The sequence below is a fragment of the Monodelphis domestica genome, chromosome 5, assembly GCF_027887165.1.
Source record: "Monodelphis domestica isolate mMonDom1 chromosome 5, mMonDom1.pri, whole genome shotgun sequence".
In the NCBI taxonomy this organism is placed as follows: domain Eukaryota; kingdom Metazoa; phylum Chordata; class Mammalia; order Didelphimorphia; family Didelphidae; genus Monodelphis; species Monodelphis domestica.
The window spans coordinates 239597956-239670044 of record NC_077231.1 but is presented as its reverse complement, the minus strand read 5'-3'; the positions used below and the strand labels follow the sequence as shown (position 1 = coordinate 239670044).

Sequence of the window (72089 nt, the reverse complement as noted above, 5' to 3'; positions counted from 1 at the left end):
CAAATGAAAATAGACCAGAGGTAATTTTATTGGGGTGATGGGGTGGGTAGACTTCTTTTTATTGGTGGTAGGTACTCTTGGCATGGAAACTTCATCCTTTGGTGCAGAACAGCAATTCCTCTATATAACTCTTATATTCTATATAACTCTATATATTCTTAAACAGTTGCCGGGTCCACTAAAAGGTTAAATCACTTGTTCATGTTCACACAATTAATATTTATCAATCAGGATTAGAATCACCCCAAGGCTAGCCTTCTATCTAGTGAGCCATGCTGCATATTTGCTCATTTAAAGGTTTTTTTATTTAGGATTTAAGCCTGCATCATACATTGCTCTGATTTGAAATTGTCAATTGCCACTTCCTACAGTGTATATGGGGGGAAATGAATGTTTTGAAGAATTGAAATCCTTTTTGTTGAAAGCAATGAACACTGTCCTTGTCTAATCCAGCACTACTCACAAGCTGCAAAATTCAGTTCATATTGCTTCAGGTTCATGGTCATTCTCAGTCTGGCTCTCTCTCTAGCATAAAGCTCAAAAGTATGTATGGAGAACTGAATGTACCCTTACAGAAAGATAGCACACTCTCAAAACCAGAGTCCTCAAGTCTGGTACTTTGTATTCTACTATACTTGACAAAAGGCCATGTATGACATTGATTAAAAGTTTAGAGTTCATAATGCAATTGGAATGTAGAAAGATTTCTCCATAGTTTTGCTGTAATGGGAATTAGTTGTTAGTATATACTATTTTGCAGAGAAATACCTGAGATGATGACTTTTCTGCAACATGAATCAAAAGAAAAAATGATATGGTGTAATAAAGGGGGGGAAAGGGGAGATTTTATAATAAAGGAAGAAAGGGTGAAAAGGCAATGGAGTCTTCTTTCTTCTAAGCAAGGACAGAGTTAGAGGAAGCATTTTTGTTTAGCCAGAGGAGAGGAGGATGGATTTTGTCTTTTCCCTTTTCAGCCCTCTCTGATTAGATCCCCTCACTATGGCTGCCTTCAACTCCTACTGCCAGGCTCTTTGGGATCTTTGTTGAAAGAGGTTTCAGGTGTTAAGCCTCTTTCTTCTGGAGAGAGAGAGACCACTTCTCTCCCCCCTCAATTCAGGTTGTCTTCTAATAAAGCTGGAGTCAGTTCTGGGTCCTAATAACTGAGTTTATTCAAGGGAAGCAGGAAAGGGACAGGGCTGATGAAGGGTAAGGTCTAAGATTCAGGAGGGAAAGAGGGAGAGGGAGTCCCTATCTAATTAACACTCTTCCCCTCAGAGTTAGACAGCTCAGGTCTGATAACCTGAACCCCTTAGGAGTTCAGAGTAGAGACCCTGGTTTCTTGGCTGGCACTGCAAGTGTCCCCAAGTTCAAGTTTCAAAGGGAGTTGTAGAGATCTTCTTTGTGGACTGCTTGTCTTTCAAAGTCCTTGTCCACTGGCTCGGGTTTGGGAGGATCTGAGATCAGGAATTCAGGGAGAGATCACTTACTTAGAGATTCAGTCAGAGTCAAACTCCTCTGGGAAGACTTCTATGAACTGATGCAGACTGAAGTAAGTAGAATTGGGAGAACAATTTCTAGAGTGACAAGAAATTTTTAAATAAAAGCCACTTTGAAGGAATTCAGAACTTTGACCAATGTAATGACAAACCACAATTCTGGATGATAAAAGATAAAACAACCACTTGATCCAAACAGGTAATAAACTCAACATTCATGAGGAAATCTACATTTTGATTTTTTAAATTACATGTAGAAACAATTTTTACAATTTTTATCTGACATTTGGCAATTCAGTTTCTCTCCCTCCCTCCACACCCCCTCCCTGAGGTGGTATATAGTCTGCTATGAGTGATATAGGCTATATTAGTGCTGCCATGCAATACATATTTCCATATTCCTCATGCCATAAATCTACATTTTTAGACCCAGCAAGTAGGAGCTTTCTTTGCTGGAATTGCACCTTTTTTTATGACAGCTTTATTTCCTTTTCTTTTTTGTTTATTTGGAATTAAAAGGGGAAGTGGGAGGGAGATAATAAATGTTTGTTAAGTATATAATGTTTATATGTTAATGTTATATATATGTAATATATATAACATAAATAATACACACAATTTTTTTAGAGAATGTAAGCTACTATAAGTGTTTTGATTTTATTTTTTTCTTGAATTTCCAGTATCTTGCACAGTACCTGGCACACAATATTTGCCTAATATACTCTTGACTTATTGATCTTAGATAAATGTGTAGAATTAAAAGGGAAATGGGGTATGGGCAGGGCAGCATGGTTCAATGAGTGCTGAATTTGGAGTTGGAAGGGTTGTTTTTGAATCTTGGCATTTCTGATTAATACCTATAAGTCACCTTAGAGTTTCTGGACCTTTATTTTCTCGTTTGTAAAATAAAAATGGACTAGACATCTGATAAGGTTTCTTTCAACTATAGCCTTATAATCTTTTAGAGATTTTCTGCTCCAACCTACTGATTATATAGCTAAAGCATCTAGGATCTAGAGAAGTTAAGTGAATTTTTCAATGACACATAATACATAGTTGAATTGATTATGTAACCAGTCTGGATGATGACTCTGGCCAAAATGTGCCTTCTTTCTCTCTCTCTCTCTGTCTCTGTCTCTGTCTCTGTCTCTCTCTCTGTCTCTGTCTCTGTCTCTCTCTCTGTCTCTCTCTCTGTCTCTCTCTCTCTCTCTCTCTCTCTCTCTCTCTCTCTCTCTCTCTCTCTGTCTGTCTCTGTCTCTGTCTCTTTCTCTGTCTCTCTCTCTCTCTCTCTCTCTCTCTCTCTCTCTCTCTCTCTTTCTCTCTCTCTCTCCTTTTTTCTTTTCCTTCCCTCCTTTCTCTTAAATAATCATCTTAAACCTACTATCTCAGAATATTGGCTCCAAATCAGAAAAGAGCTAAGGGCTAGGCAATGGTGGGGTTAAGTGACTTGCCCAGGGTTCCACAGCCAGGAATTGTCTGAGGCCAGATCTTCCCTCTCTCTCTTCTTCCCTCTTTCCTTATCTTTTTCTTCCTGTTCTCTTTCTTTCCCTTTTTCTGTTTCTTTTCCCCACTTCTCTTTCTTGCTTTTATTTTTTTTTATCTCTCCTCCATTCTTTATATTATTTGGGCAAAAAAGTAATTCTATAGAAACTTAAAATGTCAATGTAGACCATACCTAGGTCATGAAGACCATACCTAGGATAATTCCAGGTTCTCATTTATGAAATCTTTTTCACTTTACAAAAGGCAAACTGGTTTAGGGGATATTGCATTGCCTTTGGGTTTGGAAGATAGATCTAGGTTCTCATCCTGACTCTGCTTCTTATGAGCTTTGTGAACTTAGGTCAGAATCTCTTTAGGCCTAAAATTCCTCAATTACAAAAGTATAATAGTCTATCTTTTTGGTAGTTCTGAGGCTTCAGTGACACCATGAAAACTCTTTGTGAATAGTAGAGATACACAAAACTAAAAGATTTCTTTTTCAGGTAACCAAGTGTTCCAAAAAGTGAACCAAAAGTTCAGGGCTATTGATTATAACATTTTGGGGGGATAGGGTAGGCCTTGAGAGCTAGAACAAAAAACACCTTAGATAGAGAATAAAATAGTGTCAGACAAAATCGGAAAGACCTTAGTTTGTTATGAACTGATGGAAAGTAAAGTGAGTAAAACCAGGAGAACATTGTGTATGGTACATAGTAAGAGCAATATTGTTTTTTAAAAATTTATTTAAATTGTTTTATATGTTGATAAAATTTTAAATAATTTTTTGACATTTTGTGATCCATGTTCTCTCCCTCCCACTAGATAATATTCTATATATTGTACACATTATCATACAATACATATTTCCATGTTCATCAATTTGGTAACAGCAAATTTGTAATGATGATCTACTGTGAAAGATTTAGCCATTCTAATCAATACAGTTATCCAAGATAATTCCAAGAATTCACAATAAAAAATGTTCTCCACATCTAGGGAGAAAACCAATGATCTCTGAATGCACATTGGAACATACTTTCTTCACTTTATTTTTCTTGCCTTTTGGGGGCTAGTATGGCTAATATGGAAATACTTTTCCATGACTTCACTAGTTGATATTGCTTACATTCTCAGGGGGTTAGGGGAAGATCTGCAAAGAGAAAACAAATCTGGAAATAAAAAAACTTTAAAAAAATGAATGTTAAAAAATAAATATATTTGAAAAAAGAAAGACGTGATATTTATAAGTTGTGAGAATATTGGCAAGCCAGAACTTTACCTCATTGTGTCATCTATAAAATGAGCTTTATAAACCTTAAAGTACCATATAAATGCCAATTATTATTGGTATTTGGGTGAGTTCTCCAAATTAAGGTTTACTCAGGCTTAAAAAAACATTTGGGGAAGGCAGAGAACATTTTTGTGAGACAAATGGAGATGTGCCCTTATGTTCATAATACATGTCTTTAAAAACAGCAACAAAAATAAGAACAATGTGAAAAGCTCAGAAACAGCACAGAGAGTTTTTGGAAATGACTTGGGGAAGCACAAAGTGAATACCTCTTCCTGGTTGCCATCCCCAATTCAATTCTCAGAGGCACAAATGAGAGCAGTAGGGAATCATCTGATCTTGGCAAGTGAGCGGAAAAGAGGGGCAGGCTCCCATAACCTGCCTAACTTGATCATTAGTCTATGTGCTGTGATCTTTTCTAACTTGTAACTAACATTAGCTCTTACTTCAAATTCCAGTTGTACTTGATCTGTTTTGACATAATGAGGAAGGATGTTCTAAAAGGCAAAAAATTATTTCCATTTCAAAGCAGCTTGATCATTGGCCTGAACAGTGATATTCCACAGCTGAGGATGCTCTTCCTCCAGCTTCTCATTGGACAATGGGTCACTTTTCAGGCTACTCAGGCTTCCAGCAGTATGACTTTTTTTTTTTTTTTAGGGATGTCCAAAGCTATGCAGTAGATATTTCTTAGGAGACTAATACTCTACTGGTATTTTATTTACCAGGAAGGTATGCATGAAAGAATGGTAAGTTGAATGCACTTTTTGCATTCAAAGACAGCTTGGTAGAGAATAGAGGAGCACCCTGGGGTATGGATTATTTCATTTTTTAATTTTTAATTTTTTAATTTTATAATATTTTATTTGATCATTTCCAAGCATTATTCATTAAAGACAAAGATCATTTTCTTTTCCTGTCCCCCACCCCCCTAGCCGATGCGTGATTCCACTGGGTATCACATGTGTTCTTGATTCTAACCCATTGCCATGTTGTTAGTATTTGCATTAGAGTGTTTGTTTAGAGTCTCTCCTCTGTCATGTCCCCTCAACCGCTGTAGTCAGGCAGTTGCTTTTCCTCGGTGTTTCTATTCCCACAGTTTGTCCTATGCTTATGAATAGTGTTTTTTCTCCTGGATCCCTGCAGATTGTTCAGGGACATTACACCACCACTAATGGAGAAGTCCATTACGTTTGATGGTACCAGAGTGTATCAGTCTCTTTGTACAGTGTTCTCCTGGTTTTGCTCCTCTCGCTCTGCATCACTTCCTGGCAATAGTATTCTATCACCAACATATACCACAATTTGTTCAGCCATTCCCCAATTGATGGGCATCCCCTTGTTTTCCAATTTTTGGCCACCACAAAGAGCGCGCCTATGAATATTCTTGTTCATGTCTTTTTCTCCATTATCTCTTTGGGGTACAGACCCAGCAGTGCTATGGCTGGATCAAAGGGTAGACATTCTTTTATCGCCCTTTGGGCATAGTTCCAAATTGCCCTCCAGAATGGTTGGATCAGTTCACAACTCCACCAGCAATGAATTAATGTCCCTACTTTGCCACATCCCCTCCAGCATTCATTACTTTCCTTTGCTATCATGTTAGCCAATCTGCTAGGTGTCAGGTGATACCTCAGAATTGTTTTGATTTGCATCTCTCTGATTATAAGAGATTTAGAACACTTCTTCATGTGCTTATTAATAGTTTTGATTTCTTTATCTGAAAACTGCCTATCCATGTTCCTTGCCCATTTATCAATTGGAGAATGGCTTAATTTTTTGTACAATTGATTTAGCTCTTTATAAATTTGAGTATTAAACCTTTGTCAGAGATTTCTGTGAAGATTTTTTTCCCAATTTGTTGTTTTCCTTCTGATTTTAGTTACATTGGTTTTGTTTGTACAAAAGCATTTTAATTTGATGTAGTCAAAATTATTTATTTTACATTTTGTGACTCTTTCTATGTCTTGCTTGGTTTTAAAGTCTTTCCCATCCCAAAGGTCTGACATGTATACTATTCTGTGTTTACCCAATTTACTTATGGTTTCCTTCTTTATGTTTAAGTCATTCACCCATTTTGAATTTATCTTGATGTAGGGTGTGAGGTGTTGATCAATTCCTAATCTCTCCCAAACTGTCTTCCAATTTTCCAAGCAGTTTTTATCGAATAGTGGATTTTTGTCCCAAAAGCTGGGATCTTTGGGTTTATCGTATACTGTCTTGCTGAGGTCTCTTGCCCCCAGTCTATTCCACTGATCCTTCTATATGTCTTTTACACAGTACCAAATTGTTTTGATGACTTCTGCTTTGTAATATAGTTTAAGGTCTGGGACTGCAAGGCCTCCAACATTTGTGTTTTTTTTTTCATTATTTCCCTGGATATCCTTGATCTTTTGTTATTCCAAATGAACTTTGTTATGGTTTTTTCTAAATCAGTAAAGAAATATTTTGGGAGTTCAATGGGTATGGCACTAAATAGATAAATAAATTTGGGTAGGATGGTCATTTTTATTATATTTGCTCATCCTATCCATGAGCAGTTAATGTTTTTCCAATTGCTCAAGTCTAGTTTTAGTTGTGTGGAGAGTGTTTTGTAGTTGTGTTCATATAGTTCCTGTGTTTGTCTCGGGAGATAGATTCCTAGGTATTTTATTTTGTCTAAGGTGATTTTGAATGGGATTTCTCTTTCTAGTTTTTGCTGCTGAGCTGTGTTGGAGATATATAGAAAAGCTGATGATTTATGTGGGTTTATTTTGTATCCTGCAACTTTGCTAAAGTTGTTGATTATTTCAATTAGCTTTTTGGTTGAGTCTCTAGGATTCTTTAAGTAGACCATCATGTCATCTGTAAAGAGTGATAACTTGGTCTCCTCCTTGCCTATTTTGATGCCTTAAATTTTTTTTTCTTCTCTAATTGATACTGCTAGTGTTTCTAGTACAATGTCAAATAGTAGAGGTGATAATGGGCATCCATGTTTCACTCCTGATCTTATTGGGAATGCATCTAGTTTATCCCCATTGCAGATGATATTAGCTGATGGTTTTAGATATATACTGTTTATTATTTTTAGGAACGACCCTCCTATTCCTATGCTTTCTAGTGTTTTAATAGGAATGGGTGTTGTATTTTATCAAAGACTTTTTCTGCATCTATTGAGATAATCATGTGGTTCTTGTTGGTTTGCTTGTTGATGTGGTCAATTATGTGGATGGTTTTCCTAATATTGAACCAGCCCTACATCCCTGGTATAAATCCTACTTGATCATGGTGGATGACCCTTCTGATCACTTGCTGGAGTCTTTTTGCTAGTATCCTATTTAAGATTTTTGCATCTGTATTCATTAGGGAGATTGGTCTATAGTTTTCTTTCTCTGTTTTTGACCTGCCTGGTTTTGGAATCAGTACCATGTTTGTGTCATAAAAGGAGTTTGGTAGAACTCCCTCTTTGCTTATTATGTCAAATAGTTTGTATAGTATTGGGGTTAACTGTTCTCTGAATGTTTGATAGAATTCATTGGTGAATCCATCAGGCCCTGGGGATTTTTTCTTAGGGAGTTCCTTGATGGCCTACAGGATTTTATTTTCTGATATGGGATTATTTAAGAAATTTATTTCTTCTTCAGTTAGTCTAGGCAGTTTGTATTTTTGTAAATATTCATCCATATCACCTAAATTGGTGTATTTATTGCCATATAATTGGGCAAAGTAATTTTTAATGATTGCCTTAATTTCCTCTTCATCAGAGGTGATGTCCCCCTTTTCATCTTTGATGCTGTTAAATTGCCTTTCTTCTTTCCTATTTTGCTTTTTTTTCAAAGTACCAACTTCTTGTCTTATTTATTAAATCAATAATTCTATTATTTTCAATTTTATTAATTTCTCCCTTAATTTTTAGGATTTCTAGTTTGGTTTTCTGCTGGGGGGTTTTAATTTGATCTCTTTCGAGTTTTTTTATTTGCATTTCCAATTGATTGATCTCTGCTCTCCCTTATTTGTTAATATATACACTCAGGGATGTGAATTTACCTCTGATTACCACTTTGGCTGCATCCCAAAAGATTTGAAAGGATGTCTCGCCATTGTCATTTTCCTCAATGAAATTATTGTTTCTATGATTTCTTCTCTAACTAAACGATTTTGGAGTATCATATTGTTTAATTTCCAATTAGTTTTTGACTTGGTTTTCCATGTACCATTACTGACCATTATTTTTATTGCCTTGTGATCTGAAAAGGCTGCATTTTTTATTTCTGCTTTTCTGCATTTGTATGCCATGTTTCTGTGACCTAATGTATGGTCATTCTTTGTGAATGTGCCATGTGGTGCTGAGAAGATGGTGTATTCCTTTTTATCCCTATTTATTTTTCTCCATATGTCTATTAATTATAATTTTTCTAAGATTTCATTCACTTCTTTTACCTCTTTCTTATTTATTTTTTTATTTGATTTATCTAAATTTGATAATGGTTGGTTCAAGTCTCCCACTAATATGGTTTTACTGTCTATTTCTTCCTTCAATTCTCCTAGTTTCTCCATTAGAAATTTGGGTGCAATATTATTTGGTGCATACATGTTGATTAGTGATATTTCCTCATTATCTAAAGTCCCTTTTAACAAAATATAATTACCTTCCCTATCCCTTTTGATCAGGTTTATTTTTGCTTTGGCTTTATCAGATATCATGATTGCCACTCCTGCCTTCTTTCTGTCAGTTGAGGCCCAGAAGGTCTTACTCCATCCTTTAATTCTGACCTTGTTGGTGTCTACCCGCCTCATGTGTGTTTCTTGAAGACAACATTGGTAGGGTTTTGGATTCTAATCCATTCTGCTATTCGTCTACGTTTTATGGGTGAGTTCATCCCATTCACGTTCAAAGTTATGACTGTCACTTGTGGACTCCCTGGCATTTTGATATCCTTCCCTAATTCTAACCTTTCTTCTTCAGCTCTACCTTTTAGTCCAGTGATTTACTTTAAATCAGTCCCCCTTGTCCCCTCCCTTGATATGTTTCCCTTTCTAGTCCCTCCTTTTTTGTTCCCTCCCCTCCCCCCTCTTCTTCCCTCCCTTTTTTGTGTTCCCTCCCCACTACCCCCCTTGGTTTTCCCTTCTCCCTTCCCTTGTTGGGTAAGATAGAATTCAAGATCCCAATGGATCTGGATGTTCTTCCCTCTCAGAGTTGATTTCCCTGAGAGTAAGGTTTAAGTAAAAACTCTCTTCCTCTCCTTCTTATAGGAGTTTTCTTCCCCTCCCCTTCCTGTGTGAATCTTTGTGTGAGAAATATTTTTCTATTTGGTCTTTCTTTTCCCCCTATTTACACATTACATTTTCCCCACATGTTAATATACATAGATTGATATAAATGTAGTCCTTATAGAAGAGAGTTTGAGTAAAAGAAGAAGATAACATTTTTCTCCTTTTCCCTTTCCTTCATATTTACCTTTTCAGGTATTCCATGCTCTTTGTTTTTCGATATCGAATTTTCCACAGAGCTCTGGTCTTTTCTTTGCAAAAACTTGGAAATCTTCTATTTTGTTGAATGCCCATGCTTTCCCTTGGAAGTATATAGTCAGTTTTGATGGATAGCTGATTCTTGGTTGAAGGCCCAGCTCTCTTGCCTCTCTGAAAATCATGTTCCATGCCTTATGATCATTCAGAGTGGAACTTGCAAGGTCTTGTGTGACCCTGATTGGCATTCCTTTATATCTAAATTGTCTTTTTCTGGCTTCTTGTAGGATTTTTTCTTTTGTTTGAAAGCTTTGGAATTTGGCAATTACATTCCTGGGAGTTGTCTTTTGGGGATTTAGTGTGGAGGGTGTTCTATGAACTCTTTCAGTGCCTGTATTGCCCTCTTGTTCTAGGATCTCTGGGCAATTTTCTTTGATAATATCTTGTATTATTATGTCGAGTTTACTGTTTATTTCTGGATTTTCTGGTAGTCCAATTATTCTTAAATTTTCTCTTCTCCCTCTATTTTCCAAGTCTATGACCTTGTCAGTGAGATATTTTATGTTCTCTTCTAATTTCTTGATCTTTTGGCTTTGCTTTATTAATTCTTGCTCATTGTCTTCAAGTTGCCTAATTCTGACCTTTAAAGCTTGGTTTTCCTTTTCACTTTGGTCAAACTGGTTTTGTAGATGCATGAATTTCTTTTGCATTATTTCCCAGTTTTCCTCCCAGAAGGCTTCCATCTTTTTGATCCTTTCGATTCAGATTCTTCCTGGGTTTGTGAAGAGTTTCCATTTCCTTTGGAAGGTTTTGAAGTATTTGCTTGTGTGTCCTCTTCTATCTCCTCTGTATTTTGTATTTTTGCTCCTTAAAATGTGTCCAACGTCGCCCCCTTCTTCTTGTTTTTCTTGGAATTTTGTGGCTTTTGTGCTTCTGTGGAGTTTGCCATCTCTATCTGATTGGGGAGGACTAGCTTTTCTTATCTCTGTCTGGTGTTCAGAGGTTTTAGCCCTAGGCAGATTGTTCATTCTATGCAGTTGTTGTTCTGTCTTCCTGGGGAAGCCAGGAATTGCTGGTATTTCCCTGTTATTCCCCTCCTCAGTTCCCTCCCGATGCTTCTCCTTTGCCTTACTTCCACACTCTGAGCCTGGCTCAGCACTCTTGGCGAGGTGTTTTAATACCTTTGCCGGCCAGAAGACCCAGCACTCTGAGGGGGGAGGGGCCGGGCTTCCTGGAGCTCTGAGGGCTCCTGATAGGATTAGCTTTCCCTGGGTTGAACTGAGTATGCCCTGAGGCAGGGACCTTCTGTGAGACTTGGATGAAAGGATCCAGCCAGGGGGCTGCAGGCTCCCTGTGTCTCTCTCTGTTTCCCTGCTGTCTGTGTTGGGTGCCACCTCGTCTGAGTCAGGTTGTTTTCAGGAAGTGGTCTTCAGGATAGGTGGCCCTGATGCTCTGAGGTTCCCTCTGCTGCCTTGGACTCAGTGCTCTGGGTTGGGGGGTGATGGGTCCTGGGACCTTCCTTCTTCCTACCCCTTAGGTCCGAGTGATCTTGGGTTCTGGCTTTTGGGGTGGGCCATACCTTTTGATCCAGGTCCAGGAGGAGGATTCCCGGGGTCTAAGCTGTTGTTCTTTTTGAATTTCGGTGCCTTAGGAGCATATATCTTGAGATCAGTAAGGAAGTGTTTTCTGAGATCTGAACTTTAGCTTTCTCTAAGCCGCTATCTTGACTGGAAGTCTTGGATTGTTTCATTTTTAAGAAGCAAAAATGCTCTGAAATCATTCTTGCCTCTCTACACTCTAACACAAGCAGGGGGTAGGCTGGGTAGGAAGAAAACAAGCATTTATTATATGTCTACTATGTCCTAGACACCACCAAATGCTTTACAAATATTTCCCAAAAATCCTAGGAGTATGGTGCTTTATTATCCACATTTTAGGATTGAATGAACTGAGGGAAGTATCTTTCCCAGAGTCATGCAGCAAGTAAGAGTCCAAGCTGGATTTGAAATCAGATCTTCCTACCTCCAGGTCCAGTAGTCTATCCATTAATGGTTTGGCTTAAGATCATTAGAGTGATATGTAATCAATAAGAGGTAGCCCCCTCAACCCACATTTATTAGGAAATTATTCTATATCAGACTTTCTGCTAAATACTGATAATGCAAACCAATGCAATTTCAGTTCCTACCCTCAAGGAGTTTGAATTCTAATGAAGGAAATTGCATATAAATAAACAGTCTAGACAAGATACATACAAAGTAGATGGGAGATATTTTTAGTGGGGATATATTTTTAGTAGATAAGTTTTAGTGGAAAAGGAGACAGGGAAATTGCTTCTGAAGGTTTCACTTGAGCTAAGGGTTGAAGGAAGCCAAGGGTTCTAAGGGGTAGGGAGGGACAACATGGAAGGCATAGATGATAGACACTGTGAAGGCAAGAATATGGGGCATGAGACATACAAAACTTAGTATTGTATGAGGAACAGAAATGAAGTTAGAGTAAATCAAACAGAGAGTATAAGGAGGGGAGTAAAGAGAATAATATCAGAAAGATGGGAAGGGGCCAGGCTGTGAAGAACTTTAAATGTCAAACAAAAGTCTCATCCAAAAAGTACTTACATACCTAAAAAGAAACTAGAAATATTAGGGTGCATTATGAAATCTCTCAAATAATATTCAAAACCCAACTCATGACCAGCCCCCTCCATGAAGCTGTCTCTGATTGTTCTAGCCCACACTTATCTCTGTCTTTCAATGGGGGTACCCTGACTCTTGGCATACACAAACCATGCAGATTTTTCATAGTCTGTGCCATTCTTTTTTCTTTAAACCCTTATCTTCCATCTTGAAATCAGTACTGTGTTGATTCCAAGGCAGAAGAGTGGTAAGAGCTAGGCAATGGGGGCTAAGTGACTTGCCCAGGGTCACACAACTGGGAAGTGTCTGAGGTCAGATTTGAACCCAGGACCTCCCATCTCTAAAGCTGGCTCTCAATCCACTGATTGGCTGTCCCCAGCCTGTATCTTTCTTGCTCAAGTCTTCCTGTTGATCTTCCAGGCAGGATGAGGTCAATGTGCTTTCTAATCCTTTCAATATTTTGGAGACAATAGTGTAGCATTTGAACAGTTAATATGTCATCCCATGTTCTCAATTATTTATACTTCCTTTTCTGAACATACATTTATTTTAAAAATAACTTTGGTTGATTCCTTTTGTTTTTACATTGCAATTACTTCTATCTCTAAGATTTCCCCAACCCCTTGAGCTCTTTATTATTGTAACCAAACAAAATAAGCACTATCAACCAATATAACAATTGATTATTAATGCAACTTTCCATATCTATTATCTCCCACTTCTTTACGGAAAGAAGAGTGGAGATGATCTCTCCTGAGATAAAGATTGGTCATACTGATGACTCATAACTTGCTTTTCTTTTAGTATTCTCCTTTATATTGTTTTTATTATTTTGTATATTGGTTTACTAGATCTGTTCACATATTCAGAACTCTGCTTGGATTCATGCTAGTCTTCCCATATTTTTCAGAATTCCTCATATTCATTACTTTATACAGTATATCAATAGTCATGTAGTTTATTTAATCATCATCAAAATTTGGTTTCTAGAATGATGACTTCAATGAATACTTTGGTATAAGTTGAATTTATTGTCTTTGACTTCCTTGGAGTCAAAGCCCAATAATGAGTATACATTCATATATTTAATTAATAATTTTTTATGTCACTATACCATCACTAATGCAAATGATATAATGAGAGAACAAGATACAGTTATGCAATAATTTACAGAACAGTATGATTATGTAATTTATTTATGTAATTTTAAAATCAATTAAAGACTATGGCAAACCAATTTCAATAGCATATTTATTTTCATGATCGTATTGCTTAGCACATCATTATATATTATCCTATTCTTCAGTTTCATAGATTTTAGTTTTGAGTTCCCCTCTGAAACATAAAGTCTCTGAGGATTTTGAAGGTATTATGGTGTATACAATGTGGAGTTGAGCCAGGAATACTTGACCACTACTAATTCTATGGATAACTTGGGCAAATAAATTTATCCCTCTCCAATATGATTTCATCATCTAGAAAATGAAAGGGTTGGATTAGATGGTTTTTCATTTCTCTTTCAAGCTCTAAATTTATGATACCCTAACCACCTATGCTATTTCTCTTTTCTTCCCCAAACAAATCTTTCCATGCTGTCAGATGAATGCTATGGACTTAATTATAGTTGTTGTTATTGTTGTACATCTTTCACTTGGTGGCAGACTAACAACACAATGAAGGTTGTCTCTTGACTCTTGAATGAATTTGGTTTAAGGGAGGCAGAGTTGCACAGAGTTGTAAGTCTGACTGTCTTTTCTAGAGTCATTGAACTGCAGTAGTAAAACAAAAGTCAAGATGACTGGTGATGGCCCAGGATGCAGTGGATGATCTTGATGTCTTCCATATCTGACCAAATCCTAAGAATTCCATAGCTCCTGCTTCAGTCACCTTCCTGGCCATTGGAAGAAATTGTTCTCACCTGCCCATTCTGCCAGGGTAAGTCTTCACATGCTTGGGGTGAACATTTCCCTAACTCAATGACTGGGTTGAGACCTGTCAGTTACCCTCAATCTGGTTTAGTCCATCTGCATCTTGCAAGCCTTAAAATGTCCCAAAGTCTATCCTTTGCTTTCAGATGAAACCTGGTGGGCATTAGAAGGACTAATCAAAATCTCTGGTTAATTTTCTGGTTCAGGATCACTGAGGAACCTGGTTCTCTTACACACAAATCACAGACAATATCTGAAAAGGGTTCAAGAAAGAGCTATAATACTGAAAATCAAGGAGAAGAAAAAAAAACACCTTCATTTAGTATAGAAATGCACATAAAACGTGTCCAGAGCTAATAGAGTTTGGGTTAGGAGTCACAGCAGGGAAGCCAGGACAAACTCCATGAGGTAAATGGTTCTGAAGCCTCCAAGCTAGGGAAGAATGGGGTCATCCCAGGGTAATCAGTGAAAGCCATTATAAATGCCCAGGAAACCTTTAGCTTCACAGGAAGGGGACAAAGTGAGAGAGATTGTGCCAGGGAAGCCAGCAAGGTCTTTCTGTTAAGTGGACTCAAAGCCAGCAGTCACTTTTAAAGGAGTGTGCTTATTGGGAGGAGACTTTGAATGGAAAACTCTCTCTGTTTTGGAGGTCCCCAAGCCAGATCTTGGTACCAGTATGTTGGAAGAAGAGAAGGTAGGACCATTCTGAACAGATAACAGGATATAGAAAAAATTTAGCACCTCTATCCTCATTAGGGGGTTCTTAGAGTATCTCATTCTCATATGAATAGACACAAACCTAAGTTTTTATTATGGGAATATGTTGAATTCAACTAGGAAAAATGCAAAGAGTGGGTGAATCTAGAAAATCACATATTATGATGATTTGTTTTATTATATTGTTATTTACCGATTTATTTTGTAAAATCCTTTCCAATTATATTTTAATCTAGTTTGGTTTATACTTACAAGTGATGTGGACAGCATGCAGTCTAAAGGCTGCATGTTCAATACCTATTTTAGGGCAAAAAACTCTCAGAAAATTGCAGAAGATACAAAACATATCCTTGACTAAAACTACACTATAACTAAATTATAATAAATTAAAGAAGATGGGAAGAAAGGACTCAAATTTTTAGGTAGAGACTAAATAATTTCATTCTAAAGGATATATAGATCAAATAAATCTTAGAAATAATATTCCCTCTTATCAAAGAAAATGACAACATTAAGACAACAACAAAAACAAAAATAAGAAAAGAAGCCAAAACTTCTGAGATACAACCAAAGCAGTCGTTAGGGGGAAATTATCTCTAAAGATTTTTATCAACAAAAGAAAAGAACAAGACTAAGCATGCAGCTTTAAAAATTATTAGTAATGAAGAATATAGATACATTCTTTTTTCTTTTATAACTTGTAATTGAACACATTCAATGCCACATATAATGGAAGAAGAAACAGTAAAATCAAACCCTGTATATATATATATATTTTAAAGAGATTTCTCATGATCAGAGTGATTTTCTTCATTTTCCATACCACTGTTGTTTTTTCATCAATGACATAATAAGAATGACTTAGGTAACAGGTGAGGAAAGAAATCCCTCCCCATTAGCAGCAAAATGTAACAGGAAGCTAAAATCCAACTCATGAACAGCTGTGAAATGTTCTGCTTACATATAAACCAAAGTGCATGATGGGACTGTGGATAATTCATTAAAAATGACAGCCAAGACATTTCTATAGGCTAACAAAAAGCATTTAAAAATAACCTGTAGATTTCTCTTCATTTTTTTCCTCTTCTTGGCCTGTTAACATTTAAATGACTCCATCTAGGTCTTGCAGATCCTGCCTTAATGAAAGCAGCAAGGTGGTTTGGACTTTTACATTTGCTTGCATAAGTAAGTGAACCTTACTTACTTACCAGTCAGTATGTTAAACACCTCTGTTTATATATTTCCTTTTTCCTACTGACCATCACTTCTAGCAGGATTCAAGTAATACACAACCAATGAAATGACCCAGGAGAAACAGAATCCTCCATTTAGAGTGAGCAAGAAACCAACATATTTTTTTTTGCCTTTTATGCAAAAACTTTTTGAAACCTTTCATCAAAGTTGATCATATCAAGTGAGTTTTTTCTTCTTTTTTTTCTCTTCTGTAGTCCTAACGGGCAATTTAGCAGCAGGGCAAGTGGATATTAATTTATGATGAGCTACTTACTGACCACATTTTTCAAGGGCTAGATTCTGAAGAAACTAATTGGAAAGCAAAATGACTTTTGTTATTTAGATGGTAGCAATTTGGGATGGAGGAAGACAAAGGACATAGCAAGAGCACAATATCACCTAAGATGTCTCTCACCCTTACTTCCTTTTATAGAAATGGCGCACACAGATCTTCTTAAAAAACACAACACCTACTTTCCATCTTAGAATCAATATTAAGAATTGATTCTAAGATGGAAGAGGATTAAGAGGTAGACAATTGCCGTTAAGTGGCTTGCCCAGGGTCATACAGTTAGGACACATTTGAGGTCACATTTGAATTCGGGATTTCCTATTTCCAGGTCTGCTTTCTATCCATTGATCCATCAAGATTCTTCCCAGCTCTACCACAGTACAACTATAGATACTGAATCCTGGCCTGCCCCAAAGCTCCAAGAGACCAACAACATATTCTCTATTCAGCCCCCAGGAGTAATAAATGACACCTAGATTAAAAATAAAATGGCTCTTACCTTTCATCTTAGAATCAAAACTGTGTTTTGGTTCCAAGGCAGAAGAGCAGTAAGGCCAACTCTGCGCCCTACAGGTCTACTCCTCACTCTTGGTTTGTGCCCTGGGAATATATAATGATGCCTGAAAGAGGAGAGCATTTAGGATGAAAGTCAAAAGAAAGAGCACTTTTAAAAGCAGAAGGGAAGAAAAGAAATGGAGTTTGGGGTAGAGGTAGAATAAGGAAGTCCTATTTGGGGTGCCCAAATGTAGATCCTTGTGCAAAGGACAATATGAGGTGGCTTTGAGGAGGGAGAGAACAATAACAAGAGATAAAAGTCTCCAAATGGTAAGCAAAGTAGGTAGAGTAACAAAAACAAACTTAAACTAAGAGTGACCTTGATAATCGATGTTTGGAATGATAGTTTTTTTTATGCTGAAATGATGTGCTTTATTAATTACAATAGTTTTAATGCCATCCAGAGCCACTTCAACCTCTTTGTAGAGGCGTTTGCTCAAATTACCTAGCTGTGGATTCTGTAGATGCAAAATTTATTGGAAAAGATGACATCCCATTTTTGAAATCCATCTTCAGCAGGTTTATCCATTACAATTATGTTCCTTACTTTATAAGTTGTAACACTCCCGTTTATATAAGTTGGGTGCATATTACCTAAGCTGTCACGATCAATTCTGATTGCTCTCTTCTTTACAGGAAACTTATAGAAATTACATTTTGCAAACAGTTGATGTTTTTGACTACTTTTTAAAAACTCTTGCCAACACAGTGAAATAGGAAGGCTCTATAACCAGTGTGAAGGGTTCCACCATTGGGAGAGAAGTATACCTTCTTAATATTCTTTTCACATTCTGTATGATTTCTACATCTGGCTTCTTCATCATTTCCTATGCCTCAATAATTATATCTGTTAGTAATGCTCTATATTTGCACAGCATGTTCTTCCATTTCCACTTTTTCGGTATCATATAAGGTTCCAGGAGAGTTTCTATGTTCTTTAGTCTCTCATAGACTTCTTTGAACTTCTGGTTATTATTCTCCGATGTGAGTTTTTCCTTTTCTGCTTCCTTTCTTGGTTCTACCCATCTTGATAGAAAATTGTCCCCAAATGGACTTTCATAAATATGTACAGATTTATCCCATATCACAGACCATGACAGGGAAGACTCCTCTTCATGAAAAAATTCTTGAATTCTTCTAATCACTTCCTTCAGGTTCGCCTGAATCCTCTCAATAGTCCTCCTGTAGCAGAAAGCTGTCACTGCAATGAGCGAATGGATGTGGTAGTTATGATCCTCCGTTTTAGGGCAGGTCACACAGAGCAGGGTCTGGTTCCAATGACAGAACAGCTTCTGGTCTTCCCTGTGTATCACACATTTGCTTTCTCCTTCAGGGTATGTAGCTATGTTAGACTGAAGTCTTTTCAGTCAGGAGAATTCAAAGCAGTCTGAGCAGCATGAATATGATAGGTTTGTTTGCTGAGTCAAGAGAAGCAAAGAGGATGTCCACATTCCAAGATGATCGGTGGCACAAAGAGCAATTGAGAGCAGTCTGTACAAGAATATCTTGCCTGTGGAAGTGCTGTCATGATCCTTGTATAGCTTTCCTAGCCTGTGACCTTTGGCAGTCCAGCTTGTAGAAAAATCCATCCAGAAAAAGGGAATGACCAGAGATGATTCTCTTGGAATGACAGTCTTGAAGTACTGACATAACCTTTAAAGCCTTCTGGGACATCAAGGAAAGGTAGCTCACACTGTTGAGTACCTTACAAAACCTCTCCTCACAGGAGACACATATTCAAATTTTTCAAAAACTAGTGATCTCCAGATGTGGCTAAAAAAATACCTAGCCTGATTTCCATAAGCCTGATGTGAAACACTAACCATTAATATGTAATGTTTTATTGCAGATTTTTTTGACATTGTTATCTCATCTTAGTGATACTCCACAGCACCCCCAAACCAATCAAGCCCTCCTTTTTATAACAAAGGAGTACAATTAAGTAAAATAAATACATTCCTTAGCTAAGTATGACAATACATGCCTCATTCTCTACCTTTAGTTCTCCTCTCTGCCAAGAGACAGGAGGTATATGCTTCACTTCAGCCCCTTGAGTCATGAGAGGTAGCTATATTGAAAAAGATTTCTGAAGTACTTCCATTTGGATTTTCTGTATGTTATTGTGGCCATTGAACAATTGTTTTATTGGTTCTGCTTTATTTTTGCTCTGTATCAGTTAATTAAAGTCTGCTCAGTTTACTCTGAAGTCTTCATTGTTGTTTATGATACAAAAAATATTCAATTACTTTCATACACAAAATTTTTTCAACCATTTCCAAGTTGATGGACATTCACTTTTTTGCTATTATAAATATTTTTTTCCATTTATAGTAATGTTCCTAAGTCTTTGACTTTCTTGGGGTATATCAGGCTATTAATTTATAGCCATTCCCAGGGGCAGTAAGGTAGTTTGGTAGAGAACCAGGCATAGAGAGAGGAGGTCCCTGGGTTCAAATCTGACTTTAGACACTTTCTACCTATGTGACCTTGGACAAGTCACCTAAGCCCAATTACCTAGTTTTCACCTCTCTTCTGCTTTGGAACCCATACTTAATATCAATTGCAATACAGAAGGCAAGGGTTTAAAAAAAATTGTAGCCACTCCCATATAGTGATTTTTCTACACTCAACATTTGACCAATCAGAATATCCCTTTCTACAACCATGCTGGAAGATAAAACTATACATACGTACATATATATGTATATATATATATATGTATAAATATATATATCCAAAATAATAACACTAAACATATAGTGATTGATTCCATTAAAAAAACATTCATTACTTCTCTATGAAGATAAACATAGGAATGAAGTAGGGGATAGAGAATGGACCTTAAGCTCAGAATGTCTGATTTCAAGTTGGTTATCTTCCTATACTAATTATGTATGGACATGGGCAAGTTACTTACTCTTTCAGTGCCCCAAGCAAGAACTTAAGACCATAAGCTGCAGTCTTGTGGAAAGTTGGTACCCAGGAAGAGTATTTTCACATGATGTGTTCCTTGCCCTGATGAAAATTGTGGGTGAAAACTCCTCACCTACCCTGCCAATGTGCAAGTCACATGCTTTAGGGTCTCATTCTAAAAAATGGAAATGGAAATGGGATAGTTCTTTCCCTCCAGGAGCCTATATTGACTGAGGAGAGAGGGGATAGATGATGTACACAGATGAGCATACTACAGTCTAAATTCAGGAACAAAGCAGAGCAAACTAATAAGTTGGGGAATCAGGGAAGGTTTCATGGAAAAGGTGGCACTTGACTTGAGCCTTAAAATCAAAGTTGAAGTTTGGTAGTGCCATGGGACATTCAAGAGCTATTTACAATAGCTACTATAGTTACACTTTATTTGTACATATTCTATAATTACTCATTTTTATACCTTTTGTACTAATATGGTATTCCTAGTTTAAATTTTTTCAAAAGGAAACATAACAGTATAAAAAAGAGATCTCTCCCAGGACCTATAAAACTTTCCACTAATGGTAATTGGGGTAGTTGATTTTTTATCTTTATGTTTTTATAAAATCTACCCTACTATGGAAAGCCCCCAAATGAAAACCCCAGGAGAGTTAATTGGCACTGATCTCATCCATGATAGGTTTCTTTTTTTGTTGGACCATTATGTGTGCTTACCACTTTCTGCATTTTCCCTTTCCTCTCATATTTATTTATTTATTTTTAAGTTAAAAATGCTCTCATTGCCATAGGGCACATCATGCTAAATTAACAGAATGCACAGGACAGACTAAAAAAATACTGAGCAGTCAACCAATGCTAAGTGAACCAGAGAGAGAGAGCTCCTCCCCTCAGGGAGAGGCTGGCCTGAAAGATGTCTTCCACCCTGTCCTGACATACTAAAAAATATCTACATCACTGAAACTCATTGGTTTGTTTCTGAGGCTAAATAAAGTCACACTGATAAACTTGCCTTGATGCAAATGAGATAATATATTTATCACCTCTGCTTTCCACTAAGAGGACTTTGAAATCAACTCCTATTATCAAACTATAAAGAGCAATTCTAATTCTCTTAGAGGTCAGAAATTAATCCAATCTGTGGAAGAGAATAGGAAAAAGGAAGGAAGGAAGCAATTATTAATCACCAACTCTGTGCCAGGCAATATTCTAAGTGCTTTCCAATTATCCTTGCATTTGAATCTTTCAACAATCCTAGGAGGTAAGATTTTTTTAAGGAAACAAGATACATGTTATTATGGAAAATGCATGTATATATTTGCATAGCACTGTGCTATCTTTGATCATACAGAGACAGAAAATGATATAATCCCTCTTCTCATGGATCTGATATTCTGTAGGGAATTGGGAGGATGGAGAGTAAACTTATAGTCAGAAAAGAATCGTACAAGGTGGGGACTTGAATAAATTGGGATTCAAACATACTTTTATTTTAAATCCAGGACTTCACCCCACCACTCATGTAATCATGAAATACATTCTATGGGATTTCCACAAATACACAGAGACAGTAGTTGGAATTTTGTGCTCAGGGCACAGTGGATATGTTGAAGTTAGATTGTAGAAGATCTTAAAAACCAGACTGAGTTTGTAATTCATCCTAGAGGCAATAAAGGAGATGGTGAAAATTTTTGAGTGATGGTCAGCATATTATTTTTTTAGCTGTGTCAAAGACAGAATGAATAAGGAGATATTGGAAGCAGGAAGATCAGTTATGAGATTACCATCATAATCTAGGGGAGAGAAGATGAAGGCTGGGACCAGGCTGGTGATAGCAACAGTGTAGAGAAGGAGAAACATGTGAGAAATATTGTAGAGATGATCTCTAAAATCTCTTTCAACTGAATTCCATAATTCTATGGCTTGGCAACTGATTAAAAAGGGGAGGAGAGAAGGAAGAAGTCATTTGGGTTGGGGTATTAAATCACATGGCACCTACAGATTCTTGAGTACAGAAGATCTGACGTTCAGAGAAAAACATAGAGATGAATCCAGAAGCAGGAGTTCTTTCTTCATAGGCAGTCTACCTCTAGTTTCCTTATATTGGGCAGTCAGGTCAGCAGTAGGCCAAGCTTGATCTAGATTTTCTTTTGGGGTATGGCCAATATAATTTTAAATTATAGTGACATTAAACTGAATTGCTTAATTCTCATGGTCATTCCCCATTCTAAATATGGAATAGATCATCAAAGAAGTGGCAAATTTCTTCTCACCAGAGATTTCCTAAAATGCTAGAAAGATCTGGTATGCTATAAATAAGATTCTTGTTCAAATAGGGGTTGTATGTAATGACCTTTGATATCCCTTCTTGTGATTTCTTCTTTTGAAATCTTGGAGGAAAGGCAGGTCCTGTCAATAGGAGGTGTGATCTCTTCATTTTTACTTTTTTTCATAGTTATTATCTTTTGCCACATTTAAGTTGGTAGTAGTTGTTGGTTCTTTTCCCATCATGATGGATGAAAGGGATTTACTCAGTCATACTGTAGTCCATTGACTTCACATGTATTGACAAGACCATAGACATCCAGAATTTTTTTTGAAAATTTTATTTAATTAGTCAATTTAGAACATTTTCCTTGGTTACAAGAATCATATTCTTTCCCTCCACTCCCCCACTCCTTCCCTTAGCCGATGTGCAATTTCACTGGGTTTTACACGTGTGCTTGAACAAAAGCTATTTCCATGTTGTTAATGTTTACACTACGATGATCATTTGGAGTCTACATCCCCAATCTTATCCCCATTGACCCATGTAATCAAACAGTTGTTTTCTTCAGTGTTTCTGCTCCCACAGTTTTCTTCTGAATGTGGATAGTGTTCTTTCTCGTAAATCCCTCTGAGTTGTTCACGATCACTGCATTGCCACTAATGGAGAAGTCCATTACGTTCGATTATACCACAGTGTATCAGTCTCTGTGTACGATGTTCTCCTGGTTCTGCTTCTCTCACTCTGCATCAATTCCTAGAGGTCATTCCAGTTCTCATGGAATTCCTCCAGTTTATTATTTCTTTGAACATAATAGTATTCCGTCACCAACATATACCACAATTTGTTCATCCCTTCCTCAACTGGAAAGCATTCCCTCATTTTCCAATTTTTTTTTGCCACCACAAAGAGCTCAGCTATAAATATTTTTGTACAAGTCTTGTTTCCTTATTATTTCTTTGGGGTATAAACCCAGCAGTGCTATGGCTGGATCAAAGGGCAGACAGTCTTTTAGAGCCCTTTGGGCATAGTTCCCAATTTCCCTTGAGAATGGTTGGATCAATTTACAATTCCACCAGCAATGCATTAATGTCTCAACTTTGCCACACCCCCTCCAGCATTCATTACTTTCCTCTGCTGTCATGTTAGCCAATCTGCTAGGTGTGAGGTGACACCTTAGAGTTGTTTTGATTTTCATTTCTCTAATTATAAGATATTTAGAACACTTTTTCATGTGCTTATTAATTGTTTAGAATTCTTTATCTGAAAATTGCCTATTCATGTCCCTTGTCCATTTATCAATTCGGGAATGGCTTAATTTTTTGTACAATTGATTTAGTTCTTTATAAATTTGAGTAACTAGACCTTTGTCAGAGGTTTTTGTTAAGAAGATTTTTTCCCAGTTTGTTGCTTCCCTTCTAATTTTGGTTGCATTGGTTTTGTTTGTACAAAAACATTTTAATTTAATGTAATCAAAATTATTTATTTTACATTTTATAATTTTTTCTATCTCTTGCTTGGTCTTAAAATCATTCCTTTCCCAAATATCTGACATGTATACTATTCTGTGTTCACCTAATTTACTTATGGTTTCCTTCTTTATATTCAAGTCATTCACCCATTCTGAGTTAATCTTGGTGTAGGGTGAAAGATGTTGATCCAAACCCAATCTCTCCCATACTGTCTTCCAATTTTCACAACAGTTTTTATCAAATAGTGGATTTTTGTCAAAAACCTGGGTTCTTTGAGTTTATTATAGACTATCTTGCTGAGGTCACTTACCCCAAGTCTATTCCACTGATCCTTTGTTCTGTCTCTTAGCTATTATCATGTTGTTTTGAAGACCACTACTTTATAATATACTTTGAGATCTGATACTGGTAGACCACTTTCCTTCACATTTTAAAAAAAGTATTTCACTGGATATCCTTGATCTTTTGTTCTTCCAAATGAACTTTGTTATGATTTTTTTCTAATTCAGTGAAAACGTTTTTTTTTTGGTAATTAAAGGGGTATGGCACTAAATAAGTAAATTATTTTGGGTAGGATTGTCATTTTTATTACGTTAGTTCATCCTACGCATGAGTAATTAATGTTTTTCCAATTATTTAAATATAGTTTTAATTGTGTGGTTAGTGTTTTGTAGTTGTGTTAATATAGTTCCTGTGTTTGTCTCAGTATTTTATGAGTATGACTCTAAGTATTTTATATTGTCTAGGGTGATTTTAAATGGAATTTCTCTTTATAATTCTTGCTGCTGAGATGTGTTGGAAATATATAAAAGTTCTGATTTGTCTCCTGAAAATTTGCTTAAGTTCTTGATTATTTCCACTATTTTTTTAGTTGATTTTCTAGGATTCTTTAGTTAGACCATCATATCATCTGCAAATAATGATAGCTATGTTTCCTCATTGCCTATTTTAATACCTTCAATTTCTTTTTCTTTTCTAATTGCTACTGATAGTGTTTCTAGTACAATGTTAAATAACAGAGATAATAATGGCATCATGTTTTCACTCCTGATCTTATTGGGAAGGCTTCTAGTTATCCCCATTGCAGATGATGTTGGCTGATGGTTTTAGATATATATTTATTGTTTTTAGGAAAGACCCTTCTATTCCTATACTTTGTAGTGTTTTCAGTAGGAATGAGTGTTGTATTTTGTCAAAGGCTTTTTCTGCATCTATTGAGATAATCATGTGATTCTTGTTGGATTGTTTGTTGATGTGGTCAATTATGTGGATGGTTTTCCTAATATTGAACCAGCTCTGCATCCCTGGTATAAATCCTACTTGATCATGGTGGATGACCCTTCTGATCACTTGCTGGAGTCTTTTTGCTAGTATCCTATTTAAGATTTTTGCATCTATATTCATTAGGGAGATTGGTCTATAGTTTTCTTTCTCTGTTTTTGACCTGCCTGGCTTTGGAATCAGTACCATAATTATGTCATAAAAGGAATTTAGTAGAACTCCTTCTTTGCTTATTCTGTCAAATAGTTTGTATAATATTGGAATTAGTTGTTCTTTGAATGTTTGATAGAATTCATTTGTGAATCCATCTAGTCCTGGGAATTTTTTCTTAGGGATTTCTTTGATGACTTGTTCAATTTCTTTTTCTGATATGGGGTTATTTAGGCATTCTATTTCTTCTTCTGTTAATCTAGGCAATTTATATTTTTGTAAATATTCATCCATATCACCTAAATTGGTGTATTTATTGCCATATAATTGGGCAAAGTAATTTTTAATGATTGCCTTAATTTCCTCTTCATCAGAGGTGATGTCCCCCTTTTCATCTTTGATGCTGTTAATTTGTTTTTTCTTTTCTTATTTTAATCAGATTGACTAGTACTTTGTCTATTTAAGTTGTTTTTCAAAGTACCAGCTTCTAGTCTCATTTATTAAATCTATAGTTCTTTGTCTTTTGACTTTATTAATTTCTCCTTTAGTTTTTAGGATATCTAATTTAGTTTTCATTTAATGATTTTTAATTTGTTTACTTTCTAGTTTTTTAATTTGCATGCTCAATTCATTGACCTTTCCCCTCCCTAATTTGTTAATATATGAACTCAAGGATATAAATTTCCCCCAGCTACTGCTTTGGCTGCATCCCATATTTTGAAAGGATCTCTCATCATTGTAATTTTCTTCAATAAAATTATTAATTGTTTCTATGATTTGTTTTTTAACCAATTTTGGATGATCATGTTATTTAATATCCAGTTAATTTTTGATTTGCCTCTACATGTAACCTTACTAATTATTATTTTTATTACATTATCTTCTGAAAATGTTGCATTTATTACTTCTGCTCTTTTCCACTTGTTTACAATGTTTTTATGCCCTAGTACATGGTCAGTCTTTGTAAATGCACCACATGCTACTGAAAAGAAGGTATATTCCTTTTTCCCCCTATTTATTTTTCTCCAGATATCTACTAATTCTAAATTTCCAAGATTTTATTCATTTCTCTTACCTCTTTCTTATTTATTTTTTGGTTTGATTTATCTAGTTCAGATAGAGGAAGGTTCCGGTCTCCCACTAGTATAGTTTTTCTATCTATTTCATCCTTCACCTCCATTAGTTTCTCATATAGAAATTTGGATGCTTTGTCATTTGGTGCATACATGTTGAGAACTGATATTTCCTCATTCTCTCTACTGCCTTTTATCAGGATGTAATTACCTTCCCTATCTCTTTTAGCTAGATCTATTTTTACTTTGGCTTTGTCAGATATTATGATTGAGACTCCTGCCTTCTTTTGATTAGTTGATGCCCAATAGATTTGGCTCCATCCTTTTACCTTTACCCTATGTGTGTCTACCTTATTCATGTGTTTCTTTTAGAAAACATATGGTAGGAATTTGGGTTCTAATCCATTCTGATATTTGCTTGCATTTTATGGGTGAGTTTATTCCATTCACATTCAGAGTTACAATTACCACTTGTATATTTCCCAACATTTTAATTTCCACTCCCGGTCCTGCCCTTTCTTCTTTCTTTTCTTAAAATTTCATAATATTTTATTTGATCATTTCCAAGCATTATTCATTAAAGACAAAGATCTTTTTCTTTACCTCCACCCTCACCCCCCTAGCCGACACGTGATTCCACTGCGTATCACATGGGTTCTTGATTCTAACCCATTGTCATATTGTTAGTATTTGCATTAGAGTGTTCGTTTAGAGTCTCTCCTCTGTCATGTCCCCTCAACCACTGTGGTCAGGCAGTTGCTTTTCCTCAGTGTTTCTACTCACACAGTTTGTCCTCTGCTTATGAATAGTGTTTTTTCTCCTAGATCCCTGCAGATTGTTCAGGGACATTACACCGCTACTAATGGAGAAGTCCATTATGTTCGATTATACCACAGTGTATTAGTCTCTGTGTACAATGTTCTCCTGGTTCTGTTCTTCTCACTCTGCATCACTTCCTGGAGGTCGTTCCAGTCTCCATGGAATTCCTCCACTTTATTATTCCTTTTTGCACAATAGTATTCCATCACCAGCATATACCACAATTTATTCAGCCATTCCCCAATTGATGGGCATCCCCTCGTTTTCCAATTTTTGGCCACCACAAAGAGCGCACCTATGAATATTCTTGTACATGTCTTTTTCTCCATTATCTCTTTGGGGTACAGACCCAGCAGTGCTATGGCTGGATCAAAGGGTAGACATTCTTTTATCGCCCTTTGGGCATAGTTCCAAATTGCCCTCCAGAATGGTTGGATCAGTTGACAACTCCACCAGCAATGAATAAATGTCCCTACTTTGCCACATCCCCTCCAGCATTCATTACCTTCCTTTGCTATCATGTTAGCCAATCTGCTAGGTGTGAGGTGATACCTCAGAGTTGTTTTGATTTGCATCTCTCTGATTATAAGTGATTTAGAACACTTCTTCATGTGCTTATTAATAGATTTGATTTCTTTATCTGAAAACTGCCTATCCATGTCCCTATCCCATTTATCAATTGGAGAATGTCTTGGATTTTTGTACAAATGATTTAGCTCTTTAAAAATTTGAGTAATTAAACCTTTGTCAGAGGTTTCTATGAAGATTTTCCCCCCAGTTTGTTGTTTCCCTTCTGATTTTAGTTACATTGGTTTTGTTTGTACAAAAGCTTTTTAATTTGATGTAGTCGAAATTATTTATTTTACATTTTGTGATTCTTTCTATGTCTTGCTTGATTTTAAAGTCTTTCCCTCCCAAAGGTCTGACATGTATACTATTCTGTGTTTACCCAATTTACTTATGGTTTCCTTCTTTATGTTTAAGTGATTCACTCATTTTGAATTTATCTTGGTGTAGGGTGTGAGGTGTTGATCTATTCCTAATCTCTCCCAAACTGTCTTCCAATTTTCCCAGCAGTATTTATAGAATAGTGGATTTTTGTCCCAAAAGCTGGGATCTTTGGGTTTATCGTATACTGTCTTGCTGAGGTCTCTTGCCCCCAGTTTATTCCACTGATCCTCCTTTCTGTCTCTTAGCCAGTACCAAATTGTTTTGATGACTGCAGCTTTGTAATATAGTTTAAGGTCTGGGACTGCAATGCCCCCATTATTTGTGTTTTTTTTTTCATTATTTCCCTGGATATCCTTGATATTTTGTTATTCCAAATGAACTTTGTTATGGTTTTTTTCTAAATCAGTAAAGAAATATTTTGGGAGTTTCATGGCTATGGCACCAAATAGATAAATAAGTTTGGGTGTGATGGTCATTTTTATTATATTGGCTCTCCCTATCCACGAGCAGTTAATGTTTTTCCAATTGCTCAAGTTTAGTTTTAGTTGTGTGGAGAATGTTTTGTAGTTGTGTTCATATAGTTCCTATGTTTGTCTCGGGAGATAGATTCCTAGGTATTTTGTTTTGTCTAAGGTGATTTTGAATGGGATTTCTCTTTCTAGTTTTTGCTGCTGAGCTGTGTTGGAGATATATAGAAATGCTGATGACTTATATGGGTTTATTTTGTATCCTGCAACTTTGCTAAAGTTGTTGATTATTTCAATTAGCTTTTTGGTTGAATCTCTAGGATTCTTTAAGTAGACCATCATGTCATCTGCAAAGTATGATAACTTGGTCTCCTCCTTGTCTATTTTGATGCCTTCAATTTCTTTTTCTTCTCTAATTGCTACTGCTAGTGTTTATAGTACAATGTCAAATACTAGAGGTGATAATGGGCATCCTTGTTTCACTCCTGATCTTATTGGGAATGTGTCTAGTTTATCCCCATTGCAGATGATATTAGCTGATGGTTTTAGATATATACTGTTTATTATTTTTAGGAAAGACCCTTCTATTCCTATGCTTTCTAGTGTTTTTAATAGGAATGGGTATTATATTTTATCAAAGGCTTTTTCTGCGTCTATTGAGATAATCATGTGGTTCTTGTTGGTTTGCTTGTTGATGTGGTCAATTATGTGGATGGTTTTCCTAATATTGAACCAGCCCTGCATCCCTGTTATAAATCCTACTTGATCATGGTTGATGACCCTTCTGATCACTTGCTGGAGTCTTTTTGCTAGTATCCTATTTAAGATTTTTGCATCTATATTCATTAGGGAGATTGGTCTATAGTTTTCTTTCTCTGTTTTCGACCTGCCTGGTTTTGGAATCAGTACCATGTTTGTGTCATAAAAGGAGTTTGGTAGAACTCCCTCTTTGCTTATTATGTCAAATAGTTTGTATAGTATTGGGATTAATGGTTCTCTGAATGTTTGATAGAATTCACTGATGAATCCATCAGGCCCTGGGATTTTTTCTTAGGAAGTTCTTTGATGGCCTACAGGATTTTATTTTCTGATATGGGATTATTTAAGAATTCTATTTCTTCTTCTGTTAGTCTAGGCAGTTTACATTTTTATATACATTCATCCATATCACCTAAATTGGTGTATTTATTGCCATATAATTGGGCAAAGTAATTTTTAATGATTGCCTTAATTTCCTCTTCATCAGAGGTGATGTCCCCCTTTTCATCTTTGATGCTGTTAATTTGCCTTTCTTCTTTCCTTTTTTTTAATTAGATTGACCAGTACTTTGTCTATTTTGTTTGTTTTTTTCAATGTACCAGCTTCTTGTCTTATTTATTAAATCAATAGTTCTATCACTTTTGATTTTATTAATTTCTCCCTTAATTTTTAGGATTTCTAATTTTGTTTTCTGCTGGGGTTTTTTAATTTGATTGCTTCCAAGTTTTTTATTTGCATTTCCAATTGATTGATCTGTTTGTTAATATATGCACTCAGGGATATGAATTTACCTCTGATTACCGCTTTGGCTGCATCCCAAAAGGTTTGAAAGGATATCTCACCATTGTCATTTTCCTCATTGAAATTATTAATTGTTTCTCTGATTTCCTCTCTAACTAAATGATTTTGGAGTATTATATTGTTTAATTTTCAATTAGTATTTGATTTGGTTTTCCATGTACCATTACTGATCATTATTTTTATTGCCTTGTGATCTAAAAAGGCTGCATTTATTATTTCTGCTTTTCTGCATTTGTGTGCCATGTTTCTGTGACCTAATGTATGGTCATTCTTTGTGAATGTGCCATGTGGTGCTGAGAAGATGGTGTATTCCTTTTTATCCCTATTTATTTTTCTCCATATGTCTATTAATTGTAATTTTTCTAATATTTCATTCACTTCTTTTAGCTCTTTCTTATTTATTTTTTTATTTGATTTCTCTAAATTTGATAATGGTTGGTTCAAGTCTCCCACTAATATGGTTTTACTGTCTATTTCTTCCTTCAATTCTCCTAGTTTCTCCATTAGAAATTTGGGTGCAATATTATTTGGTGCATACATGTTGATTAGTGAGTGATATTTCCTCATTATCTAAAGTCCCTTTTAACAAAATATAATTGCCTTCCCTATCCCTTTTGATCAAGTCTATTTTTGCTTTGGCTTTATCAGATATCATGATTGCCACTCCTGCCTTCTTTCTGTCAGTTGAGGCCCAGAAGGTCTTACTCCATCCTTTAATTCTGACCTTGTGGGTGTCTACCCACCTCATGTGTGTTTCTTGAAGACAACATATGGTAGGGTTTTGGATTCTAATCCATTCTGCTATTCGTCTACGTTTTATGGGTGAGTTCATCCCATTCACGTTCAAAGTTATGACTGTTACTTGTGGACTCCCTGGCATTTTGATATCCTTCCGTGAGTCTAACCTTTCTTCTTCAGCTCTACCTTTTAGTCCAGTGATTTACTTTAAATCAGTCCCCATTGTCCTCTCCCTTGATATGTTTCCCTTTCTAGGCCCTCCCTTTTTGTTCCCTCCCTTCCCCCCCTCTTCTTCCCTCCCTTTTTTGTGTTCTCTCCCCACTACCCCCCTTGGTTTTCCCTTCTACCTTCCCTTGTTGGGTAAGATAGAATTCAAGATCCCAATGGATCTGGATGTTCTTCCCTCTGAGAGTTGATTTCCCTGAGAGTAAGATTTAAGTAGAAACTCTCTTCCTCTCCTTCTTATAGGAGTTTTCTTCCCCTCCCCTTCCTGTGTGAATCTTTGTGTGAGAAAGATTATTCTATTTGGTCTTTCTTTTCCCCCTATTTACACATTACATTTTCCCCACATGTTAAAAATACATAGATTGATATAAGTGTAGTTCTTATAGAAGAGAGTTTGAGTAAAAGAAGAAGATAACATTTTTCTCCTTTTCCCTTTCCTTCATATTTACCTTTTCAGGTATTCCATGCTCTTTGTTTTTCGATATCGAACTTTCCACAGAGCTCCGGTCTTTTCTTTGCAAAAACTTGGAAATCTTCTATTTTGTTGAACCCATACTTTCCCTTGGAAGTATATAGACAGTTTTGATGGATAGTTGATTCTTGGTTGAAGGCCCAGCTCTCTTGCCTTTCTGAAAATTATGTTCCATGCCTTATGATCATTCAGAGTGGAACTTGCAAGGTCTTGTGTGACCCTGATTGGCATTCCTTTATATCTAAATTGTCTTTTTCTGGCTTCTTGTAGGATTTTTTCTTTTGTTTGAAAGCTTTGGAATTTGACAATTACATTCCTGGGAGTTGTCTTTTGGGGATTTAGTGTAGAGGGTGTTCTGTGAGCTCTGTCAGTGGCTATATTGCCCCCTTGTTCTAGAATCTCTGGGCAATTTTCTTTGATTATATCTTGTATTACGATGTCGAGTTTGCTGTGTATTTCTGGCTTTTCTGGAAGTCCAATTATTCTTAAATTATCTCTTCTTCCTCTATTTTCCAAGTCTGTCACCTTGTCAGTGAGATATTTTATGTTCTCTTCTAATTTCTTTGTCTTTTGTTTTTGCTTTATTAATTCTTGCTCGTTGTATTCGAGTTGCCTAATTCTGACCTTTAAAGCCTGGTTTTCCTTTTCACTTTGGTCAAATTGGTTTTGTAGATGCATGAATTTCTTTTGCTTTATTTCCCACTTTTCCTCCCAGAAGGCTTCCATCTTTTTGATCCTTTCTGATTCAGATTCTTCATGGGTTTGTGGAGAGTTTCCATTTCCTTTGGAAGGTTTTGAAGTATTTGCTTGTGTTTCCTCTTCTATCTCCTCTGTATTTTGTATTTTTGCTCCACAAAATGTGTCCAAAGTCGCCCCCTTCTTCTTGATTTTCTTGGAATTTTGGGATTTTGTGTTTCTGTGGAGTTTGTCATCTCTATCTGAGTGGGAAGGACTAGCTTTTCTTATCTCTGTCTGGTATTCAGAGGTTTTAGCCCTAGGCAGATTGTTTGTTCTATGCAGTTGTTGTTCTGTCTTCCCGGGGAAGCCAGGAATTGCTGGTGTTTCCATGTTACTGCCCTCCTCGGTTCCCTACCGATGTTTCTCCATTGCCTTACTTCCATGCTCTGAGCCTGGTTTGGCCCTTTCCACAGGGTGTTTGTTTCTGTGCCTTAGGGGCCAGGAAAGCCAGTACTCTGAGGGGGGAGGGGCCGGGCTTCTGGAGCTCTGAGGGCTCCTGATAAGATTAGCTTTCCCTGGGTTGAACTGAGTATGCCCTGAGGCAGGGACCTTCTGTGAAACTCGGATGGAAGGATCCAGCCAGGGGGCTGTAGGCTCCCTGTGTCTCTCTCTGTTTCCCTGCTGTCTGGGTGCCCCTGCAACTCGGTCAGGTTGTTTTCAGGATGAGGCCTTCAGGATAGCCGGCCCTGAGACTCTGATGTTCCCACTGCTGCCTTGGAGTCAGAGCTCTGGGTTGGGGGGTTGGGTCCTGGGACCTTCCTTCTGCCTACCCCTTGGTCCGAGTGATCTTGGGTTCTGGCTTTTGGGGGGGCCATACCTTTTGATCCAGGTCCAGTTCCAGGAGGAGGCTTCCTGGGGTCTATGCTGTTGTTCGTTTCGAATTTCGGTGCCTTAGGAGCATATAGTTTGAGTTCGGTAGGGAAGGGTTTCAGGAGATCTGAACTTTAGCTTTCTCTAAGCCACCATTTTGACCGGAACTCCCCTTTCTTCTTTCACTACTTCCTTTTATACCAGTGTTTTGTTTTTAATCAGTCCTTGTAATTCTCACCCTTATTTTACTTCTCTTTCTCCCCCTCCTTCCCCTTCTTAATTCTCTCATTTTCTTTAAAATCTTTTTAAACTATCCTTCCACCTTCTCCTTCCTTTGTATTGCTTCCCTTTCTACCAGTCTGTTTGTTACTCTTCTACTTCTCTATAGGGTGTGAATCAATGCTCTTCCCCAATTGATCTTATTGTTTTTCCCTCTGAGTCAATTTTTAATGCATATAAGAATTAAGTATTTCCAGTCTCCAATGTCTTTACCTTTCTAGTGTATTGGTGTTCTGCCCCAATCAGACCATGCACTTTTTAATGAAATATTAATTTATCCCATTTTGTTTCTTTTCCCATTTCTCTTAGTATTAATCTCCTGTTTTTTTACCTCTAGTTTTATACACACACACACACACGCACATGTATATATGTCTTAGCATTTGTTCTTGTCATTGTTCTCTCTAATTATAATTTTTCTAGCTAACCAGGTGATAACAATTTTTAAGAGTTACCAATATCCTCTTTTCTTGTAGGGATACATATCATTTTAATTTATTGGGTCCCTTAAAAAGTTTTTTTTTCTCCTTTCTTAATTACCTTTTGGTGATTCTCTTGAGTTCTGTGTTTGGGCATCAACTTTTCTGTTCAAACCTTGTCTTTTCTTTATGAATGCTTGGAAGCCTTCTATTTTATTAATTGACAATACTTTCCCCTGTAAGAATATAGTCAGTTTTGCTGGGTATTTTATTCTTGGATGTCAACCTAGTTCTCTTGCTTTCTGGAATATCATATTCCATACCTTTTGATCCTTCAGTGTAGATGCAGCCAGATCCTGTGTTATCCTAATTATGGTTCCATGGTATGTGAATGACTTCTTAGCAGCTTATATTTTTTCCTTGGTCTGGTAGTTCTTGAATTTGGCTATAACATTCCTGGATGTTGTCAGTTGGGGATTAAGTACAGGAGATGATCTGTGAATTCTTTCAATCTCCAATTTTCCCTCTTGCTCTAGAATGTTGGGGCAGTTTTCTTGGATAATTTCCTGTAGAATTATGTCCAGGCTTTTTCTTTTGTCATGATCTTCCGGTAGTCCAATTATTCTTAAGTTGTCTCTTTTGGACCTGTTTTCTAGATCTTCCATTTTATGGATGAGGTATTTCATATTTTCTTCATTTTTTTCATTCTTTTGATTTTGTTTTGTAGTTTCCTCCTGCCTTTTGAAGTCATTTGCTTCTAGTTGTTGGATTCTAGTTTTTAAAGACTGAATTTCATTCCTGGCTTTTTGGTCATCCTTCTTCTTCTGGTTTGATTTTCTTTGGAGATCATCTTTCATATTCTTTGCCTCATCTTTCATCTCCTCCACTTCATTTTCAAGCTGATTAATTTTGGCTTTCAAGACACTTTACAGATGATTCATTTTTCTTTTTAAGTTCTTTTCCCAATTGTCTTCAGCCTCTCTTAATTGTTTTTTTTTTATTGTATTTTGAGTTCTTCCAAAATCTGTGTTCAATTTGCTGGTGTTTCTGTGTTTTTGCTTGGTATTCCTTGATCTTCCTCTGTTCCATTTGTTCTTTGTTCATTGCCTGGATAGAAGCTGTTGATTTTAATTTATTTTCTGTTTTTCCATTGTTTGCTCATATTTCCTCCTTCTTCTCCCCCTGTAGTTGCCTGTAGTCTTGCTCCTCTTATTATGTGCTGGACTGTGGGTTTGGACTGTTCTGTCCTGAAGGGTCTTCTTCTCTATTCTGCTGATTGATCAGGTTAGTCAGATTTTCCCCTGGATGATGCCAGAAGTTGAAAAGGAGCTGGGTTTCCTGCCCTGTTGTCAATGTTGTTGCCTGTAGTTTTTTTGCGGCTTTTTCCCTTGGAGCTTAGTTAGTGATGCTTTCAGATCAGTCTGTGTGGGAGATGTGTTGGAGCTTGAATTTCTCTGCCCTTTGAAGGCTTCTTATCTGCCCTATTAATGAAATTGAGCCAGGGTGGAGGAGTTGATATGCAAAGCTGGATGTCTCCTGAGGCCAAAACCTCCAGAAAGAGGAGGGGTAAGATGGAGCATCTTGCCTACAACTAGGCTGCCTGCTCTGCACTTCTCCTCCAGCTGCCTCTACACTGCCTGTGTTCTATGCCCTGATCCTGGAACAGCTTTGCCAGCAAGGTAGTCCCTCCAGACTAGCTGCCCTTGCCTGCCTAGACATTCCAGAGCCACTGCTGGAGGCTCAGCACTGTAGGTGGAGGAGGGGTCCTGGGACCTTCCTTCTTCTTTCCCCTTAAACTGACATGTTTTAGAATTCAGGCTTTTTGGGGGGGTGTATCCTTTAAGTTGGATCCAGGATGAGGGTTCCCTAGCTTTGTCCTGTTAGATTTGGTTTTTAGTCCCCTCAAAGCATTGTATTTTTGATTCAGTGAAGAAGGGTTCATGGAGGACTGAACTGTTGCTGTCTCTAAGTCGCCATTTTGACCCAGAATATTTTTTTTAACTTGTAGGGAGAGAAAGAAGGGGGCAAAGCCTTCTTTTAGGGATATTGACATATAGCACAGGAAAACAGTACAGTGGTACCTTGACACATGAGTTTAATTCATTCCATCACCAAGCTTGTAACTCAATTTTGTTTGTGGGTTAAATTGAATTTCCTCATTTATATGAATGGAAATGCAATTAATCTGTTCTGGCCCCAAAAAACCACAAGAATTTTTTTGTTTTACATGCTTTTAAATATGAAAAGGTACTTTTAAAATAACAAACATATTTATAGATAATAAGAAAAATTTAAAGAAATAAGCTTGCTTATGAATTGTTATTTAACTTCAAGGTCAGGTAAAGATGCTTGCAGAGAAAGTTTTCATTTTTTGCACTATTGCTTAAGATAACTTACTCTCTACACCCTTGTAAGGCTACATTTAAATGCAAAATTGACCTAAAACATTACTTATGATATGTAACTTTATTGCTTAACTTAATTGCTATTTTTTACTTTACTTAATTATTGTTTTCTTCATTAGTTTTGGCTGCTTTACCACACTTTCCATAATTTCACTCAGAGGCCGTTTCAATAAAAACATTTCCATGGAAGTTTGTTTCTTCCTCCCTTTCAGAATGTTTTGATAATGTGTGAAACAAGTGTTGTCGCACAGCTCCAATGAATGACCTGTTGCTACTTTTTCTGGGTGTGTCTTTTCAATAAACTGATTTTTTCCCAAATCCTCAACATTTCCTTAATCTCACTTATACTGATTACCTCATAAACCTTGGGCTCCTCCCAGGGGTGGAAGCTCATGATTCAAAGCAAAAAATCCTAAACATGACTGCTCGTAGCTCATATTGCTCATTACTTAAGATGCTTGTGTAGCAAGGTACAACTGTAGTAACAACCAATAACCATTCTGAGAGCACCAGTCTCCTTACAGCCAGCTGGGGCAAAGCCAGCCTAGGCATCTGAACTGGTGTTTCTAAACTGGTCCTTATACTGTAAGAGAGAACAACAACAACAAAAAAAACACTGATGAATCAGAGGAACAAAACAATGTATTTCTGGGTAGTTTGGTTAATTGTTTGACTTTCCTCTTTGTTTCTCTTATTTGTTTCATTAGGTGTGACCCATTGGATAGAGTTGCCAACGGTCTCAAGGTACAACAGACACAAAAGGAAGGTCCTGTCTCCCACGGACTGGTATTAATTGAGGTAGGTTATCTCTAAGTAAAACAAACAAACAAAAAAAAACAGTTGAGTTGACCTAATATTTACAAACCACAGAGTTACATTTGCTTGATTATACGTGTCTTTAAGAAGCAATGCGTTATAATAGAGAGAGAGCTGACGTTAGGCTAAGGAATACTTGGTTTCAAAAATCCTGACATACACAGGCTATGTGATTCTGGGAAAGTTATTTTAATTGCTCTCTTCCCCCAAACAGTTCTCTAAGATTATAAGTTATATATTATTTATTTAAATAGTTTGTTATTATTTATTATTAAAATAAATATATTCACTATCTCAATATTTAATAAATGTTATTTAATAATATTTTAATAAATTATAGTATTGAGGCCAATCTAAATCATTATATGGAGTTTATATATAATAAATATACCACAATATAGTGTTATATAATATATTAAGATGTATTATTAATATATTATGCTAATCTTAACAAATATAATTAATGTATTAATATTGCTATTAAATGTATTATTATTATATTATATGCTTTTATATAATATATAATACAAATTATATACAATACAAATATATAATACAAAATATAATATATAATACAAATACAATACAAATATGCTATATGTGCTAAAGAAATCATAAGGTCCATCCCATCAACCTATGTCATTATAAGTTCAGTTTTTCCCTTAGCAAACAATTTCCTGAATTACTTGGATGACTGCAACATTTTGGTGATTTGTTTGTTTAATTACCCAAACCTTTTAAATTTTGTTTGTGAAAACCTGAAACAATTGATTTCTCCCACTGAGATCTCTTTGGATCAGGGAAGTGACTTTCTCTAAGACTATAGTTCAGTTGTGATCAGTCATGTCATACTCTTTGTGACTCTGTTTGGGGTTTTCTTGGCAAAGATTCTTGAGAGCTTTGCCATTTCCTTCTCTAACTCATTTTACAGATGAGGAAATTGAGTCCAAAATGATTAAGGGATTTGCCCAGGATCATACAGCTGAGTGTTTGAGACCAAATTTGATTTTTGGAAGATGAGTCTTCTTAACTCCAGGCCTAGTACTCTATCCATTATACTACTTAACAGTACTAAAGACTATAATAATCAAGTACAAATTTTGATAATTCTTACCATGTTGGAAAGGCATTGAATATAGTCTGAGGATAAACTGTAAGTCATTTGTCTAAGGACCAGATTAAATAAACTTTGAAAAGCTGATTACTAGAAGGTTTGCCTCCAAATGATGTTATTTTACCCACATGCTGTCAAAAAGATAGTTTAAGTAATGAATAGAAGTATTGCTATCTGCAAGGAAGAAATACCCAACCTGAGAAAATTATGGATTTTTGTTTGTTTGTTGTTTTTAATTAATTAATTAATTAGTTATATTAAAATATCTAATTAACTCCCTCTCCTCCTCCCTTCTTCCCTTTAGAGATGAGAAAAAGATATATGTATATATAAAATTATCTTATTTTTATTTATCAGTTCTTTCTCTTGAGGTGGATACACCACAAATCATTCTTCAAACAGTATTTCTGTTGCTGTATATAATGTTCTCTTGATTCTGCTTGTTTCACTCTTCATACTTTCATGTAGGTCGTTTCATGTTTGTCCAAAATTAACCTGCTCCTGTCATTTTACAGTGCACTAGCATTCCAACACAATCATATGCCACAACTTGTTTATCCATTCCCTGTTGATGGGCATCCCTTAAATTTCCAGTTTGAAAAACTGACTAGGAAGGTTTGTGTTACAAGTGTAAAATCTCAGATTTTTAGAATTAAACTAGACTTTAGAGAACATCTAGGCTAGCCTCTCATTTCAGTGAAGAAACTGATTTCTCATCAAGTGACTTGAACAGGGTCCCACACTTACTGAAAAAACTGAGGCATCCTGACACCTACCCCGTATCCAATTGTGTGACATCTGTTATTTTGTCTTCTTTTGCTAGCTCAGTGACCTACAATGATACTGTAGCAAAGTTATGAAGAAATTAAAATCAACAATATTCTTGTGATATTTTTCCCATAGTGTTTTTATGCATGTTACCTCTTTTGATCCTCAAAATACCTCTGTAAAGTAGATGCTATTATCACTCCCCTTTGAAGAGGAGAAAATTAGGGTTGACAGAGGTTGTGACTTGTTCTCACAAGCTAATAGATATCTGAGAACAAGTATTCATCACTTTAGAAATCAGTACTTTATCCATTATAGTATTCTGTGGACCTGTTCCATTGTCATTATGACCCTGCTTATTATTATTTATTCTCATGTTAGTCTCATCCTGTTTTCTCATCTTTGTTCTCTTTACTAGTCTTCATGATTCCATCAAGAATGTCAAACTTTCAAATTATTATTCATTATAGAATATGGTTTCCTTGCTTAATAACACAAATGATGGAACATCCTGGAAATCATTCAAAATATTTTATTACAGAAATTGTTCATAGCCTCATAACTGCCAATGGCCACACTTATATCAATCAAGATTTATAGAAGTTTTTATTTGCTCTGCTTTGGAAATCTGACTCATAGCTAAATACACAATCATACCAAGAAACCTTGTTAGCATTGCATTTGCCTAGTCAGTTTTTTGAAAGGGGAGTAGTTTATGCCCAAACACTTCTAAAATACTTCCCCACACCCTTTGGAAGGTATTTACTGAGAGGCTTTAAAGATTATGACCTCAAGGTATTACTGGATTCATAACAAGGATCTATCATTCTTATTGATAGAAAACCTAGGGGCTTTAAGTCAGCAAAATGGAAAGGGTGGGCATGAACAGAATGCGATTTCATATCAGGAGATATAAAAATCTAAGAAAGCCCAGGAATATAGTTAATTCTGCTATAACTTGACATGTGTTCTACAAATTACTTTGCTGTGCAGAATCACTAAATAAAAAAATCACAGTGACTCCTGAGGATATGGAGTTAAAGATACAAGACTAAAAACTTTGTTAATGATGATTTGAAAAAGATAGGAATCTAATAAAATGGTAAATATTTTATATCTACTAAATAGTTAAGAAAATATTACAATAAATAGTGGTGATGTCCTTGATAAGTGAAAGCTTCTGTATCTTTATCCTGGTTCTCCTGGGGAAGGGACTATAGCCATGGAGAAGGTGGGGAGCAATGGCTGTGGCCTTGTTCTCCCCAATATACAGCTTTTACTTTATCAGAAGATATACAATAAATATGACATGGAAGTGGGCTCTGAACTTGAACCCATGTGGTTACCCCAGTTGACGTAACCTGTAGGAGAGTTTAATCTATACTGTAGGACTTGGGTCACCACCAACTTTGGCTGCTATTCATTCAGTGCTGCAAAATGTCCTAAGTAAGACTCAAGTGAGTTGCCATGGGAGATTCACCACCATCCATATTTTCCAGAGCCCTGGGCCAATAGTTTGGGATGATGAAGGTCAAATGACTTAGGGGGTCCCCAGGAACCATTTTCTTGTGCTCTCTTTCTGTTTTTCCTTGATTTCTATGCTGTCTCCATGTTCCTGCCTCTTTTCCCCCAAAGTTATAGTTCTTCCCCCATCCCTTCCTCACAGATGCTTCCCTACTTTATGAAACCTTGGCAATCACTATTAGAAAGGATGGGAAAAGTCAGAGACAGCCATTTACTTTCTCCATAGGATCCAGTGCAGACTAGTGGTACCCACCTCACCTTCCCATTCATACATCAAAGTTACCCTATGACAAGTATCCTTGTGCCAGATCTGCTACCTTGGGTTCTGCCTTCTTGCTGTTTCTCAAGGACAAAATTGCATAAGAGAATGCAAAATTCTCACTAGGCTCAAATGATTTTCTAATATATTAATCAGGTTTGAACAACTTCACAAAGTCATAGAATTGACTCTACCAGAAAAAAAAAAGTTGACCACAGGGCTATTGAAATCTGGTTATAGTTTCCAAGTCTCTCTAAGCTTCAGTCCTCAGTCTTGGGTCTTGTAGTAGTTTCACTTTTTTTGTTGCTTTTTATCAACAATCACATATATCTAAATTTGCATGTGTTGTGTTCATGTAAAACAAGGTCTTACTCTACTAGTTTTTCCACAAAATCTCATCCTATTGGTTTCTTAAGCATTTTTTTCTTTCTATTTCACCTCCCTTCTTCCAGACTGCCAGGATAAAAAGCCTGGAGGGAATACCTAACTAGAAGTAAATTAAAAAAAAAGATGAAATTTGTCTTTGACATACTTCTGCCTCCATTTCTATATCCCTCTCCCATCTCCTAGTGCCTACTTTGTCCATTCTCAGGTGGCCAGTTGCTGATTACGCTGATTTCTGGTTATCTATAATCTCTTCTTTGGTGCTCTACCTAGGTTCCATCCTGAATAGTTCCCTGAGCTCTCAAACTTGCCTTTTTAAATCCCCTCCTCTTCAATTTCCCACATCCATGACTCAATCAAGCTTGTTATTTTCCTTCACCTTGCATCAGATCATATCAACCAGTCACTAAGTATTTATTAATGTGTCAGACACCTTACTAAGCCCTGGGAATATAAAAAGGTAAAAAACCAGTTCTTGACCTCAGACAGTTTACAATGTAATGGAAGAAGACAACATGAAAACAGCTAAGTACAAATCAGATATATACAAGATAAAATGGACATAATCTCAAAGGCAATGAAGTAAGATTAAGGAGAACGAGGAAAGGCTTCTTATAGAAGGTATGATTTTTGCTGAGATTAGAAATTATTGTCAAAGACACAGCTATAGCTGACCTTAAGACACTGAGTCATCATCTGGAAAACAGAAGTTTTCTAGGTCTAAGACTTCAGGTAGCTTGCAGCCCAATCCAGCACATAGGATCATAGATTTAAGGTTTAAAGGGAGTTAAATTCCTTCATCTAATAGGAAATAAGGTGCCTAGCCCAGGAAGATAGAGCTAATGTCTGAGGTGGGAATTGAACCTCTAAGATTCATTGAACCTCTAAGAACCTCACACAAGCTTTAGAACTGGAAGGGGCCAACAATGTTAAATTATTTGTCTCAAATCAATTTGGCATCATAGAGCAGAGATGTGAAACTAGAATCAGAGAATCCCATAATGTAACAATTAGAAGAAACATTAGAGATGATCTAGCATGACCCAAGTACCCTGACTCCAATTCTAGTTCCCTTAGAGTAAGAACACACACACACACACACACACACACACACACACACACACACACACACAAGCACACACAGAGCTTTGTCACTGCAGTATAAATGAGGAAACTAAACAACAGTATCATTCTGGGTTCTCTCTGTTTTTCTCTGATGCCCTCAGGCTGACTCAGAAAAGCAGAGAGGATGCTGTCTATCTTAGGGCATATAATAATAGCTGCTGAATACCCCCACAATTCAATAACCCTACTCTTCAGGACAGTAATAACCCCATTTAAACAGCCAATTATTATTCTTTTTATAGGTAAGTTCTTATACATAGGGAAAAAAATCACTAACCTTAGGGGGGGAAATACTTGGAATCTCAAAAGAAAAAAATCCATAATTTTCTTATTTTTAAAAAATAACTTGAAATCAGACATCTTTTGTCTCTGGTACATGCTTCTTCATGATAACCAGGACAGAGAGACCTGATGCCCCTTAAGTTTCAGTTCAGTCACTACAGAGAAGACACAGATTGTAACTATCACCAGAAAATTAGACTCCATACCACCCAGAAAGAAAAAAGAAAAGGAAATTGGAGAGGACGGGAAAAGAAAAGTCAATTTGGGAACCAAAATGTGTATTATGTTTTCAAAGGAATAGCAAGGGTTGAAAAACAACATTGCCATTATGGTAGAACACAATGCTGTGACCTTCTAGGCCAGCTTCAGACAGCTGCAGCTGCTGACTTTTTTATCAGACAAATCTATTCAGAGCACAGTTCTTGATTCAACCAGATGCTGAAGTTCATTATTTGTGGCAGGCCTAAAATTATTTGGGGTCCATACAAACAGAATATTTTCTCACTTCCAAAACAAACACAATTCTTTGAAAATTATTTTAGTCGCCTCCATTTCACACACTGAGGAGACAGAAGGTACACATATTCTTTGGAAGACAGAATGGTTTCTGGTTTGTTTGTGTTTTCTTGGCACTCCACAGATCACTGAGATTTATTTAGACCTCTAACGACTAGGAGATGATAGTGTGCTGATAATGTCAAATCACTATGGTAATTATAAAATGTTAGCTGAAAGGGAACTTATTAAAAGATCACTGAAGTTAAAATCAGATGGGTATTTAGATACATGCTTGTCCAGCTCCCTTATTTTACAGATCAGGGAACTGAAGCTCGGAGAGTTTAAGTGACATCCAAGTTCATAACATTATTAAAGTAGCAGAACTGGAATTAGAAAGCAGGTACTCTGACTCCAAATCCATAGTAATTTTCCTTGAAATGCCATTTATTTGGTTTTGATGACAATGTTCTGAGACAAGGGACTTGAATAACTATAGATTTGACTGAGACTAAAGAAAAACCAGGACCTATGAAGTTAAACAAACCAGCAAACAGGAACCTGAATGAGGAGCATTAAACAACACAAAAACAACTCTGTACAAATAAGCTATAAGAAGGCTAAATTTGAGACACTCAACAGAGGTAGAGCATTAGCATTAAGGGAGATTGGGAAATGTGTTTTTATAGAAGGTGAAGTTTTGAATGGTACTTGAAAGAAGCCAGGAGATGGAAATGAAAAGGGAGAGAATTTCAGACAGGTGGGAACATTAGTAAAAGGTCAAGAAATGGAGATTCTTGTGGGAGGAACAAGCAGGAACAAGACCAGTGATATTAGATTACAGAGTATGGAGAGTAAGATATAAAAAGACTGGAAAGGTATAATGGGGTAGGTTTATGAAGGCTTTGAGCACCAAAAAAGAGGATTTTATTTTTGATTCTGGAGGTGACAGGAAGCAACTGGAGTTTACTGAAAATGTGTGTATTTGTGTGAATGTGCAAGTATATGTGTGTAGGATATGGTCAGACCTGCAAAAAGGGGAATATGTGAAGTAAAATCTGGAAGGACTCGAGGCATGGAGACCAACCTGCAGATTATTGTAATGGTATGGCATGATGTATTGAGGAACTGCAGCAGAGTGATGACCATGTTAGAGGAGAGATGGGGGCATATAGGAATAGGTAGAATTGACCACAGATTGGCAACGATGGGGATAGAGGAGGGAGGTGAAAGAGAGTAAGAGGTTCAGGATGACACCTTCATTGCAAGTCTGGGTGACTTCAAGGGTGGTGGTGTCCATGACAGTAATAGGGCATTAGGGGAAGAAGGGAGGGTTTTGGAAGAAAGATAATGAGCTTACTTTTGTACAAGCTGAGTTTAAGAAGCCAATGGGACATCCAACTTAATATAATAAGCAGATGCAAGTTAGAAGCTCAATGTTTAGCATATAGTAGGATTGTATTATCCCTCCTGGATCACTGCTTCATCCTGGTGGAGGGGCATGCATAGCTCAATAAAACTATGAGCTATGCCATGCAAGATTATGCAAGATGGAAAGGTCATGGGGGAGAGTTCATGCAAAAGGTGATCTACTGGAGAAGGAAATCACAAGCCACTCCAATACATTTGTCAAGAAAACCCCAAGGAAATTAATACATTGTTGGTGGAGTTGTGAATCGATCTGACCATTCTGGAAGGCAATTTGGAATTAAGCTCAAAGGGTGTTAAAAGACTGCTTGCCCTTTGATCCAGCCAAAGCACTGCTGGGTTTGTATCCCAAAGAGATAATAAGGAAAAAAAGACTTGTACAAAATATTTATAGCTGAGCTCTTTGTGGTGACAAAAAATTGAAAAATGAGAGGATTCCCCCTTGATTGGGGAATGACTGAACAAACTGTGGTATATGTTGGTGATGGAATACTATTATGTTCAAAGGAATAATAAACTGGAGGAATTCCATGAGAATTGGAATGACCTCTAGGAATTGATGCAGAGTGAGAGGAGCAGAACCAGGAGAACATTGTACACAGAGACTGATACACTGTGGTACAATTGAATGTAATGGACTTTTCCACCAGCAACAATGCGATGATCCAGGACAATTCTGAGAGACTTATGAGAAAGAACGCTATCCACATCCAGAGAAAGAGCTGTGAGAGTAGGAACATAGAAGAAAAACAATTGCTTGATCATGTGGGTTGATGGGGATATGATTGGAGATATAGACTCTAAACAATCACCCTCATGCAATTATTATCAATAATATGGAAATGGATCTTGTTCAATGACACATGTAAAACCCAGTGGAATTACATGTTGGCTATGGGAGGGGGTTAATGGAGGGAAGGGAAAGAACATGAATCTTGTAACCATAGAAAAATATTCAAAATTAATTAATTAAATAAAATTAAATATTTGAAAAAAAAAAAAGAAAACCCCAAGGACAGACCTATGGGGTCATGAAGAACTGGATACAACCAAACAAAAACAATATGGATTTTAATAAAATCTCGTTGGACTAAGTATGCAAACAGATGAAATCATAGAAAATTAAAGTATTGAAATTTTGGATTGCCCATATTCCAAAGGCTAGAGAAGTTTCTGGAAGATGTTCTTTAAAGATATTATTGTACTATTAAGGAGTTCCATTCTTCCAGATCTTTGATAGTTGTATGACCTAGGGGATTAATAACTGTTAATACTTAGGTGGTAGCAAGTGGAGAAGTAAGATTAATATTGTCTTTGGCATCTAAGTGAGTGCCCACTCTCACTCCCACCTCAAAGGCTTCTATGTGATTATTTGGGTCATTTTCATCTTAGACATTTAAGACCCTAGAGGACAAAGAACATATTTTTCACTTATCCTATGAAGTTTTAGGTTACAAAAGTGCTCATTTAGTTTAGATGGTGTCAGAACAGAGCAAGTTGGATAAGCTTTGTTGCTAGCTTTATAAAGATGCAAAGAAGAAAAAGTTATTTTCTGAATTCTCCCATTTTTCCTGAGTCTTCCCTTCTCTTAGCATCTTCACCCATTCTGACATCTCTCTCCTTAAGGAATCCAATGCTTTCCTGCTGCTCAAGTTCTTCACTGCAGCTCCATGCTCTGATTGCCTGCTTAATCTTTGATCACCTTAATCTTTGATCTTTCCCTTTACTTTTCCTTTTTAAAACTTGTGTTACTAATATCTTATTAGCTTTGCTATGAGGCCATTAAAAATCTGATAAAATAAAACATGCTAATGCATCTCATGTGTCAGTATTGATATTTTAGTGAGCTACTCTTCCCTTCCAGGTAATGAGTTTTTAGTTTTTTAAACTGTTCCTTCTGTTTTAGAATCAATACAAAATATTGGTCTAAGGCAGAAGAGAAATAAGGGCTGGGCAATTGGGGTTAAGTGACTTCTCCAGGGTCATATAATTAGAAAGTATATCAGGTAAAATTTGAACCCAAATCCTTCCAACTCCAGAACTGGCTCTCTTTTCACTGAGCCACCTATCTACCTGGGTAGTGAGGTTTTAAGAGGAAATTTTCAATAAACTTCATGCTATGACCTATGGATTCAATTTTAGGTTAAGATTTCAGATATGGCAGACCAATGTGGTTCAAGAGTGTGAGGAGGGTTTGTAGTAATCCCCAGTTCACACCACACAGTTCAGGAATGGTCTTGAGGATGGCAATAAACATGCCATCACATAGTTAAATATAACAGACTTAGAAGTGGTGCAGCTGTTCATTTATGCTTTGAGAACTCCCAGCTGCCTTCAATAGAGAATTATCTCCTGAAGTGTGAGAGATTTAGGAGATTCTCTTGATGCCAGTAATCAGGGGAAGGAGAAGCCAGTCCCTGGGATTTGTGACAGAAAGTTTTGAGAGTGAGGGTTGAGTGTCTGGAGGACCATGATGATTGTATTTGGTTTGAATCATCAAGGTTATAGAGAATAAGACAACTTTGTGGAAGCCTAGAGAATGTTAGTTGTGAGTCCATGTATGCCAGTTCTCAAGGAGGCTGTGTTTTGATGCATATACCTAGAAAACTTGAGGTGCATTTTGGGATTTTAGCTTCATCTCCCAACAGTGGATGGATACATAAACTGTGAGGGTACTAGAGCTCACTGGACACCAGCACTTTCTGAGATGGAGGAAGCTCGATGAGAAGGGGATGAGGCTAACACTTTCTAAGGCTGGCACTTTGAGATTTGAGGTGGAATGTGAGAGCTAAATATGTGTGCCAACTTCCAAAGAATAGCACATTTTAAGGGATTGAGATGATGAAGATGGAGCAGAGGAAACAGTTTGGGGCTCCTAGTCATCTGCACAGGAAAAGAGAGGAAGAGAAATCAGGGAGTAGAATCTGAGAGTGGATATAGGACTTGGGGGGGGGGTGAATGAGTTTGAAAGTGTGTGTGAGTAACTCCATGTTAACATTTAGCATATACTTTCAGCTATAAACTGAAAATAGAAGCACTCTGAGAGACCTGTCTCTGCCTCCAGCTGCAAAACAGCTGTGATGCTGGAAGATGACCAGTCCTCTGAGCCTCCAACCTCCCAGGGGAAGGAAGAACCTGGTAATCCCTGGCCTTAGAGGAACTCATCCTGCTGGAATATGCTGAGTGAAAGAGAAACATGTCACTAGTAACATAATCAAAATATAACAGGACATGGTTGACCTCTCTGCAAAACTGATGCAAACTAGTTACAACTTTCACAGAAACAGCAATGGCATGACAACAAAAACACTACCAGGGGACTCTTTCTTCTCCCTTCCAGGTTTAGATCCTGGGAGACTTGTAGTCATTGAATAGATTCCAAACAAATTTAAACTTGGAAATAACTGTTCCCAGCAGTCCAACAGCTGCTAGGGTGGGGTGAAAATCACAGGGAGAAGGGGGAGCTGGAAAGTACATCAAAAAATGATGGCAAAAATAAGTGATTTATTAAGTGTCTAAAGACAGAGTAGCTATATGAGGGGGAGTTCTGGTGAGACCTAACGTTCTAGGGTCACAGAGAACACCCCAGTATCTTGGCTGTTCTCTCTCAAGAAGTGCTGCTAATTATGGGTTAGGAAGGTCTGAGGATATGGATAACACAGGACAAACTGGTGGTCCCTGCTTCCAGAAGAACTAATGTGTGAAAATATGCAAAATTTCAAATAACTGAGGAGTTGATAATTTGTATTTTGAAAGCATCCATAGCATGTTCCCTTTGGGTTGTTTGCCACATATCCCTGAGTATTTTAGGAAGAACACACAAGATCTTAGGATTATAGACAAAGTTAAAAGAGATCCCAGAGAACATCTTTCCCAGTCCCCTTATTTTACAGATGAAGAAACTGAGGCCCAGAGTATTGAATGAATTGCCCAAATCCATATGGGTATTAAGTAACAGAGCATGGAATCAAACTCCAGTTCCGTTCAACTGGGATAATTGAGATATGTGGTATTAAACTAGGTCTGACTTTCATTATTGCTTGTCTTGCCCATATTGGTTCATTCTGTGTAAGGGGTAAGGCAGCACAAGTCACAGAACTTGAGATATTCTAATGACCTCCTCCCATATCCCAATGACAATCATCAGGGAAGGGACTCATAGCCAAACATGGTAGTCATCCCCATACTCTGCTGATTTCTTCCTTCACAGACATTCCACCACCAACTCAAACTTCATGTTAGTTAGGTGCTAAATAATAAAATCTCTGCTCATCCTCTTTCACATACTCCCAGCTTCCCAGTGATAGCTCTGAATATGCTTGCCAAATGCCAAAACATTCACTACTCCACTCATTAGGTGCTTTCATCATGGGCAAAACCATGGGAAGAAAACCCTTTTCTCCATATTGTAAGTGCCAGAACCTGTCTGCCTCTCTTCCTTTGAGTCTCACAATCTCAATCTTTGTACACTTTAAAAATAGCTTTTATTGTTTCTAAGGTCAACTTTAACTGGCTCATGATTTTCAAGAGGACATTTGTATATTTTGGGGAAACAAGATATGTTCATATCAGGAAAATGTCTGGAGCACATGCCAGGAAATGGCTTTGTGTGTATTGTGGCAAAAAATCTGTTGACTGCTTATATGGATATTGTAGAAGTTAATGAGCTGATGCTAGGGGCTTCAATATCCCCCAAGGAAGCAGAATTGATTAATATAGCTGATGCAAAGACTATTAATGCTAAAACAAGACTAAGAAATATCTCACTCAACATGGGTTGGTGCTTAACAAGTTCAGTTTGCTTTCAAAAGATCATATTAATTTATATCCCTCTATAATGAAGCCTTAACATTTCTTTCCAACTTGATCTACTATTTCCCTGACCTATAGTGCAGACTGATTCATTTACTGGTTTACTTATTTCTCCTTGAACATACCAAATCTACCTATCTTTGATCACACAGTTATCCTCCACATTTGCATGTCCACCTGAAGTCTATTCTCCTCATATATTTGAATTCTATTCATCTTTCAAGGCTTAGTTAATTATTACTGAAAAAGGAGGGAGTGAGGGAGTAAAGGAGGGTTGGGGGGAGAGAGGGGGGGGAGGGGGAGAGAGAGAGAGAGAGACAGAGAGAGAGAGAGAGAGAGAGAGAGAGAGAGAGAGAGAGAGAGAGAGAGAGAGAGAGAGAGAGAGAGAGAGAGAGAGAGAGATCCAAGCTTTTCCTTAGTGCCTTTCCTGATAGCTTGGCTGTAAGTAGTCTTTTCTTCCTATATATAATTGATAACATTCATTTAATACTTAAATACTTCACTGTCAAGGATTCTGTGACATAGTTAGAAAAGTCATCTCAGAACCATGAACATATGGTTTCAAATTCCACCTTTATCTCATGCTGGCTATAGTATCCAAGGAAAGTAACTTAATATCACATGCCGAAGGCAATTCTATAAATTTAGAAGGTGTTAACTCACACTGATGGAGGTAGTGTTCTCTACCAGAAATTCCCTATATCTCTTAAATCAGACGTCTGATACCTGTCACTAGCATTCTTTTTTTGTCAGTCACTTTTATTGTCACTCCTGACTAATTTTATAAGAAAGAAAAGAGCATACTTCTTTTGATTTTTCACATGGCCTTCAACAATATTTGTGAATCAATTGGTTTGCTGAACTCTTTAGTTCAAAAAGATTTTATGATTTTGCAAAATTTTTACTTTTTTTGTTTAAAACTAGAAAAATGGGCAGCCTGGAGAAAGGTATTTTCTAACTTTTCTTCCTACTCAAATAAGAGAGCTTGGGTTGTATGAATGGGTTCCATGCTGTGGAAGTTATTAGTCTTGAACAAAGCCTGAGAACTTTTTTTTTTCCTTTGGAGGAAGAGGGAGGGGGGTGAGGAAGGAGAGAGGCCCAGTTAACATTGTGTATTTTAAGTAGGTCAAAGAGAAGAGAATCTTAGATTGGATAGAAACCTTAGAGAACATTCAGTTCTTCTCACCACGTAGAAATACTTTCTATAACATCTTTGACATTTCCAGCTCTTGGTTGCATGCTTCAAATGAGAGGAGTTCCTAGTCACTGGCAGCATCTTATCCCATTCTTAGTGAACCCAATTTATTAGAACAAATTTCCTAATGGTGAATTGGAATCTGTCTTCCTCTCTCTTTTTAAAATCATTAGTCTTTGTTCTACCCCTTGAAGCTGTAAAGAAGCCCAGTCCCTCTTCAATATGATATAATTTCACATATTTGAAAATAGCTATTATAAACACAGTCTCCTTTTCCCACTCTTAGCTTGTCCCCTTTTCTCTATCTACCCCCATTTCCCACTTCTATCTTCTTCTAATTGGAAGAGGAAGTGCTTGATGTGTGGAGTTGGAAAGAGAAAAATAATTATTATGTGAAGAATGTGAAAGCTTGATGTGAACTGATGCTACAAAAACAAAAATTTTTCTTTTGTTATGTTGAAGAAGGGAATGATCAAAGAAGGCATCAGAAGCAAAATATAGTGAAAGACCCACTAGTTCCAGAATCAGAAGACTTGACCTCAAATCCTAATTCCGTCATCCTCTCCAAAATCATGAACAATCTACTTTTTCTCTCTGGCCTTCAGATTTTTTTTTTATCTGTAAAATAAGGCAGTAGGACTAGATGGGCTTTGAGGCCCCTCCAGTTCTAAGTCTAGGATCCTATGATCTGCTGCAACTATATGGAAAGATGACCATGTGGAAGAAGTAGAACAACTCAATTCAATGAGAAATGTTAGTAAAACATTTAGTTACCTTCAATCATTTCTAGCTATCTGGTCTGGGACTACTGAATAAACTATATTATAAATTATAGAAGAAAAGAACCAAGAGGATACAATTGCTGAACCAATTTTGTGATATTTTAGGAATGTTTGCAAATGAGACGTATCTTATAATTAAAGAAAAAGAAACATTTTCTTAATGTTCAAAAAAAGAGAAGGTGAAGATTACATGACATTTTCTAAACCAAGATATCACATTTTTGTGTCACATGCACTCTTGGGCCTATGATGACTCCTGTACCAGAACAACCCATACCAGTTTGTGAATTGCCTACTTCTGGATTCTGATTTTGGCATCATTTACCTGTTCTTCAAATCTGAGGTCATTCTCAGACAGAGAAACTCATGATGGTTAAAGATGGTTTTGATTTTTTCCATTATTACCAGAGAATTATAACTTAATTAACCATATAACTTCTCCCTTCATTTTTTTGCGAAGATACACAATAGTCTAGTCTATTAGATATAATTAAGGTTTCTCTCATCACTTAAGAAATAGAATACTTCTCCACTTTGAATATATACAAGTATAAATGTATCATTTGAAAACAAGTCATTAAAATGCCAGGAAAGAAACTCCGTCTATATCAATTTTTATATATTCTAGCTGAAGGGAGTCTCTTCAATGGGGAGAATTCTTTATTCTTGTAAGTGCTAATAAGAGTAGTGGCTTCTTTCTCAGACCTCCCATTTCAATATGCTACCTTTCTAATTGTGGTAACAAAAAGTCAACATGAAGGACACTCTTTACTGAAGTAGAACAGGATTCTGAATTTAAAAAGTATATTTTTATCAATGATTTAAATGCAAATAGAAATGGCATGGTTATTAAATTTAGATTGGGGAACCCTAAAGACTTCAACAGAGAAAACCTTGATCTAAAGTTAAAATATTCTCTACTTGAAATAAAAAAAAGAACTGTGGGAGAAATGTGGCTATAATGTAGTTTATGTGAAAAGTCCTATGATTTAGGTTCAGAATTTTTCAAAGAAAATACAAGTTTCTAAGAGTTTTAATGAACTCTGCTATGTTCTACATTAGCCAAATAAAGCTAATGCAGTCTTGGACTATATCAATAGAAATATACAGGCATAGCTGCATACAAGAGCCTTAGTCCTGTTGTCCCTTGCCTTAGCTATGGATGTATTTGGACTACTGGGTTGGGTATGGGCTCTACCTTTTAGGAATGACATTGACCTTGGTAGATGGTATGATGCAATGAAAAGAACAATGATTCTACTTTGGCCATAATTAGGATTTGAGGTCAAGTCTTCTGATTCTGGAACAATTACCACTAGTAACAACCTTTTGACATTCAATTTCCTTATCTGGATTTGGACAATGATATCTGAGGTCCCTTCCAATTCTGTAGTAATAAGAAATCAATAACAATAACAATAACAATAGAGGACATATAGATGTGGGTGACCAGGAAGGTGATGGATTTAAAAAAAAACATGACACAAAAAGGAAGGCAAATGAACTATAAATGGGCATCTAAGTGGCATGGTATATTGGAGGATTGAGCCTAGAGTCTGAAAGACTGAATTTCAAATCCACTCTCAGATACCAACTTACAAGTCTTTTAACCTAGGCAATTCACTTAATTTTGGTCTGTCTGTTTCCTCATCTGTAAAATGGCTATAATAAAAGCACCTATCTCTCAGGGTTGCAATGAAGTTTAAATGAGATACTATTTGCAAAGAACTCTTTGCAAATATTAAAATATGGTTTAAATGTTTATTACTATCAGCATCATTATTATATTTAGTCTGGTAGCAACTAAGTGTTACAGTGGATAGAACACTAGACTTCCTAACTGTGTACCCTATAAGAAAGGAAGAAGAGAAATAGGTTTCAAACAGGTGAAAGAGAGATTTCGCAAAGAGAGAGAAATATGTTGATCCTTGATGGGATGGTGTTGATAATGTTGAGATACAAAGGTTGCATTGGTTCCTTGGTATTCCAAAGTGAAGGAGGCCGGTGAACCTGCTTCACAACCGCTGGACAAACCACTTCATCTGTTTGCCTGTTTCCTCAATTGCAAAATATATATATATATATATATATATATATATATATATACATACATATATATATATATATATGTATTTGTGAGATAATTTTGTGAGATAATATCTCACAATGTTGTTTTGAGGATTAAATAATATATTAAAGTACTTAGTACAGCATGTGGCACATAGTAGGCACCATATAAAGGTTCATTCCTTCCATTCTCTTCCTCCTTCTCTCTAGTGAAGGGAAGTGGGAACTAGTGAGTGATTTTCAAATACTTGAAGGGTTGTAACATTAAATAGGGCATTTGATTCGTTTTTCTTTACTCTGGAGGAGACAATAGGACCACTAGAGGGATTTTAATAGGAGAAAAAGTTTGGTTGGATATAAGGGAAACAAATATGAGCCTTTCTTAAAGAAAAAGGTTATGATAATTAAAAGAATCTTAAAATTTCTTAAAGGCATTCTAGAATCTTTCTCCACTTACATTTTGGGCTCATTTCATTTTTCCACTTACAGTTTCTCTTCCTGATTTTATGAAATATTTATATATGCTATGTATATATAATAAAGGATATGCATACACAATCTTTCTAATGGCATATTCAAGTCTGGACAATGAACACTTTTTATATACTTGTTTTTTCTTCTTTGGATGGTTGACTTCGATGGTTAAGCTAAACTCTTTTTTTAATAGTTATAGATCTCATCAAGGAGGTTCTGCAAAGTTCCATCATTTACTACAACCAGAACACTGTTAATCTGCAAACTTGTTACCTGACACATCTCAAATGAACGTTCCTCATTTTAATACCAACATTTCCTAGGTGAGAGGCAATATGGTATTGTATTGAAAGAATTAACCTTTGGGTCTGAAAAACCTGTCCTTAATATATGACAATTTTATGTTTCTGGGCAAGTCAATCTGCCAGTGCCCAGAGCAACTCTAAAGAATATAAGCTATAGAAAAAAATGTTGATGTGCATTTTATAGGGAGAATTCCTCCCTATGGATTACCTGAACTGATGAAATTAGAGGTTGGGTCAAAACAAATAATTCTCCCAGTGTTTGGCAGCAAATTAGGGAAGACTACAATTTCCAAAGTACTGACAATGTTTATCACTTCCAGAATAATTGAGATGGCTCTACGTGTCTGTCTATATTGTACAAAGGGAATAGGAAGAACTGAAGAAGTAGAATACCCTTATTAATAATCCATGTATTCTACTGCAGTTTTAAGAATGTTAAGAGAAAGTAAGGTAGGTCCTCAGCATTTGATTGGAAACCCTGTGGTAAACTCATGGGAAGACATGTACAAGACTCATAGAAAATGGGTAGGCATGGATAGTTTTGTCTTCTACTTTGTTGGAAGGAATATCCAAAATATGAGATAAATCTGAATATTTGAGTTTAAAGAAAAGAACTATCTTACAGCTTTAGCTTGTCCCCAAATGGAAAGAACAGGTGAAATCTTTGGTACTTGAAAATTTTAAGCAGAAACTTTATGACTATTTGTAAGACATTCTAGAAATGGGATTAATACTTGGAGAATAGTCAAAGGAGAAGATCTCTGAAGTCTCTTCCATTTTTATATTTCTGTGATCCATTCTGCATGGTTTTCTAAAGGACTATATTCCATGCTTCCTGGCCTTATCAACATTAACATAGATATGTGACTTCAAGTGAGTCAGTTAACTAATTTATGCTTCTATTAGTCCTCACCTCTAAAATGAGAGAGTTTGACAAAGATAACTTCTGAGATTTCTTCGAGTTTTATAAGTGATAGAATGAAAGGCATATAATTGCATGAACTCAAGTTTTATCATCAGAAAAATAGGAATAACAATATTTATACCATATGCCTCTTAGGGTTGTTGTACGTAGGGGAAGCACTTTGTTGAAATATAAACATGTGAGGCATTAATAAGTCTTAAATGCTATAGAAATGTTTTTATACTAATGATGAAGATGACAATACCTATGCAGAGTGCTTTGAAAGCCTTAATGTGCTTTACATACTTTACTCATTGGATTCTCAAAATGACCCAGAATGTTATTAAATTATTATTTTCCCCATTTTTAGATGTAAAAATTGATCCTCATTCACCAATAGTGGTCAAATGACTTATTATTATTATATTATAACTAATAAGGGTTGGAGTTGGGATACAGAGTTATTGGTTTATTTTAAGTCTCAAACTTTCTCAATTATAACAGATTCTCTCTTTAATCTAATTAGTCACTCTAACCACAGAATTTAAGGCAAATTGAGATCACACAGCCCAATGCCTCTCTCTATCTCTGCCTCTGTCTCTGTCTCTCTTTCTCCTCTCCTCCTCCTTTCACATATATATGGTATATATATATATATATATATATATATATATATATATATATACATATTTGTACATGGAATCTAAAACACTAAGCCAAACACATCAACCAATAAATAAGCATTTACTTATTGCCTATTATGTATCCAGTACTGCATTAAGCACTGGGGACAAAAAAAGGGACAAAAGATTGTTCTTTTCCTCTAGGATCTCACATATACAAACACACACACAAATGCACATATACATACACAGGCAGAGCTCTCTGTTACTTGTTTTTGCTTTTTTTTTTTACATTGTCATGCCATTTCATTCTTAGTACTTACCATAATATCAGTTCTGCAATAGATTCCTATTTGCCTTGTTTCTTATGAATTCATGCTGTTAAACAAATAAAACTTCCTTTTAAAAAAGAAAGGAAGAAACTGTGCCACCTGGATATATTATCTCACCTCTAGTATGGGATGACTAACAAGCCTCCCTTCAGTGAATTTCTCATTGTGCAGGCTTCATCTCACAGTATCAAACAAATGCCTTATTTTGCCATAACAGGTGCTCTGAGTTTTCACCATCTGCCTATTTAAACCTCCCCTTTAAATTCTCAGAGAGTATATTCTAGGCTGAAAATTCTGCAATAGTACTATCTTTCACTTTCCTTATTAAGACTGTGGACTTTAGCTCTTCATAATTTTGTGTTTCCATCTGTAAAAAAGACTCTTATAAGAGAAAACACTTTCTATATCTGGTTAAACTTCTTTTTATGTTCTGTTTAAATATGTCTCACTAGTTACATTTTGGTATATCTTGACAGTAGCAAACATCTTTTATGAACATATATTCGAATGTCCAGCACAGAATCTAAATCAAAGAAGAATTCCTCATGGATAATGAGGTCCTCCACTAGCTCTTGCTTATTGAAGATATGCTAATTATATGAAGTCCAAAACTATTGCTGAATTTAGTAAGTAACATCCATATTCACTAAAGAGAATGGAATAGCTATCCATGCAAGAAAAACTAAGTGGATGGTCAGATTATGGTATGTGGTTGGGCAGAAAATTTATAGAATTGGTACATATATACTGGACAGTCACTGCCAATGGACAATAAATTGGGTCCAGAATAGAAAAGGAAGAGAGTAAGACCTTTTAATGACTCTAAGAAACTCCCTGAAATAAGGACCTATTATAAAAGGTCAATATACTTATGAAAATGCTGAACCACTTCAAGTTGAGGACTACTGTAATATCTCAAGAATTAAAGTTGAGACTCAATCAAAAAACACGTGTGAGTATATTGCTACATATCATTGTTGAAGAAGGAGAATGTAGGAGGGTAAAACATAAAGGATGCCCAAAGAGAGATATATCTGATCAGAAATAAATGTGGGTACATCATTTATAGAAAGTAAGGGATAAGTGATAAAGGCAATGCTAAAGGATCAAGAGGAAATATTATAGTATATTAGGTAGCAATTTTGTTGTAGCAAATTTATGGGAGAACACAGACAAAAGTTGCTCAATGTTAGGAGTCATGGATGAGTTGGAATCTGCACAGATACAGATATAATCTACATCAATAATACTATAGATCTAATACATCAATGCATCCTTCAGCAATATGGAATAAATATCTGACAATTTAAATTCATATTTGGAAATGAATATGATTTTTTAAAAATTAAAAACAACATCTTATCCTTTTTTGTGGTGATTACTGTGGAAATGTTTGAGTGCTTTAACTTTGTCAAAGTTAAGCTATTATCAAAAAGTAGGTCAGTTTATACTTGGCAGAAATGTAGTAGCTCAGAAGTTTCTTTTATTTGCATTAAAAAAATTAACAAAGTCTTTGTGGACCTTGGACATTTGGGTCTTGAAGCATAATCCAGGTCCTACTTCCTATTTTACCCAAAACAAAGATAAAGTGCTTTTGATAGAAATAGTTTCTGGGGCAATAGCTCCTTGTTCATATCCACACCTACCAAATAATGACTTGCATGGAGATAATAGAAAATTTTCACTGAAAGAAATAATGGAGATATGGTTCAGCTTAATTACCACAAAATAAGATCAGCAAGGTATCTAAAAGACCTTGTTGGAAGCTCTGAATGATCATTATCCCTTTCAAATATTACTTCAAAACTAGTAATGGTGACAATACTACAATATCTAACTTATTTGAAAGTAAAAGTTCTAATAATATGAATCATTCAGAACACATATATGAGCAAGAAAGTTCCTAGTAGGTGGCATAAAAAAAGATATTTCTGGGCTCTTGAAAGTTCTATAATCAAGGCCTTGAACTAAAGTTTTGCTTTGCTCTTCAGAGATCATTTATAAAAAGCTTATGGCTTTAACTCAAAATTCATTACAGGTTTGGTTATGTCTTTTTCCATTTCATAGCAGATCAAAAGCAGCAGAAGACATTAAAAAGTTAGGTTTAGAAAGTATTTCAAAAAGATCATCTTTCCTAACCTCCTCTTTATACCGATGAGGAAACTGTGAGATGAGAAGCAGAGGGATTTTTTAGAGGCAGAAACAATGACAATAGGTTATAAACTAGCTGAGAACTCACCCCAAAGAGACAGGATATTAAAACTATAAATAACAGATATATCTGTTTTACCACAAGTAAAATAATACATATTCATAATGATGACTCTGAAACATGATGAAAACGTTAATTTTGTTCTATATCTTTCATTGAAAATGGAGTATTTTATTTTGTTTTTTTAAACCCTTACCTTCCATCTTGGAATCAATACTATGTATTGGTTCCAAGCCAGAAGAGTGGTAAGGGCTAAGGCAAAGGGGGCCAAGTGACTTGCTCAGGGTCACACAGCTGGGAAGTGTCTGAGGCCATATTTGAACTCAGAACCTCCCATCTCTGGACCTGGTTCTCAATCCACTGAGCAACCCAGCTACCCAGCTACCCCCGAAAATGGAGTATTTTTATGAAATACATCAAAGAGTTAAAATTAACTTCTTTGATGCGAGAGAGCCAGTCCATCATGTGAAATACCTCATCAGATAGTGATGACATATCCATGAGTTGTAACTATATAAAAGTTTAAAGAATACCATAGTTTTAAGCAAAACAATCAAGAGATAGACTTTTAGTAAGAAAATGATTCAAATTTGGCATGACTCAAAGATGGTGTAGTCATTTGCAGACAAAATCAAAATACAATCAGGTGGAGAAGTAGTATGATGGCAAAAGAGGAAGTCTGGGTTTAGCTCCCAGCCCTACTGCTAACTAGGTGTGTAATGTTGGGCAAGCCCCTTAATCTTTCTGAGCCTAATTTCCTCAATTTATAAAATGGGATTTATAATTAAGGTAATACTTAATGTGCAATATTCTCCTTATTTAGGTGTTATGAAACTTGAATGAAATAATGTATGTTAAACATTTTGTAACTACAAAGCACCTTATAAGTCCAAGATAATTATCATTTCTTCTAAACAGATTTAAGTGTGGCTTCCAAATTAAAGGGAAAAAAATCTTACAATACAACCAATATGGATGGATGGTACTAAGCTATGTGGTTCCATTGAAAAATGCATCAAAGTTTCTTTAAATAATAATGTAAAAGTAAATCAATTTATCTATTGTGTAATATAATAATATAAATATAAAATAAATAATATAAAACCCTTAATACATTTAAAGAAAAGATAGAGACAAAGTAAAAGTTGCCTTTTTAAATTAAAGTTTTAATTTTTAATATGAAATTTTAATTTATTATTTGATTTTAATTTAAACATTACTGAGCTTGAAGGAAAAATTAAACTAGCAGTTGAAGTAAATATCCACAAATATCTTGACCTACTACAGACATGACAAATTGAGCATAAAAATATCATGGAGAATACCATGGCTGAATACACTAAAAGATTTACTAGCAATCTGAAATTAAAGCTAAATGTCAAGAGCACATTTAAGACAACTGAAAGCTATGAATTACCAGTTTTAATATACAGTTTCAAAACTGTAAAATGGATCGGAAAAAAGATTTAGAAAGCTAATGACACATACTCATCTTAATGTCCTAATATGGTTAAAGAAATATGAATACTTTCCTCTGTAAAAAGAAGGAAGAGTTTGGATAATTCTTAAAATACCCAATAAAAAGGTCAAAAAACCTACAGAAATTGTTTTGAGCAAGCAGACATAATTTCACCAAATAATAGTCAAGGAAAATAACAAGCCAATCTCCTGGCTCATAAGATACATGCCTTTATATTTGTCAGAAGTAACTAAAAGTGATTTGTGTCTGGATAGAAACCTAAGAAATGGCTAAGAATCAGGGATGGACCCCAAAAGCTGCTAGTGGCTTACATCCATATAAATTTAACCAGTAGTATATTGACAAAGAAACACTGAGTAAGCAACTCAGTAATACAACTTTGTTTGTGGAAACATAGTAGTTCATGATGACAATTTAGGAACTGATCTGTGCCTACAGACATTACAGAAAACAAAAGGTGGAAACCATATAACACATTGTTGCAATCACTAAAATTTAGCAACTATCAAATATTTAGTATAATAGGGATTACAGATTAACCCTTATGTATTCTCTAAATGGATTACCTTTTTCTCTATCTATTCTAGCTCAATTTCTTCATCATTTTGCATCTATGGTTCTTCTTTAATCAATCATAATAGCGTCATATTTTTATATTCAGTCATAAAATAGGAATGTCCCTCATTAAACATCAATTATCTCTGAGCTCTCACTCTAATTTATTAAATATTGCTTTTTTAATAGATAAGATAAACTTCTTTTCCCACAAAGTTTGCTCATAACTTTATATCAAGCCTTCTCCCTCAATCCCCTAGATTTAGGAAATACCAAGATTATCAAGGTTACTGGCTTTTCTATTTATAACAGTATAAACATATAATAAATTGAAGATAAATATTTAAAATGTACCCATTGTAAGAACGATAATAACAAATGTCTGTTCAAAGTCAAAACAAATTGTTTTGACCATCATTATAACTAACGACATTTCTTCAGTTCTGGAAACATAGTTCCACCATTCAGATATATCAGGATATCAATTAAAGTCTCTTATCAAGAATCTTCTTCTCTGGACAATTGGAAAATAATTTGGCAGAAACTAGGCATAGACCAATATTTTACACCACTCACTTAGATATGATCAAAATGGATATAGACAAAAAAGGAGATATTCTAAGTAAATTAGATGAACAAGAAATATTACCTATCAGATTCATGGATTGTAGATGAATTTATGAGTCATTAAGAGATGGAGAGCATTGTGAAATGTTGAATGTATCATTTTCAGTACATTAAATTGAAAACTTTTTGTACAAATAAAACAAATGTTGCCAAGATTAGAAGGAATGGATAAAATTGGGGAAACTTATAGACAGCCTCTCAAACAGAGATCTTATGACTAAAATGTACTGAGAACTTTGTCATATTTATAAGAATTAAAGAATCCTCTAATTGATAAATGAGCAAAAGATATAAACAAACAAATTTTGGATTAAGAAATCAAAGCCCTAAATAGATATATGAAAAATGCTCTGAAGCATTATTGATTAGATAAATGCAAACCAAAACAATTGTGAGACATCATCCGATGTCCATCAAATTGACTAAATTGATGAAAGGGAAAATGACAAATGTTGGAAGGGATGTGGGAAAATGGGGTCACTAATACTTTCCAACAGTTTTAGAGAGCAATTTGGAATTACATGCAGAGAATTATAAAACTGTGTAAATTCTTATACCTAGCAATATTTCCCAAGGAGATCCAGGAAAAAGGAAAAGCACCTATATATTCCAAAATATTTACAATAGCTCTCTTGTGATAGAAAAGAACTGGAAGTTGAGGGGATGCCCATCAATTGGAAAAAGGTTAACAAATTGTGGTACATGATTGTGATGTAGTACTACTACTGCACCATAAGAAATAATGAACAGGATGATTTAAAAAACCCTCAGAAAGAACTATGTGGGAAATTTAACGATGAAATAAGTAGAACCAAGAGAACATTAACAACAGCTATAGGTTTAATATATGAAAAATAAATTGTAACATCTTCAGAGACTGAATTGAAGGATGGAAACATGAAAGAGAATTTGTATGAGCATGTCTTTCTCCCAGATAATGCTTTGTGATTTAGGGATGGAGGAGAAGAGGCTGAGATATTTATGGATACATTCTATTAATTAAAAATAGAATGTTCTTATTTCTTTATAAGATAATGATTAATATAATAATGTCTATATAAATGCAGACCTCTAAATATGATATAGAAATCAACCAGTATACTTTACTGGCATCAAGCCATTATCACAGACTACTATTATCCACTTGATATAACATTAATCAATAAAAATTTAAGAATAATAATTTCAATAGATGTCACTTTACCAAATATTCATAATCTCTGAGATATGTGGGAAAACCCCCAACCCTTTCCAAACATAGAAAACTAGCAGAGTAGATCAAAATCGAATGAGAACAGGGCAAAGTACATATCTTTATTGTCCTGTCTGCCCCTGAAATTATACAAAGGATACTTTTAGTTATTCCCTAGAGTATAAACCTACAAATGGTTTGTTTTACAGATAAAGAGCATTTTTCTTCATTCACCTATGCAAAAGTCTATTATGTTAAATATAGAAGGATGAGAAAATAATCATTTTGTTTTTTTACCTGAACACCAATGAAAAATAAGAATAATGATTTGATAAAAATAATAATATAGCCATACTTTTATTCAGTTTAAAGAAGCTATTTAATATACTTTCAAGTCATTAGTTAGAAATCACTAAGCACTAGCAAATTGAACATTCAATTTAATGTTCACTCAATATAAATAATATATTATGACATTAAAAATAAAGGAATAACAAGATAGTGACTTTTGTCAACATAATTTCATGATGAACTGCATAAAAACATCAAAAGCATAAGATGATTATCAAAATCAATATTAACCCTTATTAGAAGGCAGGATTTAGTATTACAGATGCCTAATAGATTTTTTAAATTAACAGCTAACATTTATTCCTATCCTATAGACAGGAACCAAAATTTTACTCTGTAGTGCCTCTATGACAGAACATTATGAGCAGGTTAATTCAATGAGATATTTTTTTAAATATGCATAAGTAAATGGAGAAGAGAAATCTGCCATTTTAGCAGAAATGCTGGGAAAATTTTAGCTGAGCCTTTCTCCCTATGGTGTTTCTAAGTGACCTGTAATTATCTGAAAAACTCAAGGAAATATATCTTTCCAGAAAATCATGTTGTCTTTAAAATTTAGCTAATCTATAAGGGTACTGTGATGGTTATTTATTTGGTGATTTGGTTTTGTTCAGTTCTTTCAGTTATGTCTGACTGTGATATTTGAGAGCCAAGAAGGCAAAAATAATGGAACAATGTACCATTTCCCTTTCCAGCTTGTTTTACAGATGAGGAAACTGAGTTTAAAAGGATTAAATGACTTGCTTAGGGTCACAGCTAGTGTCTTAGCCTAGATTTGAACTCAGATCTTCCTAACTCCAAAAACAATGCTCTATCCACTGTGCCATTTAGCTGACTCATTTGGTAATTGGGCTGAATGAAATGATTTTAAAATCATTCATAGTAAATATGTTATTGTTACTGATTTTTTTCACTGGAAATTCTTGTTCCACTGTATGCAGTAACCTGGGTAGAAGTAGATACTTACTAAGCAGGATTTCCTTTAGATTTGGATTAAAAAAAACACCTTAGATTTAATTTTTAGATAAGAAAAAGAAATCTTTTAGTTTTGTAAAGCAAAAATCAATATGTGAAGTCAGATTGTAGAAAAATGGAAAAGGGAGGGTAATTGCCAATACTGAACTTTCAAAGCTTTTTGTAATGTAGTAGGGAAAAGTGCTTGATTCAGGTACAAGAAATTTGGGTTATATTCCTGGTTTTACTACCTTGCAAAATGAAGTTCGTGGTCATCAAATCTATCTATGACTGAATTTTCTTATCTTTAAAATGGAGTTATTGGGATAGCTATAGGTGTACCCTACTGTCTTCTCAACCAACAATATTTTGTAACAATGTGCTCTGTACATATCAAAATCTTGATAAAACATTGACATTTCTACCATATGTCTATCAACTTGCTCCTATCAGTGAAAATAATGAATCCTTTGAAATAGTCACATCATTTGAATACACACTTGCATATTCTATGGAGCTGGAACAAGATACCACATTTCATATATAATTAAAATATGAATGATTTACATTTGGATAGTGCCACTGCTTCATGGGGTTTATTATTCCATCAGTTGGAACTTAGCTGCAAATTAAATGTCTAACTTTGGAATTCTCTCTTGTCAAATGGTTTCATGTAGCTTGTATTGCTTTGGAGTCAATTGATGATGTGAATCAGGATATGTCTGTAGTCTCTATGGTCCTCCTTCCCCAAATCTGTTCGCATTTTAAATTACATTGCATACAAGTGTGAAATAACAATATTTGCCTTACTAATAATTGTTTTTCCAGGTCTGTTGGTAGAGATCAGTTTTGAATGGTTTGAAACGTTCTCTATAATGAGCTAGAGACTTGCATGCACACAGTCATGAGATCTACCATTGGCTCATATTGACCATATAATGCTTATCAAATTGTTAAACATAAAGGATATTTTTCTTCTATTTGGACGTAGGAACTGGGAAGGGGAAAGCTTCACATGATTAAGAGTACTTTTTTCTGGAATATGAGGATTTTGATTCAAATTCTGCTTTTGCTACTCACTTCTTAAGAGGGAGTAGAGCTTTAGTTTAGTCATTTTCCAGTCATTTCTGATTCTTCATGATCTCATTTGGGGTTTGGTTGGCAAAGATGCCAAAGTGGTTTGCCATTTACTTATGCAGCTCATTTTACAGATGAGGAATCTGAAAAAAAAAAAAAACAGGGCAAAGTGATTTGCCCAAGGTCACACAGCTCTAGTAGGTAAGGTCAGAATTGAACTCGAGGAGTTGAGTTTTTCTGACTCTATGCCAAGCACTCTATCCACTTCAGTATTTGCTTTTGCTACTTACTTCTTAGGAGAGAGTAGGGCTAGATAATCCCCAAGATTCATTCTGCCTCCAGACCCTATGATTCTATGAATGTTCTATGAATTCTATGAACGTTGCAGGATATTATTAATGATAAGAGAGTAAATAGACTTTGGCTTTAGAACTGTAGCCTCCCAGAAAGACTTTTTCTTGGGGGGTCAGACAATTCTACAGAAATTAATGTAATTTGTTACCTTCCTTCTATATTCTTTTTACATTGAAAATTGCTAGCCAAAGCAAAGCTATCTAAGGGAACAGCATGTAAAGAACTCTCACTCCTAGTATGTGTATATTAATGTTAATAATAATAATAATTAGCCTTTATAAGGTGTTTTAAGATTTTCAAAGCTTTTACATATTACCCCATAACAACTCTGTGAGGTGGTAGGTGCTCTGACTATTTCCATTTTAAAAATGCCCTGGGTCAAATGGCTATTAAGCATCTGAAGCATAATTCAAACTTGGGTCTCCCTGATTTTAAGGCCAGAGTTCTCTCTGCTGTGCCCACTATGAAATAGAATGAAACTACAAATGCCAGCAAAATCATTGGTCAACAAAAACATTTTGTAACCAAGGATTATGTGTTAAGTTGGGTAGAGAGATGAGAAACTACAAAACATCTCCCTAATTCCTAATGCATCCACCAAATAGGAAGTATAGCACTGGTAGGAGAATTAAGAAACCCAGTTTCTGGTTATAACCATTTCACTGACAAGCTGAGTGGTCTTGGGCTACTTTCTTTATTTTAAAATGAGGGTGATTATCTCTAAGGTCCCTTTAAGAAATTATTTTTCATGACTATCATGATGATATATAGATTGTAGGCAGTACATAAGTGTTTGTTCATTTGAATTGAATATCAATCTTTTGCTTTTTGATCTTACAAATCAGTATGGTGACATTTTTTGTCTCAGCTCTCCATTTAACTCAATAGAGCCTGCTTCTCCAACTCCCTATAACTTCCATTAGCACATTCCAGGATTTGGTTCACTAGTAAACCCTACCACTTTGTAATACCACTCCTTTCCTTCTCTAAACCAGTTGTGTCTGACTCTGTATGACCTGATAGACCATCACTGTTCATGAGATTTTCTTGGCACAAGATATTGATGTGGTTGACCATTTCCTTCTTCGTTGTAACCTTTTTTTAATCAGGCAATAAGATGTTGAATGACTCGCCCAAGGTTATACAGCTAAAAAGTGATTGAAGCTGGATTTGAACTTGGGTTTTCCTGACTCTGAGCCAAGTGCTATTGAAATAATGGAGATTATTATTGATGTTTTTGAGGAGGATACTGTGGTAAAAACACTTTGTTGATGTTCACAAAAGTTTTTTTTAGCTCTCCCTTCAGAAGGAAAGCCAGAAGTGACTTCCCTTCACCAGGCCAGTATATAACTTACTTGGAGATTATATATTTATAAAAATCCCATTTATTTATATTTAACAGATATAAGTATAAGGATTAGTAACAAGGAAAGCCTTAACACTAAAAAGGGAACTATATACACCCACTTTCCTACGTTTGCCTCATGGCAAACTCTGCTGTTTCTTCCAGTTACTTTGAAATTGCTTAGCACTTACTAAAAAACCCTAAAACGCCATCTGACTAAAAGCTAACTTTAATCCTTATTAAAATAACTTAATATGGTCAAAGATGTCTCCAAGTAAACCCAGATTCAGTCAGCCCAATATGGCAGAAGCTGGCTGACCAGAGTCCAGGTAAACAGGCCTTCAATCTTCTCTCAAAACAGTTCTCCAAAAAAGCAAATATTATAGATTCTTCTCCATGATGATTTCTCACAATATAGAAGGCAGGGAATGCTCTTCATATGGTTTAGAGTTCTCTCTCCCCTATATTCAGCAAAGAGAAAATTCTGAGTTGTCTGTCTTTACCTGGAGACAGACAGACAGACAGACAGACAGACAGACAGACTCTCAGAAGCCCTGACCAAGTATCAGAACTTTTTCTGTTTTCCTCCTTCCAAGTTCTGATCTCACACACAGCACTCTGTTTTGCCTGCAGTCTCAGAGACCCCTTTCCTAAAGTTCTTATCTTATCAGTACTTAATCAATATACTTCCTAATTTCCTTACTACAAGATATCCACTGAGCCCCTAAACTTGAATTACTCACTAAACCAGTTATGATTATGGGAGAAGATGAACTCCTGGACTTTCCTTTATACATTGGCATTTTACTTCCCCGATTTATCCACTGAAAACACCTTGTAAATTCTCTTTTGGCTTTTTTAAAGAGTTTAATCAGTAAGCATTCTAAGGAACAATGTAAAGAAACAAATGAATAATGTGCAGGTCTTCCTGCTTCTGGTTTTCTGGAAGAGAATTAATTAGCTTCTTGTAATGACTGGTCTCACTCTTTTTGGGATACAATTGGCCTCTTTATCATATTTAATGGACTCTATGGTCTCTATTGTATTGCAGCCATATGATCAGAGGACCATGCATTCCAGTGGGACATAATGACAACTCACAATTATATGGTAATTTATGTCTTGCTCACAACAATTCTATGAGATAGGGAGTGCAAATAGTATTATCTCCATTTTCTGAATAAAGAATGTAAGGTTTTGAGAAAATAAATAACAATGCTATAATGAGAGTTGAGCAACAGATTCTATGTCCTAGAGTGGGAAATTTAGAAAGAACCCAAATGACTATACCAAGGACTCTTTCTTTGCTTGCCCTGCCCATGTGTCAATAGCATGAATTATTTCTTCCTTTATTCTTTCTTCTTAAGTAGGACCCCAAGGAAATCCATAGTACAGCCTCCCTCTCCTCCCTTTCATTGGCCCCAGGTGAGGAATTCATATATATATATATATATATATATACTTCTGATCTTGCAGTGAATACATGTTGAATCAGGGACTTGAACTTAGATCTACTGATTATAGCTTTAGCATTCCCTGAACTGCCATATGTTGCTCAGTGGATAGAGTGCTAGGCCTAAAAGCAAAAGGATATGAGTTCAAAAGTGACCTCAGTCACTCACTAGCTGTGTGACCCTGGGCAATTCACTTAACATCTGTTTGCCTCAGTTTCTTCATTTATAAAATGAGATGGAGAAAGAAATGGCAACCTCCATATGGGGCTACAAAGAGTTGGAATTGACTAAACAACCATCCCCTTCCCAAAATCTGAAATTTCTATGCTGATCCTAACATGGAATATTACCTTGGACTTAGCTTCTCTTCAATGCAAACCACCAGCTTTTGTAATCCTTCCACTATTCTTGTTTCTGATACTACTTGGCTCCTAGATTTTTAGTAAAATGGAAATAACAGAGGTACTCTGGAACAATAACAACAACAAAAAAAATGAACTTGGTCTTTCTTTCACATACTCTCAGATCTATTATCTCCTAGTGTTCTTGTTGTGGAATGATTTATGCCTTCCTTTCCCCCTGGGGAATGACTTTTAAAAATCCAGATTCATAGTACGGAAAAATATTGGCATAGAGAGTAAATACTAACAAAAATTTTTCCCAATAAGGATTGTGTATGATAACAATCTTCCCTTCAGATATAACAGAACACTCTTTTGCAACACTTTATTCATCATCTAATACTGTCTATTAAAGCTATCTCTGGGTGGCCATTGCCAAAGAATTCAGTACCAAATAGCTATTTTGATGACCCGATGATAAACCTTTCCATACTTAGTTAATAGCTTGGTCCTTGGAAAACAAACACAATCTTTTATCTGGACTCTACTTGAAGTCTCTCCAGTATGATAGAACCTAGAAGGACTTGAACTCCTTTATTATGGCTTTCAAAAACTTAACGTTTCCTCCATGACATGATGAAGGATAAAAGAAGGGACTTTTTGAAGAGGTACGTGGAATAGGGCATGATGAACTTCAGCAGACTGATAAACACTACATGTGAGGAAATATATAAAAGAGAGATGGTATAAAATATATCAGTAGAATAATATGTAATTAGCTAAATAGAAGTACGTTTTATGTGACTTCACATGTACAATAGATATAACACTGTTTGCTTTCTTATAGAGGGAGAAGGGTTGAAAGGGAAGAAAAAGACTTATAAGAAAAATTTTTTTAAAAATTAAAATTTTTACATGTATTTGGGAAATAATTAAATCAGAAGAATTTAAAATAAAAATAAAAATCTGTAACCAGGGGTAAAAAGGTGGGTCCATTATATAATAAGAAGGAGAAATAGTTATTAGATAATACATGTATTTTGTTGGTAGACTACATAAATGAATCTAGATAAATAAATACTCCTACCATACTAGATAGTCCCTTTTATGGTAGATTTAAGGGGGAACATGAATAAGAATTACATATGATGGGCAGCCATTGATGGGATAAAATCTTTATTGCTGGAGGGACTATTCAGGTCAATGAGATCATTGATATATTGACATATCAAGGCATCATTCATAGGATTGCTCTTTAAAGACTTCTTATTCTCCTAGAAGAAGGTAAGTGCCATGAAGGCAGGAATTTTGTTTGATTTATGTTTTCCCAGAGATTAGCATACATGTTCTGCAGTACAGTAAGGACTAAAGAAATGTTTGTTTATATTTTGTCAGTTCTAAGAACTCTTATTTTAAATACAATACTGAACCATGTATCACCTTCACAGTTTGGTTAGGGATTTGGTTCTGATTTACTGGGAAGAACAGATATTCTGAGTAAAATGGCTAGTAGCAGAAGGGACTCTTGTGAAAGACAAACATTCATTTGATGCTGTGGCATTTGTGCAATGCCAGAGGATTGTTAAATATCTGGGCTCTGGCCACCTTCAAGATCATTGTTTGATTTACAGCTGGGCTTCTCAAATTAAGGGAAGCAGTAAGGGAAGAGAAACTCAGGAAACTAGAGCAGAAAATGCTATAAAATTATATGTAACCATGATGTATATGAATTTCAGTGGGTATCCTTTATCACTCAGTTACATTCCCTTTTATTTCTCCAACTCAGCTTGCAAAATAGTCTTTCATAAGAAAAAAAGGAGAGAAAACCATTTAGCTTTGGAGTGAATATTGTCTCATCCCCCAACATGCTGACTTTCCTAAGTACACAGGATAGGCAGCCATGGATAAAGAGTGGGTGCTGGAGTCAGAATGACCTGGGTTCAAGTCCTATCATGGACATATTCTGGCTGTGTGATCCTGGATAAGTCACTTAATCTCACAGTGTTATAGGCAACTTTTTAAGATTCTAAATTGCAGAGATGTCAACATTCATTGGTAGAGAGGGATTCCTCAACTAGGATTTCCCTTTCTCAGTGAATTTAAAGTCCCAATTCCAAATTACATAGTATTTAGGCTAATATTTCATTAGTTTATTCCCTGAACATATACAAGCTAGAAACCAGGACCTGAACAGAAATGTGCTAAATAATGTGAAAAACTAATTCAAAGTTAAAGTTCATTTCATCATAGATAACCTTACAAGGGGAGTCAGATGAGCATAGATGATAGTTTGTGGGTTTAGAATTGGGAAGGCCTCAGATCAAAAACTCCCTCTCTTTTTTTGTAAGCTGTGTGACCTTGAATAAGTCACAGCCTCCTGAGCTTTCTTTCAGATAACTCTCTTAGGTAATATTATTATTAAAATAGATGGTATTTGTGCAGAGTTTAAAGCTTTAGCATATTAAAATGGCACCTTTGAAATATGCTATATAGTACTTTTTTTTTGTTTATAAAGCACATCTTATAAAATCTCTCTTTTGAGTCTTGTACCAGTCTTTTGAAGTAGAAACTAAAATTCAAGCAACAAACATTTAATAGGTGCCTACTATGCACCAGACACTGCTGCTAAGCGCCAAGGATTTAAAGACAAAAATGGTCTTGTGACTAGGATTTCCTTCCTGGCATGGGTAGTGGGAAGAGCTTGGGCTTCCCAGTCTGGATAGCAGTGCCTTGATTTCTTCAGCCCTAAAGAGACAGGCCCAACCAGCTCTGAAAGTCAGAACTTTTCTTGTTGCTTGCTGCCTGCTGCTAAGATTTTGAAATTAAGAAAACTAAAACAGATATAGTGTAGACAGGAATAAGAGAAACCCTCCACCAGCCTGTGAGGCCCAGCCTCAGCTTCAAACCTGGGAAAGACTCCAACTTTGTTTAGGAACATCCCTCTTCCCTTTTCCCCGATACTTCTCCAATCCTAAGTAGTTATTAAAATTTATCTTATTTGAATATTGATGTCAGTCCAGAACTTGTTCTAGTTTCCTTTCCACAAATGAAGCTGTAAAATTGAGATTTGAACTCTGGACTTCAATCCCCACAAGTCCTTGCTCCACTTCCCCAAAATGCTTTGTAATCTCACGGAATTCTGAGGTGGGCGAGATCGAGAAGGTACTTAAGCTGATTGGAAAGGCTTTTGAACTATCTCTCTCTCTCTTTTTGGACTTCCATTTTGGGGCAGACATGGCTCTTTCCATAATGTAGGTGAGGTCTTGTCTAGGCCTCTGGCCTAGGCACATGTTTTTTCTTACTTGTATATTCTTAAATTCTCAATCCTTAGTAAACCTCTAAAAAATATAATACTCCTTGCAGAGAGAAACTAATTTCTACCTGCCTCAGTCTCCCCTAAATTTTAATCTTTACAAAGCCAATACAAATTAAATAGCTGCCACTTTCTACTCCCCAAGGAAACCCTAGAAATATCTTATGCTTTGTCCTAAGATTTCTCAAGTGATTTGAATAAAAGCAATGTCCCAGAGTTATTATCTCCATTTTATAACTGTAGAAAATGCTGCTCAGAGATAGAAGTGACTGACACCAAACTAGTAAGTAGATTAGCAGAGCCTAGGGAAGAACTTAGGACTTCTATTTCCTAATTCATTGCTCTCCCCATTCAGTACAGGAGAGATGACTGTTGGTTTTTTTATAGGCAACTATAGGTTGATATGAACAGAAGCAATTTACAAGTAAGAGAATCACAGGTTTTATGACATCAGTACAATGGACAGATGCAGTGGCTTGTTTTGTCTTGAGCATCAGGAAATATTAAAGAGATTTCAGATATTTAGTTCAATACCCCCATTTTACAGAAGAGAAAAACAAGGCCAGCAAAGATGAACTGAAATGCCCAAGGCCATGCAAGTTTGTAGCAGAGGTAAGAACAGAAGCCCTCAGACTAGAGCAGGGACTTGTAAAATTATCTTCTCTTTATGGTTTTGTGGTAGCTCAATTTCAAACCACAAAGCAGAGATATTGTATCATAAGAGTTCTAAGAAATTGAATTTAGAAAGAGTAACTTGGCAGTTCATTTAAGTCGATTTAAGCAAAAATGTGTTAGATATTAAACCAATGCTATATTTCATTGCTGAAATGCCAAGGAGGAATGATTTGTATTAATCTAAGAATTCCCAGTGCCTCAGAGTTATTTTGCTTGAGATATGCAGTTGAAATACTAAGCAAAGCTCAAACCTCCTTAGATCTTATGAAATTTTCTGTGAATTCTGAGAGATAGCATTTTTGCCTGCTTTGTCTAGCTCCATTTCAAAATGTTGAACACTAAATT

General features: G+C 35.9%; 1 long non-coding RNA gene across 1 annotated transcript; it reads left to right on the top strand.

The window, feature by feature from the left end:
* Window positions 1-14113: 14113 nt before the first annotated feature.
* Window positions 14114-55458, top strand: LOC130454623 (uncharacterized). Its single transcript, XR_008912374.1, has 3 exons — window positions 14114-14285; window positions 36833-36923; window positions 53844-55458. It is a non-coding gene; the product is annotated as an uncharacterized LOC130454623 (long non-coding RNA).
* Window positions 55459-72089: the final 16631 nt, after the last annotated feature.